General features: G+C 39.8%; 2 protein-coding genes and 1 long non-coding RNA gene across 3 annotated transcripts; 2 read left to right on the top strand and 1 right to left on the bottom strand.

Moving 5' to 3' along the window:
- The first annotated feature begins 209 nt into the window (after nt 1-209).
- Nucleotides 210-15,173, top strand: LOC146463642 (uncharacterized). The gene is made up of 9 exons (XM_085084118.1): nt 210-1,738; nt 3,232-3,449; nt 3,882-4,156; nt 5,565-5,816; nt 7,352-7,719; nt 8,497-8,724; nt 10,231-10,987; nt 12,029-12,446; nt 13,011-15,173. The coding sequence occupies exons 1-9, from the start codon at nt 600-602 to the stop codon at nt 13,025-13,027; spliced, it is 3,672 nt and encodes a 1,223-aa protein (XP_084940244.1). The 5' UTR covers nt 210-599; the 3' UTR covers nt 13,028-15,173.
- Nucleotides 15,174-18,789: 3,616 nt separating this feature from the next.
- Nucleotides 18,790-39,331, bottom strand: LOC146463643 (uncharacterized). Its single transcript, XR_014856898.1, has 5 exons — nt 39,325-39,331; nt 38,663-38,797; nt 38,306-38,346; nt 34,486-34,631; nt 18,790-20,179 (listed from the first exon to the last, which is right to left on the bottom strand). It is a non-coding gene; the product is annotated as an uncharacterized LOC146463643 (long non-coding RNA).
- Nucleotides 39,332-45,574: 6,243 nt separating this feature from the next.
- On the top strand, nt 45,575-46,930 carry LOC146463644 (uncharacterized). Its single transcript, XM_085084205.1, has 2 exons — nt 45,575-45,754; nt 46,233-46,930. Exons 1-2 carry the CDS (start codon nt 45,700-45,702, stop codon nt 46,580-46,582), a joined length of 405 nt encoding a protein of 134 aa, XP_084940331.1. The 5' UTR covers nt 45,575-45,699; the 3' UTR covers nt 46,583-46,930.
- Nucleotides 46,931-72,089: the final 25,159 nt, after the last annotated feature.

The following is a 72,089-nucleotide window of genomic DNA, read 5'->3' on the forward strand; positions in this document are numbered from 1 at the left end:
CTTGTTTGAATAGCTGTTGTTTTTCTGTTCTGAATTAGTAATGTACCGAAATCTAAAAAAAAAAGACCTTTTGGAAATTGTAAGTGACTGACTAATTTTATAGATCGACAATGTGCTGTTTTATTGATGTGTACGTGTATTTCAATGTTTTGCGGTTTTAAAATTTAGTACCTTCGGTTTCACTATTTAGGAGCGCTCCTTTTTCGTTTCTATGCTTCCCTGAATTTCAGTGACGGAAAGCGCCCTAAATTTTGCTCTTTCAATGTGTTACAGGTCCCCGCGTGTAAACCCTTCAAGAGACTTGTCCCCGCGACTCGTCCCATCGTGTAAACCCTACAGCGGACTTAAGTCCCGAAACAAGTCCCTGAGACCAGTCCCCTTGTTTGTGCCGACCTTTACTGAAAAATCAGCGTTTCCTTTGCCACTATTATGGATTCTATTATAGATTGTTCTGTTCTTGTTGTATCTTCCTGACTCACATGACTCGCAGGCTCGCACATAAGGCAGTCACGAGTGAGACTGTGATCCCTGAAACCAAAACTTTTCGCATTTAAGGCTAGTTCCGCTCGATCATAGTAAGTTGATAGATCCCATGCTTTATGACTGCATCAATGATGAGAAGCTACAGCTTATATGCGACTCTTTTCCTGCTCAATTTGTTACGGACGGAGTTTTTATCGACCGCCCTTGTGATCAGAATTTCCCAAACAGGAAATGATACTTCGTCCTGCCTGGAGTCGAATGGAACGATGCCTTGCAAATCTGTAGGATACGCGCTGGGCGCTCTGTGGAACCGGAAAAACTACAATGAAACAGAGTTCATCTTTTCAATAGAGTATCACAATTATTCGTTGGAAGAACGCGTCATTATTAATCAGACTAGCGCAGCCAGAAGCCTGTATCTGATCGGCGCCAACCCAGACCGTAGTCGATCTCTGATTACCTGCAACCACACATCCGCCGGTATTGAGGTCGGAACTCGAGCGCAAAACGGAACAAACAGCCACACAACAAGAAACGTATTCTTGCAGAACCTCGAATTCCAAAATTGCGGACCTGACCTCGCGGCTGTTGTTCTAATCTGGAATTCTGTTGATGTCAACTTCACTAACTGTGTGTTCAGACATAATTCGCAAGCGGGAATTAACGCGTTCGATAGCGGAGTAACAATTGAAAATTGCCATTTCGTGAACAATACTTCTAATGGACACAATTCAAGCGAGGCGTACAGCGAGGGGATTACTTCGGCCGGTGGAGGTGCGGGATTTATATTCCATGATGCGAGAAATCTGTCTTTCTTAATCAGAGATTCTACCTTCGAAAATAACGGTGCGGCGATGGATGACTCAAAATACTATGTAACGCGGCCTCAATATGATTTTTTCATTACCCATGGTGGGGGCGTCCTTGTAGTCTTAAGAGGAAACACGAAACATTGTCAAGTTGCGATAGAAAATACGAGATTTTCCCACAATAATGCAACCGTCGGAGGTGGGATTTACTTAGAGCAAGGTAACAAGGCCTCAGGAAACAAGTACATGGTAACAAATTCAAATTTTACGGGGAATTTTGCCGCACAAACCGGCGGGGGATTGACATTCACCCAATGGAGCAACGACTCTAGTTTTATTACCGTGTTCAAGAATTGCATCATCACCGAAAACAGGTCAAAACGAGGAGCTGGGATGAGTGTGTTTCTCACGAACTTTGATTCAAAGCCGGATGACTCTGTCATGAGGTTAGTCATTCTTTCTAGAAAACTACAAAAACTAGTGGTAGCAGTACAATCTCACCACCCCCCCACCCCCCCCTTTATTTTCAAAATCATCAAAAAAGAAAAAGTTCTTGCCATTTTATCTACGGAATACTAAAAAAAAATAAACAGTAAAAGAAAAGGATAAACAGCACGAAAAAGGAGTGCTGTTTAAAAGCTCGTAGCATAGTAAACAATAGACTGCGAAAAGTTCCTAATTACTTTCCTTAGGGAAAGTAAAGCAAGCAAACTACGCGAATGCGCGCGGAGACGCGACGCGTGGAGGGTGCCAATATATAACGTTTTCCGGAATTTTAACTGACCGAAAATAGGGCTTAGTCGCTGGTTATTTTTAATTTTTTCATAAACAACACAAAAGGTGGTTTGTTGCTATTAAAGACCTGTATAGCTTGGAACTGTCAGTTGGTAGAGCACTACACCGGCATCGCAGAGGTCATGGGTTCGAATCCTGTTGAAGCCTGCATCTGATTTTTTTTTTCAGGCTTTCTTTTCGCAACTGCTGTAAATAGCTACTAGGGTCTTTCTTCTATTTATGTTTCAAATTTATCTGTCATCTTGTATTGACTCCTGCCAGGAGCCATAATCAGGGATGGAGGCCGTAACGAGATGCCATTTTGACTTGTGGGCGTGTCCCCATGTGTTGTACCAAAAAATCTATTTTTAGAAAAATTGCGCCATACCCGCGTACGTGCACGCGTGTAAACGGCCAGGATCGCGCGTGGAGAAATATAATTTTTTCTTCTACCAGTTCAAAATGGCGTCCAAGTTTTTAAATTCTTTCAGGGCATATCTCCTTGGTGCCCACATTTTAAGATTTAGACTCTCACAACGAAAAGGTAACAATTGAAAGAAGACGGGGAAAGTCGGAATAAGCGGCATATTGATCACATGACTTTCACAGTAAAGTAAAAAAGGCGCCAAAACGGTGGCGCTGCATGCGTTGCTACAGTTGAATGAATGAAAAAAGCTTACACTTTACGGATATGTACTCAGACACGAAAGTACTTTTTTAATGTTTTCTACTCAGCCAGGAGAATTTCTTGGAGTTGTCCCCAATGTTTTAGTTTACAGCTGTAGTTTAGTAAGGTACAGGGTAATAAAATGTTATTTTCACATTCAAAGTATTTACAAATTATGTAATTTTGTCGAAACCAATCTGGACTTTCTCTTCCATTTTTGATATAAGGTAGCAGTCCCACGCAAATTTGCGTGTATCCGCGCGGGTTTATGACGTGAAGGGTGGCGCTATTTTTTCTAAAAATAGATTTTTTGGTACGACACATAGGGACGCGTGGAGCCCACGCTTACGGTCTCCATCCCTGATTATGGCTCCTGCTCCTGCTCATTTACGTGAAGAAATTACTGTGTTGTCAGCTGTGAATAGAAACGTTGCTTACCCCCTTTCTTTTTCCATCCTTATTTTCATTCCCATTTTCTATTCGTTTCTTCTGTTCCAGGTTTGAAAGTGTAATATTTAGTAATAACACAGGACGTGCAAGCACAGCAATCCGATTCACAAATACGCTACCATACGGGATTCCAGTTACACCAGAATTCATAAACTGCACCATTAAAGACCACGACATGTCAAATTTTTCCCACACGAGTCCTTTTACAAGTCGGCGAGTCAACCTAAACTTTACTGGTACAAATGTTTTTCAGCGGAATAATGGAGGTAAAGAAGTTTAAATCTTTTAAAAAAGATGACCCTACCTGCGATGCCTGAAGGCTTCAAGATGAGTTGTTAGCAATCTCGTACACAGAGTCCTCAGGCCCTTTGACAAGCAGTTGGTCGCCAGAAGAGACCCTGGAGAATTTGATCTTACATCTCTTACATCCAAGTAGACCTTGAGAGTATGCTCAAATCCAGAAGTTTCATTTCCCTCGAAGTTCTTCAGGGTATCGCCAATTTGCACTCGAAATGAATAAACGCTAAAAAATCTTAACAAATCGCTCATGTAAAGCCTTTTTTTTTTATAAACAGATCACTTAAGTACTGGTGTTGAACTTATCATAGGCAAACCTTAATTTTTCAAACACAAAACCAACGTCGATAAACAATTTGTTTACGCTCTATAAACTTGTTGATGTTGTTGTTTTTGTTAAGGTGGGGCAGCTACCTTCCAGGTTTGCGTCGTTTATGTCCACGGAAAGCTGAAATTTGCCAATAACACAGGGACTAATGGCGGAGCGCTGTTCATTCGATCAAGTCAAATCAAGCTGTTCCCTGGCAGTGAGCTAGTGTTCTTAGGCAATAAAGCCAGGGGAATGGGCGGCGCTATTTTTGTGTTGGAACGTGTATTGGATGAGTTCACACAAATGTACAACGAAGCTTGTTTTCTGGTCTATCACAAACCCCTTTTGCCTCCGTCAAAATGGAAGGTATGTGTCTTTTACATTTTCCCAACGTGGGTAGTCTGAAAAAATAACCATCAGTAGTGACTTCAAATGAAACCTGAAGGAAAAGAGCAAATTTCGTTTTGAGAAATACAGGAAACACACAGCCAAATAAAGAAGTACTCTCCGAGATCAGAAGCTCATGTTTGAAATGGTCACATTTTGGAATTTTTCTCCACGGGGTATGCAAAAAGTATGACCACCTTGTACAGCATAATAAGCAACACCACAGGAGAGTACTGCTCAGTAGCTTTGATTTGAATGGTCACACTTTAGGATTTCATCCACAGACTCAAAAGTTAGAACCACCTTGTACAGCATAATAAACAACACCACAGGAAAGTACTGCTCGGTAGCTTTGATTTGAATGGTCACACTTTAGGATTTCATCCACAGACTCAAAAGTTAGAACCACCTTGTACAGCATAACAAAAAGTACCACAAACACAAAGCTACAAGTAACATAAAGATGGCATTTAACATGCACTAAAATCTGTAGCCAGCTTTTCTGATACAACGCGTTACAATACAATGCAATACAATAACAGAATATGATCAACTTTAAAAGTACGTGGTACATACCGAGTAGGAGAGATCAGAGAAGCTAGAACAAATCGAGAAGAAAACAACCAATTCAACCGACAGGACATATACCGTAGATGACTCTAATTTAGGGCTCAAGACTAACGCCGTTGCCAACAAGTAAAAATTCAGCTTTGGCCAGAAGGATTTGCGTTTTCATGAGCGATGAAGTACCGAACGGAAAACAAAAATAAACATTATTTCATAAAAATCTCAAAAGCAAATTGAGGGAAGAGAAAATAAAACAAACGTCCCATTCACACCAAGGCCTTAACACATTTAAAAGCTGTTTAGATTTTCATTTTGTTGTTAAACCTGGTTTAATTAAACATGTTTTGTTGGTGTGAATGGAGCTAAAGACTTAGCGGATTCCATATTGTACTTTATTTTAACGATAAGCTGAAATGGAACAAAAGAGAATTACGTACCTTCAGCTTTGTATGCTATCAGCATGTGGCTTGACCTTGGGAGAAAGCAGTACGGCCAAGCTACAACTTCGATTAACTTTGGCTTTAAATGCTATGCATGGAAGTAACTCTGGATAAATACTGTGCGAGACAAAACTGGCTAGTAGAAATGTTAGTTTGGATAGTAAAATCTGACCTCTCAGTAGCCACTGAGCTATTAAGCCAAAAAGCTAGTCTCGAGCCCTGCCGAGTCCAAGCTAGACCATGCCTGTCTTTATTAGCAGAAAGTGAGGCCTATGGCCAATGCGCCACGTATTCCTACTCCCAGGTTCTTAGTATTGCATTGTTCCTTTCTAAGTGGAGTCACCTAAGGCCGTTGTGAACTGTACCTTTGTCTTTTTTAGACCAATGTCTCGTTCATTGAGAACAGCAGTAAGGTGAAAGGAGGTGCCATCTACATCTCTTCTCTTCAGCGCTGTGTGTGGGATGAAGACCCTCCTCATTATAATCCACAGAAGGCTCTCCGCTGGTCCAGTAACTTCGTATACGAAAGCAACTCGCTTATTTTGGATGAACGTCTGGATGCTTTAAATAACGACATCTCGACTGACACTAAAAGTTTTCGGTCGAACGTAACAGATAATACAACTATTAAGGTATAGCCACCAGGTCAAGCGCTGCATGTTCGTCTATTTGTCTGCTCGTTAGGTATCCATAATTTCATCCGTTCTCATGTCCCTCCTTCCTTCCTTCCTTCCTTCCTTCCTTCCTTCCTTCCTTCCTTCCTTCCTTCCTTCCTTCATTCCTTCCTTCCTTCCTTCCTTCCTTCATTCCTTCCTTCCTTCGTCCATCTGTTTCTTTCTTCCTACTTGTTTCCTTCCTTCCTTCCTTCCTTCCTTCCTTCCTTCCTTCCTTCCTTCCTTCCTTCCTTCCTTCCTTCCTTCTTTCCTTCCTTCCTTCCTTCCTTCCTTCCTTCCTTCCTTCCTTCCTTCATTCCTTCCTTCCTTCGTCCATCTGTTTCTTTCTCCCTACTTGTTTCCTTTCTTCCTTCCTTCCTTCCTTCCTTCCTTCCTTCCTTCCTTCCTTCCTTCCTTCCTTCGTCCATCTGTTTCTTTCTCCCTAACTTGTTTCCTTTCTTCCTTCCTTCCTTCCTTCCTTCGTCCATCTGTTTCTTTCTCCCTACTTGTTTCCTTTCTTCCTTCCTTCCTTCCTTCCTTCGTCCATCTGTTTCTTTCTCCCTACTTGTTTCCTTTCTTCCTTCCTTCCTTCCTTCCTTCCTTCGTCCATCTGTTTCTTTCTCCCTACTTGTTTCCTTTCTTCCTTCCTTCCTTCCTTCCTTCCTTCCTTCCTTCCTTCCTTCGTCCATCTGTTTCTTTCTCCCTACTTGTTTCCTTTCTTCCTTCCTTCCTTCCTTCCTTCCTTCGTCCATCTGTTTCTTTCTCCCTACTTGTTTCCTTTCTTCCTTCCTTCCTTCCTTCCTTCCTTCCTTCCTTCCTTCCTTTCTTCCTTCCTTCATTCCTTCCTTCCTTCGTCCATCTGTTTCTTTCTCCCTACTTGTTTCCTTTCTTCCTTCCTTCCTTCCTTCCTTCCTTCCTTCCTTTCTTCCTTCCTTCATTCCTTCCTTCCTTCGTCCATCTGTTTCTTTCTCCCTACTTGTTTCCTTTCTTCCTTCCTTCCTTCCTTTCTTCCTTCCTTCCTTCCTTCCTTCCTTCGTCCATCTGTTTCTTTCTCCCTACTTGTTTCCTTTCTTCCTTCCTTCCTTCCTTCCTTCCTTCCTTCCTTCCTCCCGTCATTCCTTCCTTCCTTCGTCCATCTGTTTCTTTCTCCCTACTTGTTTCCTTTCTTCCTTCCTTCCTTCCTTCCTTCCTTCCTTCCTTCCTTCGTCCATCTGTTTCTTTCTCCCTACTTGTTTCCTTTCTTCCTTCCTTCCTTCCTTCCTTCCTTCCTTCCTTCCTTCCTTCCTTCTTTCCTTCCTTCCTTCCTTCCTTCCTTCATTCATTCCTTCCTTCCTTCGTCCATCTGTTTCTTTCTCCCTACTTGTTTCCTTTCTTCCTTCCTTCCTTCCTTCCTTCCTCCCTCCCTTCCTTCCTCCCTCGCTTTTTTCCTTCCTTCCTTTCTTCAATCTGCCCTCCCTTCTGTCCATCTTTGAAAATTTTACCATTAATGATTCTTTCTTATCATTCTACTTCAGCTCATGCCTGGCGAACACCTCTCACTAAGTCTGCGAGCACTTGACGAGCTAGGACAAGATGTAATTACCACAGTGTTCGTTTCAGAGGACGACCAAGGAAACAGTTCATCGAAAATTTTACTTAACGATGTCTTGTACGTGCTTTCTCCTAATGGAACTGTGCCATTATCATTTAGCGCATCTGAAACGTTATACAGTGAAATAGAAGCCAAAGAAGTGAAACGAACTCTGCAGTTTGTAGATCAATATTCCACTTTGATAAATGGTCATCGTTTTTATTTGGAACTCCAGCCGTGCTACCCTGGGTTTACTTTCTCAAAAGATCGTCGAAAATGTGTTTGCGATACGAAAATAGATGCTATTCAGAGGTAAGCACTACAATTAGCGTTGAAGATCCTCACAATTTTCTCAAGAACAACTTGCTTACATCTTGGTAAAACTTGGGGGGGAGGTGGGGATGGGGATGTTTAGGTATAGGGGTGCCGCTGGGGGTTTGAAACCCTGAACCTGTTTAGGACAAAAATAACCCTAAATACCTACCCTGTGCAGGACAATGCCGTCTAATAAAAGACCCTATTTAGATACTGAAAACAATAGCGCTAGTATCTAGTCCAAATAAACGTCTCCCATTGCTAAATACTCGACGACAGTCTTGCAGGTATACCCTCATTAGGACAGACTCGCTTGAAATATATACCCTGTTCAGGGCAGAGGGGCCAAAACACATACCCTAGCCAGCGGTAGTTTTTGCAATTTGTAAATACGTCAGAAATATTTACGTCTTTGGTCTTCTCAATTTTAAATCCCCAGGCAAAACACACCAACAACTTTACATGTAAAATAATGATATGAAATAATACATAGGAACTATGAAATTTGTGTGCAGCAATGTTACTGAATTAGCTTGCTTGCCTGCTATCTAGAATAGGCCTCTTCCAAGTTGCTGTCATCCTCGTTTTGAAAGCGAGGCTAAGTGCAAAGTTTTTATAATGAAAATAAGTTTTCATTCATATGAAAATAAAACTAATTTTCATTTGAAAAGCGTGGCACTTAGCCTCGCTTTCATAATGAGGCTCACATCAACTCGGAATTGACCTATTATTTTCGAATTTAAACATTGATTATTTTTTTCCTTTCAACAACAGATGCAATAATAATGGAACCCTTTATCTCAAAGAGGGTTACTGGGCTAACATCTCGGAAACCAAAACCTTGGTAACATACTATTGTCCATTCAAGTACTGCATGTGCAAACGCCAATCTGGGTATAAAGGGTGTTTATTTGATCCAAAAAACAGAAATGGCCAGTGTTCTAAAAACCGGGAGGGATGGATGTGTGGAAAATGTAAAGGAGATACCAGTGTTGGATTAAGGTAATGAACAGTTAGGGAGTTTTCCATTTGTCAGAATCTGCCGGCCAAACCGGGCAGTTCGCAGAGGGAATACGCAAATTTGAAGACCTGGTTATACGTAAGACCTTTTAATTTTTCAAATAACGCGTAACATTTTCGCAACGTCCAAGTTTAAAAATTTTGTGGAATGATGCCAGCTTCAAAATGACCCATTCCATTACCCGACTAACCGGTTTGACCGGCTTCTTATGACAAATGGAGTGCGCCCTTAGACTCTGCTTCTCACGTGGCTCACATTACTATCTGATGGTCGCTGTATTCAACTCAACCAACTGGCTAGCGGTTTAATTGAGCTCTCTAATTTCCTGCCGGGAGCAAACACACGGTAAACTGAGATACTGAGGTCAGTAGAATAGTGCTTGTTCATGTCGACCTCCTGAAAAGTAGCAGAAAGGAAGTCCAATCTCCCTTGGGTGGCATTGAGATCTGGGTGTTCGAGAAGTAGGTACTACCACCTCGAATTGATGATGATAAGGTGACGGCGATGATGTTGATGATGATGATGATGATGACGATGATGATGATGATGATGATGATGATGATGATGATGATGATGATGATGATGATGATGACGGCGATGATGATGATGACGACTGTCACACTCCACCCATCTCAAAGCATTAGACACGGAAAGAATAGAACAGCACTATAGACTGGACATTAGAAAAACACAACCCACTGGACAATAGAACAACAAAGTACAATAAGCATATATTATTAACAACATCACAATTGACTGGACTACAGAACGACACAAAAGACTTGTAAACAGAACAACAAATCAGAATTTGTGTATGGAGCCTCAACTTTTCAAGTGTCCACAAAAGTCAGTTTTTTGGTGTTTTATCTTACCAACTCTAAGCATCATTTTTGTAGGCTTGATACTCCCAAAAAAGGAAACCTTTTGAATGCAGGGGACCACACGACACAGAAATAAACTGTTCTGAACACGTTTAGTTGCCGAATCTGTTGTAGTACAAATGCAAGTACCAGACGTCACTTTACATGTAAATAAACCAAACTGATTGTAGGGCTGACGATGTTTGAATTCTTTGAGACGTTGAGACTACCCCCTTGCGGAGAATTTTGCGCGCGTGTGATCACGTGACATGCGCGCGATATTTAAAATTTTTATGGCGCGTGCGATTTGTTGACGCGTACAAGGTTTAAGGTTTTTTTGCAAGAGTTTGTAGTTTTCTTTTTACACTTTGTTGTTTCCCATTTTCCCGTTTAAATTTGGAGTTTGAGCCTACCATTCAAGGAGAACTTTTTCTTAACAGATACTACGGTATAGGGCTTATTTATTTGGGCAAATATTTCAACTTGTACAACTTGTCTTCTTCAGGGCCAGAGTTGCAATGAGAAAAAATAACGGCTCACCCCCAAAGGCCGCAGTCTGTGTTGACTTTTTGTAAGTAATGATGCACCTTTAACATTGCTTCACCTTCATTTACCATCTTTCAACAGATGGAACGAGTGTATAGAATGTGACAAATCTGGTTGGATCCTGGTCGCGGTCATTCCAGTTGTGATTGGACTGTGCGTGCTTATCATCTGGCTCAATCCCGGCATCTCTAGCGAACTACGAGGACCACTGTTTTTCCTCCAAGTACTCCGATTTATTTTCGACCCCACCAGCGACGTAGGAGGACCCGTGTTTCAGATAACGGACATATTCAACTTCGGAGGACCATTCATCTACATGTTCAATACCTGCATTTTCCAAAAAATATGTGATTTACATGCCATCGCGTTCGGCTACACAATCCCTCTGTTAGCCCTCCTCGTCTTTCTACTTGCTTACTTGCTCAGCGTCAATTACTGTTTAAAGTTTAAATTTCGTAGGCGCTCCATGCTGCAGTCGTTTTGGCTTCTCCTTCTCTTCGTCTACAACTATCTCGTTGAAACCTCGTGCCTGATCCTGTTTTGTCCAAAAGTTGGCGGGAAACACATTTTCTTCTATGACGGCACGGTTGAATGTTTCCATGGCATCCATCTTCCTCTAGGAATCATCGCTATAATAGTGTTGGTCTTACTGGTCATTCCTCCGCCCATACTGGTTGTTCTATTAACCAAAGGCTACTGGAGACTCAGCCCTCAGTATATGAATACGCTGATTAACAGCTTGCGCCCCGAGTGCCGTTGGTGGTGGTCAGTGGATTTGGGTCGTAGAGTACTCGTGGTTGCTACCTATGCCTTTATCCCTGATTGGCAGATTAAAAAGGTGAGAAACTAGAGTCTCTTTTTGTGCATGAAAGTCGACTTTTCAACTCCCAACTTGCGATTTGGCTTCAGTGGTACAGATTATGAAAAGAGAAAGGTCAAAACTGGGAGGGGTAATCAGATTAAAGGTTTACGGCAAAAGGCAAACGTGATCGAGATTCCCGTTTATGCTTTCTTGAAAAATTCAGTACACAGATAAGAATAGTGCAAAACATTCTGACTTTTGATGCTAACGCAAAACACTCAATTTTTTCAATTTTTTTTCTGGCTACGTTTAGAACCTTTAGAACCTTTGTCCTTTTGTTTTATGTAGTGTTGCTTTGTCCGACATCCGCTCTTTCTGGAGGGATAGCTATTGTTTGGAAACCCCTCCTTCAACTGATAGAACAATAGCTGAACTAATTTAATTTATTTTTTATGTCAATACGTGATAAAATCGCATCATCTCAACTTTTCATTTGTATCGTCTTTATATATTGTAACCGTTTATTTCCAATTTTTACTTAGCTTTTTGCCGCCCCTGAAGAAGGTTAGTATTGTCTAACCGAAATATTGGGCAATAAAATTATTTTAGCTGTCCGTTCAGCCTTGCATTTAATTTTAAGTTTTATTCAACATTGCTGATCCTGATCTACACAAAGATCCGGCTACACTTTGCTGCTGTTTGTACAAGTGGTCCCTGCACTTTTCAAGAGTTACCTTATTCAATACGTGATGCCTCTCTTCCTCTTTTTTTTTTTTATTTATTTATTTTTTTTATTTTTTTAGACCGGTGTAGTGTATTTTCTTTGTGTAATAGAGTAGTGTAATGCATATTTATGCATGTATAATCTGTGATGTATTATGCGTATTTGTAAAAACTGTAGAAACCCAAAAACAAATAAAATACAAAAAAAACCAGTCAATTTTACTGAGAAACTGAAAACAGCGAGCGGCAAATATAGGTTAAACAATCCTGGTAAACATGGTCACGTGGTCTTTTCTGCCGTTTGCCGTACAGGTAATTCAAAGTCTATCTATCGCTTTCCTTCTGTTTTTCTAGATTGTCATGATCGTTGTCTCCATGGTGATCCTGACCGTGCACAGCTACTGTCAACCTTACATGCGATCGCGGGCAAACTGGACCGAGTCTCTGTACCTTCTGGTTTTATGTGTGTTGGCGGTGATGCAAATTGTCCCGGAAATCGTGGAGGATAAAAATCAAACAAGTGTTTACATTTCCGTGGTTCTACTGGTTATTGTGTTCATTCACACAATTGTGGTCTTCTTTTATAAGGCCACGCGCTTCTTCCGAGGGCGTTTTAGGTGTTGCGCATGCGCGGAAGACACAGTTGTGGATCGGAGAACTTATGAGGAGTTAGAAAACACGGAAAATACGCAGAGCTTGGATGCAGAGATTGAAAGACGAAGGAGCGTTATGGATACGATCTTTAGGACCCCAGCAAGACAACAGAAGAGTGGTTAGTTCTTGCTAAATTTTTAGTGTCTCCTAATATCATTAAAGCATAATTTGCTACAATTTATATGCCGAAAATTTGACTTTTACTCCGTCTTTGTTTTGCTCTATTTGCTGAGTCGGTTCTGTACATGTCATTTCCATTGGGCCCAGTCACAGAACTCCAGGAGGGCTGAGGGTAGCCGCACTGCATAATGTCTTGCGTGACCAGCGTGACAGCTAGTTATACACAATAGGCCATTTCCGGGCATACACTTCATGGTAAGGTAAGGGTGACTATATGGGGGGTTAGGGTTAGGTTTATGTGGGTGACTATATGGTACCTTACCATGAATAACTTGCCAATTTCCGAGTTAAAGTCATTTTATTATTTCGTGTGATGACGCTGAGGCTGAAGATGGCAGCCGTTTATAACGATAACGATGTTGAAACCTACTGAGTCTCGCTTTGTTTTGTGATGTTGAACGCGAACCACTTTTCCCGTCTCTCCCTCTTTTGCACTCGCCCTAAAAGTTAAAGCATCGTCGTCATTATTGGCTCAACATTGATTTCGTCTTATGTTTTTTAGGTGCCAAATCACAATAGCAGATTGCAACTGGTGTTTTGGTCCATTAAATGGTATAAGCCCTTCTGTGAGCCATAAACGACAGACCCCGCAAATAAGGAGAAGATAAATTTGAAAAAAAACTTTTGACATTTATTTGCTTTTTTTCCCAATATATTAACAATTAATCCATAGTTTAATGTATGGCGAGGTGAAACCACCAGGAAACCACCAAGCTTATAGTTGAGGCCACCTCGTACGTAACAATATGCTTACATAGAAAGTGCTACAAGTGTGTGGCTTTGCCAATTCAGTAATTATTTTACTAAAAACTCCAGCAGTTTTTTCTTAAATTTGGGAAACCTTGACAGAGAAGTGATTGTAACAGGAAGGCAATTCCAGATCTTTGGACCTTGGTAAAGAATTGTGAATTTTTTTCAGATTAGTTCGGCAATGATGCACGCGATTATTGTTGGCTGTTCTGGTGCTATAGCCATTTTTTACTGTTTGTAAAAAACAAGTTGAAAAACAATGGAGGCAAAAGGTTGTTATGATAACAGCACATAAATTTCGCTATTTGAAACGTGTTGATTTGATAAATGTCTAAAATTTTTAATTTGGAGAATAAAGGAGCAGAAATGTGCTCTATAGTTTGAATTGGTAATAGCTCGCACCGCCCGTTCTTGCAAACAATAAATTCTTTTTTAAGTCAGTTACGTATGTAGACGACTATGTAGAGTTACAATAGGTGATATAAGGATAAATTAGCGAGTAGTACAAAGTGAGTTTAGTTTTTGAGGATAGATAGAAGCGGGACCTGAATAACATTCCAATTGATTTAGTTTGTTTACATAAATAGCTGATATGATCTTTACAAGTAAGGTGCTCATCAATATATACCCCAAGGAATTTAGTAGCGTTGGTTTGTGTTAAAAGTTGGCCATCCAAGGGAGAAGCAAAAGTTGTGGTTACATTTCTTATTCCAAGGTTTGAAAATGAGATGAGTCGTTTCCTTTACATTCACCGATAATTTGTTACATCGTAGCCAAGCTTCAATATTTTTTAGCTCGTTATTTAGTACAGATTCTAAGGTATTAGGGTTGGAGTGAGAAAAAAAAATACTAGTATCGTCAGCAAAGAGCAGAAGCTCTATCAATTCTGAGGCATTTGGGAGATCATTTATGTAAAGTATGAAAAATAAAGGGCCAAGGATGAATCCTTGCGGTACGCCACATTTTATGGCCTGCATCAGAGAACAAGTTTGATTGAATTGAACAAATTGATAGTCATAGTCATAGTCATAGTCATAGTCATAGTCATAGTCATAGTCATAGTCATAGTCATAGTCATAGTCATAGTCATAGTCATAGTCATAGTCATAGTCATAGTAATAGTAATAGTAATAGTAATAGTAATAGTAATAGTAATAGTAATTAAGAGATGTATTTCAGACATAGCTTATTGCACAACGTTTTCATGACGGCTTAATTTTCGAGCTTTTCAGGAAGTATTTCGTTATTGAATTTTCGCAAATGTGTTAAATTGATGTATCTGATCAAGTGAAAGACAGATGAAATCAGGGATAGAGATAGACCACCACACCGGGGACTACGTCCCCCACTCTTTTCGAACAGTGTGTGGATTATTAAGAACAAGTGCTGTAAGACGGGACCTACGGTTTATCATCCTTATCCGAGTTGACTAGAAAGTTTAACCATTTGCAGATGTCATTACAAAGGCAGTACTTTAGGATAAAGTACTGCCTTTGTAATGACTTTAAAAAGACCCTGAGTGTTGGTCCGGCCGGGGTTTGAACCCGCGACCTCCCGACCATAGTGGGGTGCTTACCATTTACGCAAACCACCCGGATGGAAATTTTCGGCATAAAAACGAAATGATTTAGCTTTAGATGGAAAACATGAAAAATGTATGAACATCAGCTGTAAATCCCAAAAGGAGCAATAAAAATGCACCACTTTGACCAGAAGCCCATTATTTCAGTAGAACTCCAAATGGAATGATGCGTACCATTTGATTTTCCAACTGGAATTTCCGGGTTTTCCATGTAAATGGTAAGCACCTAAGCTGCAGTGCTCTCCTAGCTAAGCTAACCGGTCAATCCAGTTATAGTGAGAGAGAGTTTAACTTTAGTGTGCATGTGGTAATAAAAAGGGAAAATTACAAAGATATTCAGTCTTGTGTGAAAAATACTCAGTTCCCTCTGTGAAACTTATGTGCCTGCGATACATTTTGATAGTTGTATGCTTAAAGGTCACCCAACGAGAACATTTAAGCATCCTGTATTCCCGGGTCATTTTCTGCCCTTTTAGAAGCCAATTTGTGTTAGCCGCCTAACACAGTATAATCTGTTCAAAATCTTCAGCTAAGAATTTACATCACAGAAATTATTTAGGGGAATGACGGAATCATGTCCCCAATCTCCGCGTGGATTTCCTTCTGCTGTTGCAAATGTTTGCGGGCCTTATTTCGCAGTTTGAGCAACACATTTGCCACAAAAGCGGTTAGTTTTAAGTGTTCCGAAAGTTTGAGGTGACATATGCATTCGTAAAAGAAAACGGTACTAGCCTTTCTCCGCAATTTATCCTAATTTCTCAGGCGCGTAATGCCTACAAAACAAATATTCCGCCGAAACGAAGAGTTGGGTGTCCATGTGTACTTGCTGCTGTCTGATCAACCATAAAGGCGAGACAGGTGCGGTTCTTCTATTTGGAAGTTTGTTTTACAGATGAAATCCCTTGAATTTTTCCTAGTTTTTGCTCTTGAGACACTTCATTTCATGCATTTTAAGGTCAGAACTGAATGGCAAGAAGCATGTTATTTTGATTCCCTTGCATTTTCAAGTGCAGGACACAAATCTACACAGGGCCGCTAAGTAAATAGGGTGGTTCTATGGTTACATCTTGTTCAAAAACGCTGCAATGTGAATTACGTCGTACTGAGCATGTTTGGAATCGATATTTCAATACGTTTTAATTACAGAAGACGGCATTATTTTCATTCCGAAGGATCTGTGAATCGCACACGTTCGTTCTATAGGTCTAAAATATGACAAAAATTTTAGTTGTTTCTCTCGCAGTTGGGTTTCCTGTCTTAATGAAGCAGTAACTCATACAGTTTATGCCATCTAACCTTTGTTATCAGCGAGACAGGAACACCACAAACAGCTGACTTCCAAGAAACAGTAAGTTATGGAATCTTTGGATATTTTCAATTATGTTTTCATCCTTCCGGGCCCGCGGGATATTTTCATTTCAATTAGTTACGTCATGTACATCAACTCTTGAGGACTTTGTTTACGAAAATACCGTTTGCGCTTTTCATCTCTTTGTTATTGATTATCAATTCTAAGTTTGAAGCTCACGTTTAATATAAGTTAAAAATAAACCTATAGCTTCTTTTAAGATTTATTTATGTAAGCCTCGCATTACCGGAGATGAAATCACTGCCACGCCGTCACCGTCAATAGACCCTTCTCCAAAATGGCGGCAACAGATTTGAATGATTTAAAATTGAACTGAATGAAAAACTGATACCAGCACTAGAAAAAGCACCTTTACTTTAGTAACCTTGCAAAGTTTCAGCATATTAGGTGTTATTTAACAAATCGACGGCAGTTTTCTATGGTCTATACTCTTATAGACCATAAAATGACGTCAAAAAATGTTCAAAACTCAAGTGGAACCACGAGCCGCAGGCGAGTGGTTTCACTGCCAAGTTTTGGACATTTTATGGCGTCATTTTATGGTCTATAAGAGTATAGACCATAGAAAACTGCCGTCGATTTGTTTTTTACAATAACATGGAAAAAGTACGAGCGGAATTGGCTATTTTTTTCGTTGAGAAAGCGCGCGCGTTACATCTGACGTCATTTTTATTGTCTGTACTCTTATAGACAATAGCTACGAGCCAATCAGCGCGCGGGAATTTGGACAGTTATTGTAAAAATCAGCTTAGGAAATGTAAAATGAAATTTGACGAATTTACAGTCGTTCGTATGACTGGGGGTATACGTCGTACCCCCAGTCGTACAAACGTCTGTAAATTTTTTCATTTTTCAACTTACATTTTCGCAGCTGATATTACACCTGATATGCTGAAAATTTGCAGGGTTACTAAAGTAACAGTGCTCTTTCTAGCGCTGATATACTTTTTTAACTTTAAATTATTTGAATTTACGGCCGCCATTTTGGAGAGGTGACGCCCGATTAAAGGATTCTTTAGTACTGCCACAGAATTCTATAAATCCAGGCCGAGTTTAAGCCGCTCATTTATTATCTCTCTCTCATTTAGTTTTCTTCTGTTTCAAAGAACGGCGGGTTTTATATAGGTAATAGAGAGTGACTCGTGGCATACGATCAGTATCTTTTTAAAGGTATTAATATTAAAGGTCAAATATGCTAAATTTATATATCATTGTCAATAGGAAACAGTTACTGGAGCGACAGATGTTATCAGTAGAACAGGATGTCTTCGGTGAAAGCATATTAAAATTCTACAAAGCTCACGGTTAAGAAGAATATGTCAAAATTAAAGCTATATATAACTTCTTTAAGTTTCTTTCTTTTTATGATCCTCACGATAAAGAAATCAATAGTACTTAGTCACTAGAATGAACTTTCCAAACTGTTCTTTAAAGAACCACCCAGCATTTCACTTCCATGGATATCTAGGAAGCTTGCTAACAACAGCGAACTGACAACAGCGAACAGGAAGACTGGCTGAGCTTGAATGATTAATATTTCCCGCTAAAACTGTCCCTCGAGAATACTAAAACCTCTCAATCGTGCCATCAGAATAGTAATTTCTGACTTATTCATTGCTTATTCACTCAACCGTCAGAAAATACATTTTTCTTCGGTGTTTTATTTGTAACCTACGTCTGTTATAACATGGGCAAATTAATTCCTTTCCTTTTCCAAGGCACGAGAATTGTGTTGAAGAGAGCGAAATAAGGTTAGCTAGGATCAGTTTTCGGAAAGCCAATGATACCAGCTCGCATATTAAGGAGACAGGAGTCTGCTCCCTCCTTTCTGGGACTTAAAAAATTCAGCTAAAGAATCCAAACGGACCAACCCGTGTTAGCGTACACAAATATCCCATTTAAAGTCCTCGAAACCAGAACTGTAGTGCGTAAGTAGAAGATGGGGCTTGTGCCGTGAGGGTAGTGATTTTTTTTTGTTTGTTTGCTTTCGCTTTTAAGGAACATGGTCAAATGTGATAAATATATATCATCCGGTATGCAAACGCAAAATCCGTTATGGAGGCGACTGATCTTATCAACATAACCGGATATCTTTAGTGAAAGCATACTTAAGTTGAAGCCCACGGAGTTCCTGGGTTATTAACCTTCACGAAAACCAAAAAAAAAAAAAAAAAATGGAAAAATGGAGGCGTTTGTGCGAATTTCCATGGAGGAATCCTTTGCTATTGAGCCCGTTATCTCATCCACTCCCAGTTGTGGGTAGAAAATAAAGTATTTCACCCACAGATTCGAGAAAGGTTAAAGTTATCATTTCTGTTATGACGAAGCACGTACATATGACCCGTTAATCCAACTCCAAAACGTCATCTCTACTTAATAGGTATCATAACTATCATAACTATCATCTGACACGATATTAGCTATTGTATATCGAGACAGTCCCCCCCCCCCCCCCCCCAAGTTGATACACTACTTTTCGTTATCTCTTCAATTACATCACCAGAAAGCTTGGCAACGAACTTCTTTGTGCTACGCTTACAACTCACTTGCATTTGCTTTTCAAAATAATTACAGACTCAATTAATCCTATTGTCAGCTTTATTCATGTACAAACTAATTAAATCTTAATTAGTTTTCGCCTTTTATGAAATGTAGCAAGGATTGTGAAATCCCTAAAACGTCAGTTCTCGATCACATTTCTTGAGAACTAATATATTAAGATCTTCATACTTTCTTCAGTCTGCAGAAGTTAAAGTCTTTTCAATACCACGATGAACAAATGCATATTAATTAAGAAAAAGTAAACTCGAAGCGATTTGAATACTTATCCGAACAAACAATAAATAACTATACAACACGAAATTTATTACATGTATTATTTAAATTTAAGGACAGAGTGTTATTCATGAGGCGTTTCTTGTCAGCTCAACAAGTTCTTCACAAAGAGCAGCCAGATTGTTTATTCTTTAGCTTGATCTTTCTGGCGTATACTTTCCATTTTTCACTGCAATTGTTAATGTCTCGATCTACAGACTCTATAGACTGTCGGTTGAGTTTGTAAAGCCCATCACTGAGTCCAATTTGAACACCTTGGCAAGAACGAAATGTGAGTGTTCCATTCGATCGGTCGACCCACGCGCCACGACCTCGATGCCATTACCGTTGCAACTGTTCCTCTAAATATTTACTGTCATAATTCTGTGGAACAGAAATTAGTAGTTAAAACGCCATCTTGTGCGACAAATGTTTCTGACCATTCTTCCGTTGGACTTTTCTGTACACTCATCGCTTGTAGGGTATGTCGCCTTGATAATCCCCGCGAGATCGAACTGTTACTTCGTCGAAGCTGCGCTCTCGAACCAACACTAAGAACGCTTGTTTGTACAGGCTCAATATTCAATGACATCCTTCTTCCTGTTCCATTCGAGCACGAGGGTTCCATTTTAAATGTACCAACCGCCGAGGCGGACGATGCAGCAGAACTTCTGTTACTACTGCACGGTGATTCAGACGTCCAATGTTTCTCGTCTATCACCTCTAAGAACGTCGAAAAGTTCGCACACTGATAGCAAACGTTGCGAAAATCCGGGTTTGGTAATTGTGCTCTCATCTTTACAATGTTCAGTTGTGAGCTTGATCACGTACGCTGCTACAATTTGTGTTGCAACTCTCTCTCTCTCTTATATACTGACGCGAAATCAAATTGCTTTCTTGTTGTCGCCTTCGTGCTGATATGTTCTTTCCACGAATCGGAAATGAAATGATCTCGTTTAGTCTCGCCTTGACTTATTGACTTGCGTCAGTTGACTCACCGTGTGATACGTGCTGCGTATCTACCGGCTCACTCACTCCGCTGTATCGTGGAATGTGTGCACCCAGCGAAACCTCCGCCTTAATTGTGTCGATATCATCGCGTGATCAAGCATTGCATTTACAAGGGGGTAATCAGGAAAAGAGCCCCCTCTTGAAGCTGTCAACATAGAAACAAAACAATATACAGCCACTTTAGCGGTGAGGGCTCGCGGTCATTAGCAATGACGTAAAGTAACCACAAAGGAAGACCAAACATTAACATGATTAATAGGATGAAGTTTGTTTACTGTGATATAATCTCACAAGTAATCAAGATGACGAGCTAAAAATATACACCAGCCCTGACTCAAAATTCATCTGACTCCATTATTAGAAATAGCAGCGGAGCGACTTTCATAGCCGATTGTGGTTCCAGCAACTTCTTCTTCAATAGTGCGGAGAAGATTAATTGTTCAATTTAAATTAATGCGTTTTTAACGACGTGCCAATGCGTACGGAATCAAGCAGCTTTCGACATCCAGCTGAGCTGCTTTAGAAATCTTTTCAAGAAGATTTTATTATGACATTGAAGTATGCAGTGAACGCATAACTGCATGATTTTAATACTGACAAGCAAGGAAGAACGATCGTGTAACACAGTAACTGACCTCTACCTCACATGACGCCATTAGTGTTAAAGCTCAAAGCCAGACATAAATATCGAATTTCTATTTTGAAAGTTTGGAAAGAACTAAAAAAGTACTGGAACAAAGTTCAGTTCAAAAACTTTAGTGTTAATGTTAATACTCTAGGACTCTAGAATAAACTTGCCACTATAACAAAGCCAGAAAGCAGACAGTCGAAACACGTTCACTTTCACCAAGAGTACGTACGTCATGTCCTTTTGTTTCCACTACAAGATATTGAAAGGTTAAAGCCTCGTTTATCCACTTAGGGAAGATTTACTAGTGGGTTTGAAAAGGTTAAAGACCGGGAAAATGTGTAACATAGATAGGAAGCCTTTCTTGAATATAATATTGAGCATGTGCACTTTTATAAAGTTACGTTAGAGGTGTATATGAGATTTATCTCCTGGGTGTGAAAAGGTTAAAGACCGGGAGAATGTATCGCATGGAAAAGTAAGCATAAATATAATACTGGAGTGATTTAGAACCGTGTTTACCGGCAAACAGGAAACGTGATATTTGCGTTAATGATTTCTTGAAAAAATGAGTAGATTGAGGAGAATAGTGCAGGGCAATTATGACCTTTGTGCTAACCCAAAACTACTCAATTTTACTGAGAAACGTAAAACAGCGAGCCGCAAATGTAGGCTAAACATGGTCACATGACCTTCTAGAGTTTGCGTGGCGTGGGTGCTCTTTTGTAAACGAAAGCACAAGGGGTATGGTCTAGTGTTTTTGTTTTGGACTGAAAGATAGTCAGAATTATATCTGTCATTTTCAAAGTTTATTGGTTTTAAAGTTAAAGAAGTGCCGTAGAATTCCAGAAAATCGATTGGGAAACGAAACGTTTATAGTAGTTTCTGAAAGGAACGCAATACTCCATCGACCCAGAAAGCCCTAAAAGTAAGTAATAAAATACAACCTAATGAAGAGAACAAGACTTTTAAATTTGAAAGACATGTTTCGGCAACTCCCGTGCCGTCGTCAGTTTACGGATGGAATTACATTGATGAACAATATATAGCGGAAAATTAGAATAACAATGGTAAGATAAAAGTCTTGTTCTCTTCATTAAGATTGTTACAAAATTGCTGCTTTTACATCCTTTTGGTAAAATACAACTTCTGTTGTTTAAGAAACATGTCGTTTTTTCTGTCGATGTTAACTTGGGCTGGGTGAGATTTGGTGGAAGGAGGACATGCGGAATAATAGCTTCAAAAGGGGAGGGACGTCGGGTTGAAAATAAAGAAGCTTCGTAATGTGATGGTCATTTGAAGAATTTTGAGTAGGGAAAAACAGACTCTTTTAATTTGATATCACGGATGAAGTTTAACCCAATAAGTTTCCTCTTTTGTTCAGGAAGTTGGTTGTCAAATAAAAACGCAACTCCGAGGTTGAAAGTGGATGATTCAAGATTATTTTCAATGGACAGAGTTCCACTAAACTCTGTGAAAAAACGAACGTCCCCTAAGTAGGTAAAAAATTTTTGGCATTGAAACTCCTATAAAAGTATTCCGAGACAACAAACAGATTGGGTCTCTAATCTCGCCAACTTTTCCCAGAAATTCAGTCTTTGGGGCTGGGAAATTGGCACTTGATGTTAATTAGCATGTGATGTTTACTTCAAACGCTAGAAAGAAAGATATCGAAAGAGCTGATGTCAAACTTCGATATAGCTAGACAACAACTTGAATTTTCTCGGGGGACGGGGAGGGGTTAGGCGGTTGTCGTGCGAAAGCATGAGTTTTCAAGTTTTTGAAGTTGACAATGTTTAATTTGCCATGGTAAAGCACACCTTTAGGTGTCGCTAATTAAAGGATGAAATGAGGACAGTTTCTTGTCTTAAAGAATTAAACAACTCGACAAACACACTAGGTGCAGGGCCAAGGGGGTGACCTACACCGTTTGCAAAGTCTTACATGGTTGGACGAGAGGACAAAAGAAAAAACAACAGAACAATGTTCCCAGCCCTAAAAAACAATGCAGCTGCAGGTTATCAGGGTCCAGTGAAAATAGAACTTTTGAAAGGTGCAGCTCTACTTGAACCGAAAACCGCTAAGTAAGGGCCTGATAAAGATCGTGCTTTCGTCCACTATTTGTGAAAAATGTAATTATCACAACATGTTTTTCAGTATTGAATGATGACACTTATCCCAATACGTATGGGATTAACTTATGTAAACACTTGAACACCGGAAAAGCAAATTAATTTGCTTCAGAGATAGTTTGTTGTAATATGACCAGACCAAGGCGTATCGCCATCACTGGCAAATTAAAACATCCTTTAATTTACAATTTCAATTTTTAATTAGTACTTTAGAGAACGTAAAACACGAGCTACGTGCACTTTGCTTCGGGAATCGATGCTTTTCACGAACCGTTCAAATTATGAAAGTGATGTTTGATGAGAAACGCCGATAAGAACATCAATAGTTGCACAGCCAAAACGTAAACTGCCTCCCAGCCAAAATCATGAGACGCAAATTAGAAAACGGAACTCGAACATTAGCCACCTCCAACTGTGTTTTATTGAGTATCGATTTAATGGTAATGTTCTTTGGAAAGACACCAAGGCCTATGGCATGAAACTTCGCCAGTTGGGAAAAGGTTTGGTCGCCTTGTCAGTTATTGAAGTTCAATATTAATGTACTATTCTGAATACATCTAGACACAGAGAGACCGTTCAACAGTATTACAGTTGAATCAGAAAGGGATCAGAGTGTATAAAAGCGTGCATTTAGTAGACAACTGACCTCATGTTGGTTGAATATTCTTGTCTCAAGTCTTGCTGCTACACCGCACTGACGAGAGCCAACTTGCTCGAAACAGCTGTCCACGGTTGCATCTTTTTACTCTCGGTTTGGTCTCTATCATGTCGCTGTCGTGTTAAGTTTTCTTCACAGTAATAGCTATTTCAGTCAAAGCTTATGTCGAGCAAGAATCGTACCGGGGTAATGAGGCTTAAAATAGCTAATTAATTTGGACCATACAGTAAAGGTGCGAAGTATTGCTGCATAATCAACCACAGTAAAAATCAATACAGTAGTACCTCATAGTACAATAGGTACGCTACAGATGATAGTGAATCGTACTAGTTTATTTTATATTATCAGCACTGGGTACTAAGCACATTGGCATCTGAGGTCAGCATTGGCTTTGCAGTATTGTATCAAATTGTAGTTTTATATCAGTTTTACCACCCCTCCCCCTAACCCTTTCAGGGCAGTTTTAATTTTTCATTGTAACTAACTATTATTTCAGTTCCCATGTACTGGTGCCGGAGGTGTAATATTCAGTGGCTTGTGGGCCTCTATCGCCTGTAGTATATATCAGTTTTCGTTGTGATAGATTTAGTTTTACGTAGATTGTATTTGTAAGATTTCAATAAACTGCCTGATCTCAAATGTTTGTTATCTAGAGTGGGTTGATGTGTTTAGGTTACAGCATAGTTAATAAAAGGCAATGCTTATGAAGCCAGGCAAACTTCTTTGTTATATCCGTTTGGTTAGCATTTTTGCTTTGACCGTGCACAAACTACAATAGATTTTGAAATATGTTGGAACAACTAACCAATAGAATATTCAACTGTAGCGCGAACGTTAAAACAAAGGATCGCGCACGGTAGCGACCCTTCCAATATAAATTGCAACGCCATTGTTATCAACTTTGAAGATGGCAAGGTTTCATAACCAGTCCCCCAATTAACTATGGCTATAGTGAACCGAGTAGATCATCGAATCAGTTCACTGACTTGAATGATGGCAAAATAATGACGATATACAAAGTGCTAACATGCTAAGCATTATGGGCATAGGAAGCTCTAAGCGTAAGACACCACGGCGGACGACAAAAAAATGAAAAGGGTTAACCTACTTTGGGACGTGCAAGAGAGACACGAAAAGAAAAAAAGGCTGAAACTATCAAGGAAAAATAGCGACGCTATACCAAAAACAGTTTTTGATTAAGTGTCGACCCTAAAAGTAAACGTGTTTAAAAGCTTAAAAGTTTATTTATGGTAGTTACAGTAAAAGAATAGCCAGTTGAAAAAATCTCTAAAGCAGATGGTCATCACTTGGAGAGTTTCAAACCGACGCATGCATAACTTCTAGTGTCCTTAGGCTGAATATCACTTCTGTTATTTGGAGTGGTTGACTATCTCGTGATATCTCTTTTGGGGGAGGTAACAAAATGGCTATTTGAATACATTGCGTACGATTCATGTTTCATCCCGGGTTCATCTTAAAATGATCTTTAACCCCGTATACTTTAAATGAAAACTTCTTTGATCAGAAGTTATAGATACTAATATCTGATATTTTTAACCTGATAATTAAATCCGTACTGGGGATTACAGCTGTTAAGGAATTGTAACAGGTAGAAAGAAACGAAAATATCTTTGATGATCTTGACGCTGAGTATGGCCTACTATAGACATATCTCTCAGTTGAATTTCTTAGATTGTAGTTTTAAATGCATCGTAAACAAATTAAGGCTTCGATCACGTTCTAAGAACTGTAATTATTGTTGTTGTCATTAGAGCAGTTTAAATTTGAGTACCGTGAGACCAAATCCAAACTAAGTACACTAACCAATCAGAAAAAAATGTAGACACCGCAATGAACCAATCAGAACTCGAGGCAAATACATGTAACCGGTGCCAAGCGCGGGAAAACGTGTGCTTTTCCACCTCTCGGAGTGCAATGGACTAGACTGGAAGATCGGTCTCTTGAAGTATTGGTCGCCCAACCGGTTATGCTTGGATTTCATCCGTTTTTCAAATGGAACTTGCAAAGACATAATACAACTCCTCCGCGGAAATAAAAAATCTTTCAAATTGAACCTCGTTTGTTCTTTAATTAACGTTTAATAAGCCAGGAATTCTTAGGCTTTGCAAAGACATCCGCTTCTTCTGATAAGATCAGAAGTTATAAACATTTTAGATCTGACAGTGACTTTGTTTCCTGGTTTGCATAAATATATCTAGCGTATTTCCCGAAAGAAATGCTCGGAGGTCACGATTCATAAATACGCACGGCAGTTTGGTATGAAAACTGGTCTTAATGCTAAAGTTAGAAATACTATTACAGCGGTTTTCATTTGAGTGTGGAAAATATTTTCGCTTTTCTTTTGATTTTACTTTATTACGCTCAATGATTGGTTAAAAAAACTCGCCCTATTTTCTCAACCAATGGGAAGCCAAACCAAAATCAACCGTATCTTGGTCGTTCGCGTTTCCCGCGCTTTACGCCGGCTACGTGCATTTGCTTCGAATTCTGATTGGTTCATTTTGTCGTCTCGTCTGTTATGATTGGTCAGAGTAATTACTTTGGTTTTGGTTTTGCAACACTCAATCGAAAACCAACCGCTCAAGCCGTATAAACAAGGATGGTTAAGCTTGATGACAACGTCCGCAATTCCTATCATGAAGGGCTTCATTGCAATAAGCAAATTTGGCGAAATCAGACCAAATATTGAGTTTAAAGTTATTGTCTTCAAATATGAGCAGAAAATTGAAGAGCATGAGAAGTGAGAAAACAAACAAACGCGAACAGGATGTGTTGGTTTCGCAAACAAAGCTCTTACGAGTTTTAATAATGTATGACGAAATATTGAAATTAAAACTTCCCGCCTACAGGCCCGGAAGGATGAAATACAAATGAAAAAATATAATCAAATTCTGTGATTGTTTTTAAAGTGTATTGTATTTGGAATATTCTTCTCACAGAATGCCTCAATGCCGACATGTTAGGTTGGAGGAACCACGCATGGTAAGAGTCAAGAAACCCTATTGCGATTGAAAGAAAGGACTCAAATTCTTCTCATTTTTCACAGGCCAAGGCCACGCAACGTGGAACTGAAACCCCGGAATGCTGAATAAGTAATTTGTTACAAACAACCCAGTTTCTATTCGAAGCGTAATTTCAAATCTGTCCATCCACTGATCGTTATCTGCATTTAAATCACTTCATTTACATGTCTGGTGGTTCATTTTATTTACACCGCGTTTAAAGTTCTCCACACTCAAGGGACGATTATAGAAAGGAACTTTTTATCCTTCAATCAATTAATGAGAGACAACGGCGGTTATGTACGCATCTTAAGCCTGAATTTAATTTCAGATTTTCTTTCCTTAACTGTTTAAGTTACGTACATTGCGAAGGCCTGTCAATTATTCATTCTTTCATCTGCAGGTCAGATATGTGTCTTTCATATTTCACTTTCATTTTCTTCTCTTGTAAACGTCCATCGCAGTCAATCACTCACCTACCACAACTGAAGGCCGATTCGCTCTGTAAAGAAAGGAAATTTTTACCTCCGAAATTACGTCAGACCTCTCATGCGGTTTCCGGATCAGCGGAGTAGAATAACGTCATTTTATGCTCACAGGATGTCACTTAATTCTTCCCGCCGGAATCCCGTAAGCACTTCCGGGACAATAGGCACTTAATGAAATTTTTTTCTTTGCAATACACACTGAAAACCATAAAAATCTTTGTCGTTTACCTACCTTTGTTAAAACGAAGTTTCATCCTGAAGAGCATCCGGCGTGGCACAATTAATTAAAAAGACAACAGCTGAATATTGTCGATTTGTAATGGTGCGCATCGGAGAGTAGGCGGACAGAACATTACATAATATTAAGTGCTCAGTAACTATTATTGATTCATTTAAAAATAATAATAATAATAATATCAATAATAATAATAATAATAATAATAATAATAATTGTACGCGCATACGCCTCAGTTCACTCCTATCCAATCTCCATTCGTCCCATTTTAGGCCCCTACATCGGTGAAGTTAATGACGTTTAATAAACTTGTTTTTGTGTGTGTTTAACTTGCTTTTTTAGACTCAGAATAGTATTTCTTAATAAAAAAGCATTGATTATTTATGAGTTTGGAGTTTGCACTTGAGGTTGGGCGTATTTTTATTGACTAAAAAATTTAATAAACAATCTCGATTTATTTTTGAAAGTAAATTACACTATTCGTCAGCAACATTTTACGACGGTAGAATATGTGGAGACCTTTTTGCTTTGCATTGTAAGCTGAAGAAAGACGCAGCTGAAATAAAGCACTCTATCTCATTTTTATAAACCAAGCTTTCCACGTAAATTGCTACACATATTGTCGCATTTTCAATGAGCAGAAAGAGATACGCAATGGAAGAAATGTGATGGTATCTTTTAAGCTGGTGACGAATGTGTCACTCCTGATAAAACACATCTTACTTAGCAGAAATAGGTGTGTGACGTCATGAACAATTGCGATAGGTGTTACGTGTTGACGTTATTTTAAAGATTGACAGCCTGACAGCCAGCCGAAAGGAAGTACAAAGTGTGATTTCACAAAACCTTCAGTGAGAGAGCGCGAAGTCATTACTAACCACTAATAAAGTTTGCTCGCAAGTTAAAGCTTTACTGAGTTGCGATTATTACTAAGCTTGCACTTGTGGGTGAAATTCATGGGTACCTTAAAAGCTATAAAAGATCTAGCCTATGAAAGGTACAAGTTCTTCTTAAAATCAATGATAACTATTAAGAGCCGTAATCCCTTTATTTAGTTCTCTCGGTCTGTGGGGGTGGGAAAGTTGGAGATCTGTAAACAGTCTACGTAAGGGATTGACCTCCCCTCTTCTCACCCCCACCCCCTTCCTCCCTCTGTCACCCCACTCAACTGGGCTTAAATGGTGTCAACTTTCAGAGGTTTTCCATTTACAAACGGGGAAACGTAGCTAATATTGCCAACTGATATACTGAACTATTACACCATATAACGGAAGGAGAATGAATGATCAATGATAAAACAACATAACTGAGAGGATTAATTACTGGGGTAAATTAAATTACCGAATGTAAACGTAAAAGCGTATTCTCGAGATTTTTCGAGAGGTCACCATGGACGTTTTAAAGGGGTGCTGTCCAGATGTTTGGTAATAAGCGTTCAAATATTTGACAAAGAACCTTTTTCTGACATAAACTTGCCCTTAGAATACCAGGAGATAAATGATTAAGTAATTTCTCAGAGGAAGAAAAGTATTATCAGCTTTGAGCATTTCTCCAAAATACAGGGAAAGACTGAACTGCAATCTATTTGCATTCTAGCCATCCATAGCTTAAAATAATAAAAAGGGCATTGTTGTATCAAAGCTACTCAAATATTTAACATACCACTTTTTTTCCAACATGAAATTGTTCATAGAGCACCAGGAGAAAAATACTCAGTGATTTCTCCAATGAAGAACAATTAATAAATCAGGTTTTAGAAATTTGTCCAAAATACACAGGAAGAACTTGAAAAAATTGGCCAATGTTTTCAAGTGGTAATGATTTCCATCCAAGCCGTCCGCAACAAAGATGAAAACTGCTAGCTTATGTATACCCGTAGGGTTATTGTTGACAATACTGAATCATGATTTTAACATTAATATTTCCATCGAGAAAATATGTATTTTTGCTATCCAAGGGCACACTTAAAATCGATGACACAGCCCCTTTAAAACTCGTTTCTGTGCACTAGTAGAGTTATTGATAACAAAACACAACTATTATTTTAATGTTTATGGCTATTTAAAGTGACATTAAAAATAGGTGACTTTCCCCTTTTACTCTATCACCCAACGCAGCTAGTCTAGACTATATTTCAACAGTGGATTCTAAAGTTAAAGTGGAATTCTATGCATTTAAAGATCCATCAACTGTTGAAAGTGTTTCCAACTAATTGGGAACTCTATCTAACCTTTTTTTATTTTCACCCCTACTGAGTGAATTTCGGTGAATTCTGTGAGGTGAAGATAAAGTACGTTATTTAAGGCACAGCTAATTTCTCGTCAACATTAAATATAGAAACTACATCCGCGTTTTCGACGACTTCCTCACTTTCACTCACGTGAGATGAAGACGCAAACGCGCATTCCAAAGACCGGATTATGCACCATCTGTTACTTTTATGCGGAAATTCGATCGGTCTCGGAATTATTGTTAAGCGGATTAATTAGTCTTCTGAATCAGTATGAGCAGTAGTAACAGACGCTACGTTACGACGTCGATCCCTTTGGAAGCTAGTACTTGTAGATGTAAAATGGAACCCTCAAGTCCGAAAGAGACAGAGAGTAGGGTGTCACTGGATACCGGGTATATTGAGCAGATCATTCTCAGCGTTGGAGCAACGGCGCAACTTAGACGAAGAAACAGCTCAACCTCGCGCGGAAGATCAAGAAGGGGAACTTTACAACGGATGTGTGAAACTAACATACTAACCGAAGAATGGTCTGAGACCTTCGTGGCACAAGATGGTGTCTTAACAACGAATTTCTGTTCCACAGAATTGTGACTTTGTGACACTGAAAACGATTTCGATAGAAACTTTGTCACCGAAGACGACAAAAGAACAAGATGTGCTCAGCTTTGTTCTCGCTACGAATAATCAAGAATTTTGTTGACAGCTCTTGGAAATTAATTGACCGCAGTCCTATGGTACCTAACCATCCCAATAACAATTTACCGAAAGGAATGGAAAAAACACTGGTATTTATGGACTAAATGGTACTGTGTTGTAGAGTGATATATTGGGCTTTGTTTTGCCCCTTCAGATAACGAGAACCGGCTTCGCGGATGCTTTGAAAAGTTACGTTACATAGTGGTTTTATTGTAAAACAGATTAAAGACTATTCAAGACTGAATCGAGTTGAGTTGCATGATTGGAATCTAATGTAAAAATCTGTGAATATATTTATCTCAATTAAATAAATATTGAAGAAAACTTTAAAAAAACTCGTGATATCATTCACCGTGATCCAATATCACTTTCCCTGAAATAACACGGGGTAAAAATAAAAGTGCTACAGATTCCTTACATTTAAGTCTTGTTAAGATAATATCGAAAATGTTTCAAATTATTACTGCTGTTTCGCTCGTAAACCGTTTCAGTGAAACCATTAACGAGGGCAGGAAACTACCCGTGGGTTAACAATTTCTCAATAATTAAAAAAGCTTCAAATATAGCTTAATCCCGTGAGCTGTACATGTGATACCCCGGTTTCAAATGAAAGTTGCTAAGGTATGCAAAAAAATTCTTCTTCTTTTTTTTATGACCGCCGACCGGTTAGCTCACTTGATTGAGCATCGGACTACCGTGGGGGAGGTCGTGGGTTCAAACCCCGGCCGGACCAACACTTAGGGTCTTTAAATAACTGAGGAGAAAGTGCTGCCTCTGTAATAACATCTGCAAATGGTAAGAATTTCTAGTCTTCTCGGATAAGGACGATAAACCGTAGGCCCCGTCTCACAACACTTCAATGTTTATAACCCTGTGGGACGTTAAAGAACCCAGACACTAATCGCAAAGAGTAGGGCATGGAGTTCCCGGTGTGCTGGTCTGGTCTTTGTGCTGTTTCATGATTTCATGGGTTAGGTGGGTAGGATGAGGTCGCCAATGGACATATGCTGATGTAAACCGCATTTGAAGATATATAAATAGAAAATGCGGTATATAAATGCATTACCATTACCACTATTTTTGTACGCCCGAGATTTACGTTACGTAATCCGTGTAAATGTTTTGCCTATGCTACAAGCTAGCACCCTCTACGATTGCTTCGCCTATCATTTCAACATGGGTTTGGCAGTTATGTTTTCAACGGCATTTGGAAAGTACTTTCCGACAGAATCGAAACTGAAGTAACTATTTCGTAACAAGACAAAAGTAATTAAACCCCGCCTACTATGTAAACGTTGGTTGGTTTTCGATTGACATTTTTAAAAGTGACTGAAAACGTTTCTTTCAGGCTATTAAAATTCATCACCAGACTCCGACATTGAATCGCGACGTTGGATATGAGCTCCCGGCGATCTACCGGGACGTGAAAGTGACAGAGAGTATTAACACTACCCAGGAAGTGAGTAGGAGTATTAACACTACCCCTGGATGGGATGTTAGTGCATCAAAGGATACCCAGCATGAACTGAAGTGACTTGGAGTATTACCACTCACCCAGGATGGGATGCTGTGTTGAAGTCGATCGCCGTGGGTAAACAAATTTAATTATCTTAAAAACCTGTGTACACGCTAGATTTGGATTAACGAGGAAGTGGCACGTCTACTGTTGGTTACTTTCCGTACCGCTAGACCCCAAGTAACGCAGTATGTTTTCAAATTTCCAGTAGCTCGGAACCTTTCTAAAGGTCTATTTTCACTGGACCCTTGCAACCTGCAGCTGCATTGTTTTTTTTTACCAATGGGAACACCGTTCTGTTTTTCGTTCTTTAATCCTCTCGGCCCGGCATGTAAGACGTTGCAAACGGTGCAGGTCGTTCCCAAATTTCTGTTACCTGCTCGTTGGACCCCATTGGGAGTCGGTGTCTTAGCTTCCGGTACTAGGATTTCTGGGATTAGAGAAACATGACGCCCGGGAGATACAAAAGAGAGAGCGCCGAGAATTTTGGAACTTTGGAGTATCTTTGGCAGTTATTAGACGTGCTGTCGTTGTTGCTTTACTGAGACAAAAACTTGGTATGGTGGCCGGTGGTTAGTATCGATACCAAGCACCTGAAAGATCGTCACGGTGGTCCATCCAAAAGGAATGGCCTTAAAAGATCAGCAGTCTAGATTATACAATGTCTACGACACACGATGCAACTCCGGATCAATTTGTTAACACGGAAATAAGCTCCTGATTAAAGCCAACCGTCGCCGAATTTTCCCTCAACCATCACAACCCTCCACAGCGTCGCGCGTTTTGAAATATTTAAACCAATTAACTTAGTTTACTCAAGGTTTTATGTTGGTAAATTCCTTAACAAGATAATCAAAGCACACATCCACAGAGAAAAACAACAAATTTCTGAACGGAGCCGGATAAGTAATGTTTGGATGAAGTCTAGTCTGGCCGCCTACTCGATAAGAGGTTTTGATCGCCTCTCCATGGTACAACAGTGTTTTGTAAATAGCACCAAAAAGTCTGGTTTTACAACGCCCGTTTTCCTCAATGTCAACGACCTTTCGTCAACTTATTATAATTTTTTTTCATCTCTTGGTATTTTCCAGTCTTTGATCATGAAAAGCCAAAGCTTTCAGTCGGACATTATCCACAGTAGCAAACTCAATATAATGTGTTTAGGAAGTATAAGGCAATTTTTTAATTAACACCGCTTGCGAACAATCAGCGGTGCGACAAACGTTGCTTAGTATATCACGTTATTGAGCTTTCCTAAAACATTAGAGTTATTGCACAATGAAAAGTTACCCTTGACAAGTTTATTTGCCTTTCCCTTTTAAGCATATTTTTCAACCACTTGCTAAGAGTTTGGAAGAAAAGCGTCCTTGAGAATGGTTTCTCGGTTGTAAAATTTCGCCGTCCAAACAATTTCTTCAGTATGTACAGTGAGTGAGCTACCACTGATCACGTTTTTAATTGACCTAAGATAACAAATAACCAGGGGAAGTTTAACGTCAGCGCTTGTTTCAGACAGGATTGGATTTTACTGTACACCGACATTTTTCACATCGCTTAAAGTGCTTCCTTCAGTTCAGTGAAGGGAAGTCGGAAGGCGGTTGAATAGATATTATCAAAACGAAGGCATATAACGGTAAACACAGTAGGGTGCGTACTTCCTCCAAAAGAGGGAACATTTTAAAAAGGAAGTATTCGATAGTGAGTAAAGAATACAAATGTATTGTGTGCTGAGTGTAGACGTCTCGTAGGAAACGTCTGAACAGGATAATGGCTTGAGGTACTCTGCAAACGGAAATTACTTTAATAGGAAACGGATCAATCATAAATTTATTGTCGAATACTAAATCATTAGAACAAGTAATAAAGACAGGGACTATGTACACAGCAAGGATAGGATCAAACCTCTTGAAACTCTTTGTCATTGGCATCAATGTTGATTTAAAGTGATTATAAAAGACTGGATCATTGAATGATGCAATTATAGGGTTTTAATAATTCACTGGCTTAGCGGGCATGGGATCAGTTGGTCATTATACCAGCATGACCAAGAAATAGTGGCCATTAAATACTAATCTGGTCTTTCTTGCAAAATGAAATTAAAGAAGATCTAGCAATATTTCTTGGCTCATTTTTAATAAAGCGATTATTCACTAGAGGATTGTTGGATATGAAATCATGAATAGATAGTCAATGAGACGCCTACCACCGGGTTAGATATGATCATCACATATCTAGCGCGCGCCCGTGGGATAAGTGTTAATTATAAATTAGTTATTGTCAGTTGCTATGTTTCTTGTTGAGTGCATTAACAGTTATTTGTAAAAACCATGACCACCCGACAGTTTTAGGAAGTGTAATAAGAAAGTCAACCTTGGGTAACTGATATTTCGTTCATTTTGCTCTCAAAATGTTGATGTTAGCCCTAGGTAATATTAGGTAATATTAGGTAATATATAGTTTTCTTTTTGCTCTTATTGTGACCTAAATATCAGGTATTAAGATGCAATTCCTCGCGGTATGGTTTCCCAGTTATTATAGCAGTTTGCAAAGAACCACCCATAAGGGGTCAGCCGCAAAATTTCCCTTACAAAATGTCGCAGACTCAGGAATTTCCTCATCTATTCAGTTGCGACAAAACTGAAAGTCAGTTACAACGTAAACTAAATAACGGAAAACTAAATTTACTAAATTTCTTAAAACTACACACCATCTTTGATTTGTGCTGGCTAAAGCTAATGGCTGCTTGAACACATTTTGTGATTACAAGTTGTTCTGATGAATTTGATTATACGCGACAGATGGAAAGAGCAGAGATGACGAGCAGCACAGACGCCATGCTTACCTCACTGTTCCTACACTTGCCCCCACAAGGACATCCCGTTAATTCCTTTGGTTGCCACGCCCTTCTCCTTCTCTGTCTTCACATATTTTGAAGCAGTGCGGTATTTCAAACATCACAGGGAGAGGAAATTTATCCAGGACGGAATTCTGTAGACAATAATGCACAGTTTTAGGGAAATATAGACTGATACAGTACCGTGCTCCTCCTATTTACAAAGTTTTTCAAAAAACCAATCGGCAATAAAACTTAAACAAGTTTCTTTTTCTTTGTAATGGTCCTTGCAGTGTTCTGATAATAATTTCACGCGTTACCGATCGTTTTTTAAATATTTCCTAAACTTTGGTTACGCGTACGACGGAATCATAACTCATAAGCATCAGTAGAAGAAACCTATGAGTAAACTAGTGCAAGACAAGCATAAACACATAAGAGCACATGCACAAGAAAGGGAAATTTTCATTTCAGTTTCGTGCAGCTTAGATCTGCTTGTGCCATTGCATCGTGCGTGGAAACCAAGAGTTTTAGAATGACGTTTATGGCAAACGGCATTCTACATTCTACATTCGTCACCCGCTGATTTCAGTTTTTCAGCAAAATTGACAAGTTTTGCGTTACCATCAAAGGCCAGAATTATTTTGCACTAATCTTATCTATGCACTCGTTTTTTCAAGAAAACATGTGAGTCTAAATTTCTCTGACACGATGGTAAACGAAACGACTGTCAAATTAAACATGCGCGCGATCGTCATGGCGCTCACCCTCGCTCCCAAGAACACGTGTTCTAGGTGCTGGTCAAAAGAAAAGCCGGGGCTCTGGAGACGAGAGTGCATGGCGCCTGCGAGCGAATGATAGTCACCTTATGCTAATCTGTGCCGCACGTGCAATGAACCTGGTGGTTTTGCCTACTCTGGCGTCGAAAAGATGTCCATCAGCTTTAATCGGAACCTTTAAAATCGCTAAAATCTTGTAGGATCAGCAGTCAGTCTACAGACTGTACAATACGGACGACACACGACTCAAAGCCGGATAAATGTATTTAAGTAAACTGTCAGGCTCATAAGCTCCAGATTAAGTTGAATTTTTGAAAATTGTCGCCTAAAGAATCCCACTGACCACCGACCATACTGCCTTCGATGGCACCATGGGGATTGAGACATTCAGTTAAACCAATTAATTTTCACCAAATCCGTAGCACAGAGAGGAACACGTAAAAATAAGCCAGGAGTTTTTTTAAAGTATTGGGATGTTTATCCCTGGAATGTTTAGAAAACCTATGGCCGCCTACTCAGGATAATGTAATCTCTTTATTTACGTTATGGATTTGTCTTGCTGCGATAACCTTCACTGACGTCACAGTCCTAAGATACAAAGTACTAAATAGCAGGGTAAAATTCGTTCAATTAGCGTGTTTTCCGCAGTTTTTGATGACCTCTCGCCAACATTTTTTCCGACTTTTTTGTCGGCCTTCCTTTGCATTTTTCTTTGAAAAAAGACCAGCTTAAATTGAGAGCTTTCATTTGTCTTTTAAGAAAAATTTTAAATGCTGAATTATCAATGCTTATCAGTAGTAAAATCATTGGATTTAAATTAGGTAAGGTTCGCCCGGGTAAATTATTTCTCCAACTAACTGTTGGGTAGCGACTAGCGCAGCCAACAGAAAGACACTACAACCACATGAAATCTTAACTGTTAACTTTTCAGACCACAACAGCAAATTTACGTTTACACAAAACACACCTTTTCCTGTAACAGACGGTAAAGGTTCAAAATACAAAAAGGAACAATAACATAAACGGCAACAGTAAGAAATAGACGGTGAATGTTCAATTAATATGAAGGAATTTTGAAAATCACTGGTCTATTCGATGTCGATAGCTTCAGTCGCACTTGCATCAATAACAACGTTTTCCGGTGCAGCATTTTCGACGCCCAATTCGGTGATCACGTCGAAAGGATCATTGCACTTTACGTAATGGATCGGAGGCGCTTATTAACAAAAACATATTCGAAGTGGGCGCTTATTACAAGGGGGCGTTTATTGGACGGAGGGCGCTAAATCGAATTATCAGGCTGTATTTGCTTTTCCTTTTCAAGCATGTTTTACAACCATTTGCATACTTGCTCTTTCACTATATGAAGTTTTATTTTGGCCATTCCGTAGCAAAAACACAGGAAAGAACACATGAAAACACGCCAGGATTTTTATAACGGATTGGGACATTGCCTACTAAGATAATGTAAGCTCTTTATTGTCTTGCCGCGATAACCTTTACTGACGTCGCAACACTGAGACAAAGTACTAAATAGCAGGGAAAAATTCGTTCAATTATTACTCCTGTTTTCCGCAGTTCTTGATGAACTCTCCCTAATATTAAGTTTTTCCGACTTTTCTTGTCGGCTTCCCTTTACATTTTTCTTTAAAATAAGACCAATTTAACTTGAAAAGTGTTCAGTTGTCTTTTAAGAAAAATTTTAATGCTGACTTTAAAAATCCGTTGTCAACACTTACCAGTGATAAAATCATTGGATTATAAGGCAATGTTGGCTAGTTAAAGAGGCAGGTCTACTTCGCCTGGGTGAATTATTCCTCGAAATTTTGAATGGCGGCCAGCAGGGCCTACAGACAGAAACTGCAACCCCATAAAATCTAACCTGTTTCCCTTGTCAGGCCACAACAGTAAATTTATATCCTTCTACAGAGCTACACACATACTAAACACACCTTATCCTGGTACATATGCCCTCTAGACCACACACCCACATATACCAAGGTAATTTATGTTAATATAAATAGCTTATAAATGCACCCTGCCCTTCCTCAACCGGCCTTTAAACTTAAGAATCTGATGTGCATTTTTCATTCAGGGGTTCAGTAAACCAGCGGCAAGTAGAAAATTCCTGAAGAGGATGGATCACGTTTAACACAAACTGGCCAGTGACTGAAACGCGGGCCAAAGTTTATCTCTGTTCTGCGTGGATTTGTCTGCGCGACGACATTTTTTAAATGTTAACTCAAAGTAGTTCCTCGCTTGAGGGGAAAACGGAAAGGCATTATGTAGATTTTATCAAAATGAAAACGTCAGACGCTATCCACTAGAAAACGCACATCCTGGGACACACATGCACAGAGCACAGGAAATCGTCGAAGATAAGAAAAGAATGTAAATGTGACGGAAACCGCTAAGCTAGAAAACGGGCTGCTCATAAAATTAATCACATTTTAATGACGAATGTTACTAATAAAACACTGAATTGAGGAAATTGAAGAATAGTTGAAAGGTTGAAAAGATAACCGGAAAGGACGAAAGTCTCCAAAATATAAAAAAATATGATGACGCTGGTGAGAGGAAAGCACTGCTCATTATTTGAATTCCAAAAATAAGATAGCACTCACTCGCCTTGCGAATTCCAACACTATTACAAGGAGTTAGGTCACAACGTTGTTTCCAATGCCTGGACATGATTTGTGGTCCAGGCAAAAATGTGAGTACCTCTGTAACATCAACGCTAATTTTATTTATATTCTTTGTCAATTTGGAAGTTAGAATGGCCAGTTCTAAACTTTTTTGCGGTAGAGCCACTTTGATCGATTCCGCTTACAGAGCATTAAAATAGAAAGAAATCAATTTATATCTGCTGCCGTGTCAAAGTACCAAAACATTGGCGGAATCCAATTAGGAAATTTTGGTTTGGTATATAGTAATTAGAGAACAGTTAGTAGCCAAACACACACACACACACACACAAAAACTATACCAGCTAGGAGGATCGCTGAATGCGTTTAAAACTGAACAAATACTGTAACAAGAACCGCACTCACCGAATAACCAATAGAGAATCCAGAATTCAACAACTGAAGACCTGTTAAACGATAGAAGAAATATATTTGAAATAGAAAATAGCTAGGCAATGGGATTTCGCAGTAGTGTATACACAGAGTGGCTCTTCGTGCAGTGTCTTCTCAATCCAAGGAGAAACGGACACAGCCAGACCGGAGGAAGGACGAGAACTTACAATAAAAACGATACACACATGACGGCAACTCCGGGAATAAAAGACAAGGCCATGTTGGTGCGAGGCGAGAGGTCCTCCCTGCTCACCCTTACCTAGCCTGAATACAAGCCCAAAATGACGAATAATTACCCAACAAAATAAATGTCATTAGTAGAGAACAAACCCGTGGATAGGATAGTGGCTTTTGTAAGATCTGATTGGCTACTCAATCGCCAATAGTAGTTGCTATCCGGCCAAAGGAGTTGTCTTAGATTTCGTCTAAGTGCAGGAGTCAGATTTACCAATCGAAACGAAAATACTTGACAAGTATACAAAAATATTAATGCTAACCTAGTGGCAAGGCTAAAATAAAACTCCCTAACTTTTCACTGACTTAATGCAATATTTCCTGACTATTTCCTGATCACGGCAATTCTAAACTAACTTGATAAGAACAACTATTAATTAAATTTGTTAGGGGTCAAGTTCGGTCGTCAGTTAAAATAACCTATTTCGTGTCTACAAACTCTCGTATCGCGTAAATTTAATAACCACGAATTATACAATTACGGCACGAGGGCATAATTGGATCTCGATGAATATACCGTTGTTTCCCGTAACTAGGTTAGGATGCAAGTTGCACGGAAATTTGTGTACCACCGCTGTGATAGAAGCTAGCTAAATGGTACCCGGTACCCATGCATGGCCATACGCTGTGAGAAACAGGATTAACAAGCCAATCCAATTCACTTCCGTACGTGTCGCGTGCTACTCTACAATTTGATTGGGTCAGTTGCACACGCAAAGAAATCAAAAAACGAATTTTCGCGAGGTATCCATGCACACTTGCCATACTGGCAGTCCAAAGAACGAATTGACCATAGAATAACGTGTGGGAACAAACTCCACATTATAGCTGTAAAAATTGTAATACTGATGATATGAAGGTTATCAGACCAATTATTCCAAAAACAATTTTAATTGTAGGCTCACGACCTTATAGCCGGCGGCAAGTTTACCTCAAAGTTTCTAGACATGGCCCGACTCTTAATCCTTTTAGTTGATAAGCCTCGTTATTTTCTGTCTTCACTTTAAATTCTGGTTGTCGGGGCCAATTATCTCAAGCAGCATAGAGCCAGACGGTCTTTCCAGTATTCCGTGCAGACAAGAATGCATAGTGACTTTAAGAAAATATTGAATATGCTAAAAACAAGTTACAGGACACTGTCTAAAGATCACGAAAGAACAAAGCTTTTCAAAATTCCTCAAGGATTGTTGGCGAAGCATTTATTCACATTGTCTTGCTCTTCTCCAAAGTGTGTGTAACTTCCACAACATCTCCAAAATTAAGATACAGTAAACATCCACACAAAAGAACAAGTGGATTATCCTCCAGGCTGAAATTCGTTATTTTAGACACCTGTTATATAAGAACCTTATACAATAAATATATGAAGACGTATTCAGGCTGACCTTGAAAAAAGTATGTTCTTAAATGAGGGTGTTTACTGTACTGTAAATTAAAACATAATTACGTTTAAACGTTCCCAAACAAAGAAGCAAAGTTGCCGGTATCTCAGATTATAATTTCCACAACAAGAAAAGCGGATAAGATTGGCGAAAAATCTACGTTTAGAATTTTCAGAACAGGTATGCACATTGTAGGAATGTTATGTAATGAATTTGATTACATAACATTCCAGACACGATCATGACTAAAACAGTTATACAAACTAACACAGAGAAGTCTCCACAACTGGAATCACGGTCGAAATTGCAAATTGTCCGAGTAATTTGAACTGAAAAGAAGTTTCCCTGGATAGACCTGGATAATGACTCAAATGTATTTTAAAACAGTTTTGTTGTTTTATGCTCCATGGCACGAATGATCAGGTACAATATAACTCAAGTGCAAGAGGGCATACGTTGCCTAATTACAATGATTCTGATTGGTTAGTTGGCAGGCGAAGGCAATGGAAAATTGTACGTGCCAGATATCGTACTTGCAGTAAAAAGACTGAATCGGAGTGTGAACAAAATTTACACTGTAAAAAGTGTAATGTAGATAATACAAAGTCCACGTTAGTCCTGGCCAATTATTCCAAAAATAATCGAAATTGTAAGCTCACGACCTTAGACACGGCACAACAATGACTCGCTTTAGTTGTAAATAAACCAGGCTGAGGCAAAGAGCAATTTTACCTGGGAAAATATTTCAACTTGTACCACAAGTCTCCTTTAGGGCCAGAGTTACAAAACAGTTTATTTTGCGCGTCGTGTTGTCCCCTGCATTCAAACATTTCGTGATATCTTTAGTTGACAGTCCCCTCTTTTCTTCTCAGCGTCTTCCGTTTTTAATTTAAGGGGCCACTGATTCATTTCAACAGCATGGAGCCAGACGGTCTTTCCGACAACACACACTGCCGGATAATAATACATAGTGATTAAAAGGTGGAAGATCACTGAGAATGTGATGGATAATAAGTAGCAAAACAATATTAAATATCACCAAAGGAGCAAGCTATTCTGAAACTCTGGGGAGGATTGTTTGGAAAGTAGGCTGTATCTACTCAAATTGTCAGTTTCCTGCTCTCAAAAGTGAGAGTAACTCAGTACCATAATTACTACGTAAACTGATAAACATGATTACGGTCTTGGACGTTGTGAACCAAATTTAATGAAAAAATGCGTAAGAAAGATGAACAAGTTTAGCGAAAAATTTATGTTCGGAATTATCAAAAGAGGCATGCACACTGTAAAAACGTTGCGCCATGATTTTGTATGTCGTCAAAGTATATTAATTTAATATTACATTTGTTAATTTATTTCCCTTGAACGAGCCATCACGCACGCGATAGAGCCCTGCAACATATATATCAAGCTGTATTAATTAAAAGTGTAAAATCAACAGATAACGTACTATGTGAAAATGTCGTTCTTAAAACACCGGCGAGGAATCGAATCTCGGTCTCTTGCACGCAAGGCAGACACGATAACCACTACCTACACAGAGATTGATCTAGTATGTGAAAATGTGGCTGATTCACTCACTTAGTAACAATATTACTTGGCGTCTGTTCCATGTTAATTATAATTAATTTGAATTAATTAATTACTGAACTAATTATAATTACCCTTTAGAATGAAACAGACTCTGAGAAACACTCGGTATTCAATACTTAACGGCGCCATATCAAATTTGATTTGGTGGACACATCTTTTTTCACCAAGGTTTATTTTTGGGTTCAAAACTTTGGTTAGTCTTTGGCTATCTAGATCAGGTTCCCCGAAGCTTCTACTGGAAAATCATGTTAGAATTTTTATTGCATTCGACGTAGAAAGAACGTACTCTTAACACAGATTGGAGTCGAGATTGTTTGGGACAACTTGATTGCCGTGAATGAATGGATCTTGGGACGCGTATCTGGCATCTCCCGCAGATTTTGCAGGGGCGGTGACATCATCAGCAATTTGGCAAAGGAGAGAGGGAGAGCTTGGTGACATCGAACACTCTCCCTAATCTTTGATTATTTCTAGTATAGTTTTAGAAATGATCGATTGTTTGGGTCTCTCTGTTGTTTTCGTTATGGACACTCTCAACATTTTTGGACCCTGAATCGTATTAACGACAACAGAATCATCTATGCTCCCTGCTACATATAGTACGTAATCTAAACGGTCAGTAATCCCGGTCGGAGTTCGAACATGCAAAGTTCCTCTCACCTTTCAGACATATTAATAAAAGTAATTAACACTAGAAACTCCATTGGTTTTATTAAACGTCAACGGTTTTGTGTTCTGTCGAAGGACGAATTATCGGATAAAACATGACCACGTGTAGATATTTACACTGGAATGTGCAAAGAACTATGATCTCGGAGTTACTATGGCAACAGCCTTCTTCGTGACTATAGCCTGGAAAAACAGCTGAGTTCCTATTTATAAGCCGCTCAATTCCAGAAGTATTCATGTATTATATAATAAACTAGATGTTATGACTGCTAAACAGAAAAACCGGATAAAAACAGAAAGACAAAACAAATTCACTCGGTGTTATATCAATTTCAAAAAGGCTGAAATAACATTCCAAGTGCTTTCGAAGTCACGAAACCTTTCTCAGATCAAAACTAAATGTTAGATTGTTGTCTCTTCCTCTAAGACATTAAACATTTTATCATTTAACTTGGCTCTAACTTTTGAGCCAGTAGTTTATGAAATTCTAGAGTGGGACATTCCTTAACTGAAAGTTTTTGAACATTGTTTGTTTTTCGGTGTTCACCAATGGGATTTGCATTTCATATTTTGTTTTAACAAGATAAAATACACTTGCACCGACAAATTATGCATTAACAATCTATTTAACTCACAAAGGCCCTATGGTGGCAACGGACAGTATTAAGGCCCTTGGGCTACCTATTTGTCAGAACTGGCCGGCCCAGGCTGGTCAGTGTAAACGGAATGTACCAATTTGAAGGCTGATAAGTTTTATGCTAGTCCTTCGAAATTCTTCAAATAAATAGTGCGAAGCATTTTCGGAGAGATCATTTCTCAAGATTTTTCAGCACAATCCCTTCAAAATGTGTGTGCCCTGCCACTTTTGGCAAATGGAAAGCACCCCTCGAGAAAATTTCGTGGCCCGAGTTTCGACTTCCTTTTTGCATTCATATGTCAGGAAGAAATGATGACAAGGCAACTTTTGAGTACGACACATGTTTCTGGCTGCACTAGAATGGAAAAAACTTCATTTAAATTATTTGTTTCGAAATGATTCAGACACCCTCTTTGTCCCGAATTCATTCATTCAAAATTTCATGTAATGAGGCTCTGACTTTCGATGAATACCATTGAAATAGTGATCTTTATAGTAGCATTCGTTTCCATTCAGTTGCAATTTTTGCTCGGTTGAAATGGCTAATTTAGTTTATTTATGATGAAAGATACCTACACCCACAATTCAAAACAATGACAGAAAGCTCAGTGGTGACGAAAAACAGTTCGGAGCCAATTCAGTTGACTTCTGTCTCAGGACTCTCAGAAGGAACTGAACGTTTTCAAAGTGTTCTTTGTATGTTGAGGGCGCCGTGAATGTTTGAGCTATTTGCTGGAATGCGGTGTTTGTTCCGAAGGTAGGCATTCAGGTGAATCGTTCACAATTAGCCAGCAATAAAAACAGATGCATTTTTTTACAAGGTTCAGTTGATGAAATCGAACAACTGCGAATCTTTTCTGAGCTTATGCAACATTTTCTGTTACTTCAGTTATGCAACATACTTCATTTTTGCCACCGTGTCCCAGTCACGATAAAATCTGATATTCTGGGCTTGTTTCATAACGAAATAACTTTCCTTTTATGAACAGCCAAAAATTCTCATCCTAGGAAAAAGATAAAATCAACTTGATTCTAAAAAGGATCACGCATTCCCAGATGCAAAGCCGTGATTATTTGTAAGCTCCGAAAGTCTCTTTCTTTAGCTGTGAGCTGTGTTACAGTGCGTAGAAAAGAGTGACGACAATGTGTAAGGCGATAAAACGCACTGCAAAAGGAAATGCGTTAGTGACTTAAGCGCTAAGTAAAGCCATAGATAGATGGTATGTGGCGACATACTTGAAATGTGTTCGATAGATTATCCACACACAGTTCACAGGGTTAAATTACTTCTTTGTGTCAGCCTTATGCAACAGTGGGACGGGGCGACGCTATCCCCCTCTCTCTGACGGCATCACCCGAGGGTCGAAGCAGAGCGCCATCCGTCGCAATGCTATTTAGCAGGCGGTGTGCGTCACGAAATTCGACCAATCAGAATGCGTTATTTGATCAGTAGTCTTCGCGCCCAAGAACATCAGTTTGGAGAGTTCAGCCTGTCGAAAATTTCGTCATTAACGAAGTCTGTGACATTTTTTCCCGGTTGAAAGTCGTTTCAAAGTTAGAGGAACAAATTGGCTTAATGCTGGTTAGGTTACTTTTTAAGCTGAAGCATTTGTTCGCGTTTGTAGCCATTTCAAAGGTGACGACCTCGCGCCTGCCGCCATGTTGTTTTGGTCGTTGATTTACTGCATTTCTTGAGGCTAAAGCTTCTTACTATTGCTGGGTTTGGACAATACTTTTGCATTTTAAGCGAGCTTATCCTTTCTACTTTAGAATTTTCGGGGTCTACCCGGGTCTACCCCTTATGGTTTTTCCGTTGGAAGTCGTTTAACTAATAGAGAATCTATGAAGAGATCGTGTAAACAAAGTAGCTCAACTCCCGGGGAAAACCGACCGGAAAAAGCCAACGGGCGAATGCTTTTTCTCTCCAACAAATCCAGGAAGGAAATGTAGATCTCTTTCACCCTGAGATAAAAAAAAACCAAACTAAAGATGAGCGAAAGTAATGATAAATACACTGCGAGCAGTCGTACTTTTTCCTTAGATCACGCGCGCAAAGTGACAGTAAAATTATGCAAATCACAAAATGTGACTCGCGGCCTCACCGCTCGCTAAATCTATCGCGTGCCGCAGAACTTAAGAGAAAGAGACCGCTCGACCGCTCGCGGTCTAAATATATATATAAAAAAGCGTCTATAAGCAGACGTGACGGCACAAAATACTAGTATAAGAATAAACATAAAAAAATATCGTCTTTGATTGTCTCCGAACTGGGAATAACTCAACGATATCCAACAAGAAGCATCTACGGCTGCCACTAGACCGTTAAAATTTGCCAAATTGCTGCCTTTAGTGATAGTTTTTGGAAAAGGAAGCAAAGTTTGAATGCCCAGTTTCAGTGCGACTGTAAGTCGACCTAAGTCTTATGTTCGGGAGATGTTTACTCGAACGTGACCAGAGGCAAATGAGCAATTTCCATATTTTTACCCAGCACCCTTTGTGGGTCGTGACGCACACCGCCTGGCTATTTAGAATGTAATTTTGACGTTTACATAGTGTAACGTAAGAAGACAGAAGTCTTGTGTCCGTCTTAAAATAGTCTAATAGCCTTTCAAAGGATAGCTGTCAAATTCAACAGGAAACCAAACCGAAAGGTCAAGTTCCCACAAATGCGATTCGCCCTTTGATAATCCATCCAATTCGTCTGTAAGGCTTATAAATAGCATTGCTTAGTCACCTGCACCAGATGAATATCTGTTCTCGCGCTGTACAGAGCTCCAGTTCGGACACGTTTTCAGAGGCTTCGCTCTAAAGACAGGAGTTTCTTCGCCGAGTTTTCGATAAAGTTAACGAGAATGATGACCGAAATTAAGCCACGAGAGTGGGAAGACATCGCCTTTCGCCTATCAGGTGTGTATTGCTCAAGTGTGTAGTTCTCAGTGTTTACGGAATTGAACTGGGACAGGACATGCGACTTTGCCTCCCAGTCGGAAAATTTTTTTTGTAGGGATGTAGAGTTGTGGAAAGTCGAAAAATCCCTTACTTTAGACAAGAAACAACCGAGACTGACGAAAAAAAATTCCACGGAAGCATTCAAAGACAGAAGATTTTAGGCTAGACAGCTCATACTTCGAGTTTGCATTCTCAGTTCAACGCCTTCAAAGTTACAGACGCTATATGAATGACCAGCAACTCTTTCAATAAGGTTTACAAAAATGTCTGAAGAAGGCGAAAGCTGTCCAGTTGATACGTTTGAATTTCCTTGGAGGTGAAAAACAGTTTTGACACATTTTGTCAATTTGTCAAGACACGTTGAATTTTGATCAATCAGGTTCTCCAGGCTTTGTTGTACTAGCTGTAACTAATTCTATCGTTTTTCCATCTGCAGCACTGTGCGGAGGTTTTGAGAAATACGACATTCTGGAAGACGTGGGATTCAGCGCGCGCAATCGAAGGAAATTATCCCAAGGAACTGACGCAAGACCCAATCTTGATACCTTGTTGAGAAGGCAATCGACCGAATCCACAGTGTCCACCGATTCACAAGAAGAAAGATTAATTTCAATTTCCTCTGAACCAGAACTACGGCAGTCAACTATCCTTTCATCGGGATGCAAAAATACTTTGACTGAAAAAACAAAAATTGTTATTCGTCCTAAAAACACGATGGACTTGGATATGTCGGCTTTCGACTTCACAGAGCTTCGGAGCAACCGTTTAAGTTCCACGGAAATATAAACTGCAATGTTTCCATCGCTGTCTTCTGCTGGAGACAAAACATTGACTGGCCGTACGTGGTCAAAGTTACATCTATTTATGCTCGAATATAATATGATTCGTTTGTAAATATTCGTGAAATCCGCGAGTACGGAACAAAGTTGTACAGATTTGACTAAAGTTTGAGCGAACTGTTGGACAGACAGTCGGAATCGTTGAGAATGAGGAACTAACTCTTCAGCGACAGATCACAAAGAGAAAATGAAGACTATTTTAAGCGATTTTCACAACCACTATATTCTGTAACATTCTAACCATGTAAGTAAAAAACAGTTAAAATAAACGTATTTATTATTACATGTAAAGTAATACACTGTCTTTTCTATTTTTCGTTGACCTTCCGACAAAATGGTTTTTCTGGGAACAGTCTTGTGACAATGTCCTCAGTTGAGGCTTATACGAGATTTAAGGTTGAGTAGAAGTTGATCCACTTCGGTTACAGGAGCACTTCAATTTCTTTGTCGTCTTCTTTAACCCACTTTATGCCGACTTTTTATGCAATAATTGTTTTCACTCCTTTTCCATAATGCCTTAAAAGTAAACAAGACTGTAGTTTATCAGCCAACACATGGGGTCGAGTGTTTTTAGAGCAGATAAACGCTGTCTGAATTCTGTACCTTAATTAAAAGGCTTCTAAAATAGCATTGTAACTTATCTGAACTGTCTATAATTTGGCCTTGAAAACAAACCGTCAAGAGCTTTGAATTCGTGCCTTTAATTCCTCTGTTGTTATCTCTGTTGATTTCGTCTTTCTTGTTATCAACATTTTAGCGCTAAAAGAGTTGCGTAAGCTATCTTACTAAAGCCCTTTATTGTATATTTAGTAATAGATGAGTATCTGTTCTGTGTATATATATTTAGATGTCTTCCCAAGAAAGCAAGGTGTTAATTTCACATCTAACAAACAACGCTGACCTTGTAACAAAAACATGCACAGCAACTTTTCATCAACGGTTCAATGCGGTTTTGTGTGGAGCACTACCCATAACAAAACCAATGAAGTCAAATGTGCCCTTGCCAATTTGCACAGGAAAGGAATTTTTCAAAATGGTCGGAGTATTTCCTGATTAATAAGTACGTGGGAGAAATGGTTTAACCTTAGGCCTTGGTGAAGACCAGTGTCTGCCTTTTGAATGCTCTGACATTCAAATCAAAATTGTCAAGCGATGCTTTCCTGTAGTGTTGTTTATTATGTTGTACAAGGTGGCAAAAAAAACTATTGAATCTGGGTGTGTGGATGAGATGCTAAAGTGTGACCATTCAAATAAAAGCCACTGAGTAGTACTTTCCTGTGGTGCTGTTTATTGTGCTGTACAAGGTGGTTGTGACTTTTGATTCTGTGAATGAAATTTTAAAGTAGAACCATTCCAATGGAAATTATTGATCAGTACTTTCCAGCGGTGCCCTTTTAGTAAACATTTTTTGCAAAACGAAATTTAGGAGGATCTCTCTTCAGTTTTTGTTTTGAGCGGCTATTATCACGCACACGACACTTCTGGGCGTGAAATGTGAGCGTCATTGACCTTTTCCTCGAGTCTTATGCTTCAGGAATTTTACAAAACCGGAGCGTCCGACGTCGAGTCAAAAGATGAGACTAAGATAAGAGTAAACCTCTGCAGGTCATAGTTGACTTCATCAAGTACTTGGAAGCTGAAGAATGGTTCCAGAATGTTCTACGCCGGTTCTACGTGCGCTCAGTGGCCAATCGGAAGATAGAAAGGAAAAAGGAAATATTTCTTTATCCCGAAAGGTTTCTCCGAAATTTCATTGTCTTGTAATAATTATTTGAAAAAATAAAAAAAGAAAAAACAGGGAGAGAAATAGAGAGTGTTTGATTAAGCATTCCTTGAAAAAAAAAAAAAAAAAGAAAGAAAAAGCTATCTTCTCGCGCGAAATTTCACCTGCAAAGATTTTGATCATTTGTTTCTTCCTCGCTGATTTGTTTCGACCTTCTAATAGCAACACAATGCAAAATCCCGAAATCATTTAGTGCTGAATATGTTTATACAGGCCTCGACATGCAGAGTTTAGCCCATGTTTTTATTATTTAAGCGAATTGGGCTTAATCCTTTAAAGAAGTCAAGTGTAAAACCTCCCCTAATAGATTTTAACTTTTTAGTCTCCGATGAACAACCAAAGCAATTAATACATACCAAGCAGTATTTTCATTCAGTTCTGTTGATTTTTTCCTTCTTTTGATTTTGGATCAGACTTTAGGAGTGAAAGAGAGATTAATACCCGCATAGTTCTAACGGTTAGCCTAACTTCACACGTTCAGGTCCAGTAGACTTCGTAATACGGATGAGCTATTTCAGTGCTCGTCCAAGCAGGGTGACTTCTTTCCATATGCCCAAGGGATCTTAAAGATTTAAAGGTTCTAATCGCATTCTTACACAAAATACTTTGAAAGTTTGACATTGGTTACAATTTTCTTTGGAGCTTATAAACACTGATGTCTGTAAGTTTTCAAAAGATTTCAATTTTGTGAGTCAATTAGAAAGTGAGGACAAAGATTTGAAGCTTTTAAACGGAGATGATTTGGCCCCTCAGATTTTGGCTACAACTACATTTCGGTATTTCACTCCCGCACTGGAATTAAAAGTGTTTCCGTCCATAAGTGTATGTTTAGTAAGCCGAGATGCAAAAGAGTAGCAGACTAATAAAAACGACGAGTCCCCCTTTTGCGTTGTCTCCCTCACACTAAGGATAACAATGCCTAATTTCAGTTGAACGGAGGTTGAGAGGGGAGTGAGGATTCGTAATCTTTTGGTGATCTCAACTTGAGAACGTTTAAAACAGTGTTAACATGGCCAGGTCAAAGGGAAGAAAGCTGGTTTGTGTTACATATGTATTCTAACATTTGGGGGTCAAATGGAGCTATCAAGCAAATCCTGACGGTCCTCCTCGTCAACCAAGCCTCTTCAATGCTCTTCAATGAAGGTGCAGTGCTCTACCAACTGAACTATCAAGCAAAACCTGACGGCCCTCCTCCTCATCAACCAAGCCTCTTAAATGCTCTGCAATGCCAGTGCAGTGCTCTACCAACTGATCTATCAAGCAAATCCTGCACAATGATACACTGAACATTTAAGCAAAAATACTTAAGATGTTGTCTCTTGTGTTCCCAAGTCGTTTAGTTACCTTTTCCGACAGTAAAGGTATATTTGCGTGAGCTACTGAATTCAGTTTGATCTGTTTGTTTGTTTGTTTGTTTGTTTGTTTGTTTGTTTGTTTCAGCTGAAACTTTTCGTCACAGAAAGTTTTAGGAAATGGACTCATATTTCTCGAATTAATACGAGCCGCTGTTGGCTTTGCGAAACTGCTACTTGACCTTACCTCGCATTTTTATCGAGATATTTGCCCTTCTAGAAACGAAAGGAATTAGTTTTCCAGCCGGTGGAAGGGAAATTTTGAGCTGAAATTTTGCCTAAGAAATCTTTAGATTCTGTTTAAAACTAAATCCGACTTTCTGAGGCGATAAGGCGAACAGATATCCACTGAGAATCGTTCAAAGATGTATTTTGAGGTCAATGCGATGGACAAAAAATAAAGACATTCTACTGGCTAAGTCAGTCTTACAGACGTTTCTTAACGTTTGGCTAATCTCCTCCTCAATGCTGATAAGAAAGTTTTTTAAAAAATTCTTCAAAATAAGATAATCGTCAAACGCCAATGGGCGTTAAATTTTAACCGTCGACAAAATGTTTTCCCCTACCAGTAACGAAGACTGAAGCATCAAGAATAAAACTGATGAAATTTACACTGAGTGGACCGACAAATGAGATGGCGTAAATAATTATATTTTTAACCCTCAAGGGTGAAGGTTTCACCATTAGGGTTTTATCATCAGCACCTCGTAGTTTTTTTATTTTTGTACCATATCCTGTCAAAGCCTCCTCGAACCGTCTTCACGTCTTAGTCATGGTCGTTTTTCGTTTAACTGGCAGGCGTAACCCTCACAAGTTTTTCAGGTTTATACAAGTTTTTTTCAGCCTCGCGGTGGACGTCCAAGGATCTCTTAAGCGTTTTCATATGTTGTTTACGTTATTTTCCTTTCCGTTTAATTTCCTGCAGATGACTGTGCCCTTATTGGTCCGACTGCAATAACTATAACTGTCGGAAACGCATCATTTTGTGTTTTTCCTCGAGAGTGAAACAAAGTTATTTTTCAGAGTAAAGGTTATCAAACTTCTTTCACAAGGTATTTGCACATTTATCCTTTTCGTTTAACTTTACACAACCGACTTGTGCTTTATTGTTTACAAGTTCAACATCTGTCGGAAACGATTTCTTTTTTCGTATGGCTAAAACACATTTATCATTTCATAGCCTAACGCTAATGCTTTTAAGTAATGTTTGCCTTGATCCATGTTTAGTTCCGTTCAAAAGTCATCATAGATTTATACACAACCGACATTTCCCACCTCGTGGGCAGGTCAGTGAAATCAATTCTAGCAACTGCCATCAGACAATTACCCGTGAAATATAAGTTTATTTTTTAAGTAAAGGTTATCTTGGTTTGCATAGTTTCGCGTTATTTCCTGTTATACCGCTGTGAAATGAACAATAAAATGGGAAACTTGTCGCCAGTCGGCAAACGAAACAAGCAAGCAAACCAAACAAGTATGAATACATATCTTCACGTATCAACGAAGCTAATGAACTTTCCACGTGTAAGAAGGAAAATCTTTATTGCGATTTTAAAAACAACGCCTTAAATGGTTATTAGTAGGTCATTATAAAGGACAACTACTTCTTGTGTAAAAATAATTGAACATTAATCGAAAAACGGCGGCTTGTTTAAAAGTAGAAAAGTGATAGCTTTGAAGCTAAGAACATCTTGTACCATTCACGCGTCCGACGATATTCAATTGAAAAATAGCTTGTTGAATTACAGTTTTTCGTTCTCTCACGTACATAAGACGTTGAGAATATCTTATATCGTACGCGTCACTATTTAAGCAATTTTCATTTCAAATCTTTCTGATCCTTCTGTGCGTACATGATTTTCTCAAGAATCACTTAAGTAGGCATTTAGTTCAAACGCGCTAAAGCAGTTTAATCAACTCAAATCTTCTTAACAGAAAAACCCACATGAGAAAAGGCACGCGAGAAACCAATTAAAATAATTTAAGTCAACAGGCCAAAAAGGAAATGGCCAAAACCAAACTTTCCGATGTGGTTTTAACTTAGAAATATTCTTCCCGTTTGAAGGTGCAAAGTAATTGTTTTCAAAACCACACTTGAGGTCTCAGAAGAATGTTCCGTCTTCCTCTGATGAGTACTAATCGCATACATGTGCGTGTATTTTTTATCGCGGTCGATGGATAAACGGATTCTCACAAGGAAATATTCTACGTTAAAACGCAAATACGTAACTGATAAGGGTATTATTGGGGAGAACACCAAGACCTAAATTCTAACTTTAAAGAGTTCACAAGTCATGCAAGCAACCTTTTGCGAGTGACCCGAGTGACTGTACATTTTGTTTTGTATTGCATTCCGTATGTGTAGTGTCATTTCCAATTTTTTTTTTTCGGGAACGTGGATGTATCTATGTTGTTGTTGTTGCCGTGTATGCTACGCAAAACTGTCTTGGCTCCTTTTCAAAAACTGTTACGTCATGGTCGTTCACTCCGGCAGTTTTTTTTAAATTGCAAATCACGCACGATCACAAACTTAACAATGATCATGATTACGACAAATCTGTACGCCTCGGCTACAGGGTGTGACACATTCCGAGAGACCTCCCACAATTTAAGCAATATGCAAAGTTAACTTTGTAAAATATACTATTGAGAAACAATGAAGTATGAAAGATCTGCTAAGTACCTTTCGTTTCAATATGCATACTTTGAGACAGTTTAGCTCCAAAGGATTTAAAGAAAGAAACAAACAGCTTCAACCGTAGAACAAACAGAAATGGGATAGGAAAGACTGTATTGCTCAAAGTTTTTAATTGAATGGTCATGCAAGCTTTGGGATTTATAGTTAATCCACGGGTCGAAACTGCTTTAAAGAAATCACCTTTCAATGTGTACGTCTGGTATACAGCACCATAGGAGATAAACGCTCATTGATAGCTGAGAAATGGCTGAAAATTTGATAGATAACTAATATTCCGGCAGCGCAAACCAACTCCCATGAAAATGCTGACGTCGCGGACGGAACGAGTGATGCCAGATTCACCCGCAAATTAGGCGCCATTGAGATTCAACCCACAGACCTCATAAACAAGAAAGTTCCTGTTCACCGGAAAGTAAAGGCAAAAACACACAAAATCGAGAACCACAGCTTGTACAAAGGGCTTATTTTTCCATTTCGACGCGCCAACAATGTCAGGTTATTAACCCCCCACTTCTAAAGTCAAACCTCATATCTCGAAACATAAGTTTTCCCGGTTCGTGGTAAAGGGACAAAAGACGTAACAATGGACTGGTTGCCGCTTGTGGCATCCTGAACGTCAGTGCATGTTTGTTATTGTTTTTTTACCAGGCTTTCCGACATTCTAACAAGTAGAAGAACGGAATCGGCAGTGTCACGGCGCGGAGTACCGCTTTATAGTCTGGGCGACCGGAGGCAGTTGGTATCGTCGGCGTCCGGGCCCAGCTGTAGTGTTTTTCGGTAGGCTGAACAAACTTTGATCTACATCGGCTCGCTCTGACTGGGATCCAAGCAAACCATTTTACAGCCTGGAAAAATGCTGGGACGAAGCCTTGATGGGATGGGCTGGGATTCCTTTTGAAGGTCACGCGTACGTTTCCTAAAACTAGCGAAATCATTTCCGGCACGAAAAGCCATTTATCGTGCACATTGATCACCTCCAGAAATTGAATTTTAATCATTTTGAAAGCTAAAACGCCGAAAACTTTACGCGATTAAGAAACAAATTGGACTACTTTGCACGAAAAACAGCCACTGGTCAACACGCAGAAAACGGATTTGAAAAGAAAAACTCCTCGGGGGGTTTGAGAAACGGACCTCAGGAGTGACACCTCTTGCAGCTTCACACTAAAGAAACCAGGTTAAACTCTAGGCAGTGCGTGTGACTTAGAGTTACAAACCTTACTTGACAGTGAAACTGTCAGTCATTTTGGTCCTGTTCAGTTCGTTCAAACAGGGACATTTTCGTTTCTGAAACGTTTCTGGAAGTGGACATCATGATAGGCAGCAGCAGCAGCAGCAGTAGCAACAGCAGCAGAGAAAGATACTGACAAACACGAGTACATTTATCAGTGTCCTTAGGGGGAGTAGGGATGGCGCAGTGTTGAGAGCACTCGCCCGCCGATGTGGCCCGGGTTCAATTCCCGGTCTCGGCGTCATATGTGGGTTGAGTTTGTTGTTGGTTCTCGTCCTTGCTCCGAGGGGTTTTTCTCCGGGTACTCCGGTTTTCCCCTCTCCTCAAAAACCAACACTTCTAAATTCCAATTCGATCTGGAAAGTGTCCCCAATTAATGCTCCGCGCTAAATATATTGACACTTAAATAAAGTGATTTATTTATTTATTTTCTGGAAGGGTGCTGAGCACCTCGTTCCGAGGGTCTCTCCTTTTCACGTCCCAGGGAGAGCTGAGAGAGGAGAGAAATACAATTAAAATCTGCAAGAACACAGCGACAAACTGATGAATTGGGCCAGATCTCTTAAAGACCTGGATCAGCAAATTATTTCTAACGCAAAAAGACGGCAGGCTGATCCTAACGGCGGAGGTGGCGAAAAATAGACTCACAAAATGGCTACAATAGTATTGATAACAAATTTGGCTGATTATTCGGTTTGCAACATAAACCTTCCGGCCTCGGAAGCTGAACGGAAAAGAAAAAGTGACAAACGTAAAAGGAGCGCACTTTACAAATAAAGGTTTAAAATTTAAAATGCGTGACAATGATTGGTTGTTAAGGACTAAGGGACGGAGCATTAGATTAAACCGGAGCGGGGGGGGGGGGGGGGGGTGAAAAATTTTCGGTGCATGAATTTTATTTATTTTTTTTTTTTTAAACCCAATCGTCTGCAGGAATTTTTTTCCCTCTGTGTGAATTTTGTTTTTAGGAACCACCACTTGCAGGATTTTTTTTTAGACAAGTTTCCCTTGCAGGAATTTTTTTTGGGGAATTGTCACCCCCTCTCCGTTTTTGTCTAATGGTCCGTCCCTAAGTTAAAAGTGTGAGATATGTCATTGGCGTGCTTCGTCTCGTCTATTTATACCAAGAGGAGGTATTGTTTTAGACCCTGGGATCGAGATTGGAGCGGGGACACAGGTACTTAATGCTTTGTCTGGACTATTTTCATATTGCATGCAAAGAGTTAGGAGCAAATTTACCATAAATTTTGACCTTCCAATTCAAATTCGCGTTTCTCCTTGTTAAATGCTGCACTGGACAAAACCCTGGTGTTACTTCGATAGAACACGCATGCGCAAGAAGCAGCAGTGCAAAACGCAAGCAAAATCATTTCAAGGTCATAGAGCAATTACTATCTAGGAAAATAAACACTAGCTGTAAAAAGCGGGAGCACTTCTCGCAGAATAAATCATTCATTCGTAGACAGGTCATCTGTCGCAGGTAATATGCCCATATTGCACGTGACCGCCGTAACATACATATGTAATGTCAGGATATATTGCAGTCGCGTGCCTCGCGTATTTTCCCACTGAAACAAGAGCCCGGTTCGAAAAAATAAAATTGTTGTCATTTTATGTGAACTATGTAATTCAGAAATTCAGGGAAAAAATTTGTAGAATGATACCAGCCATTTATTTTTCTATGAAAAAAGGAATAATGCAATACCCCGTTAATCCGACGATTGAGTAGGCAAGAATGCCATTGATCTTCCTGCCGCTATCGATCGCCGATTTCCAACAAACTTACAGCCAAAGAACTTTCATTTGAACTGTCACAATGTGATAACTTTCATCAAGGCTCAAAGCTTAGAACCACACTTCACATTACCGTGATTAAAATAGTTATCTACTAAGGGAGAGTCACTACTCACAATTGATCATTACTGACATCATTGACAAGGAAGTTATTTCTGATCTACTAGGCAGCATACCATTTTGATGAATCACACTGATACGTTTTTAAACGGCAAAATTGTAAGGTTTCATCCGAAATGAAAAGTATCGCGTTGTTTATTTCATCTTGTTTTCATTTGCGTGGGAATTCATTATCAATCGTCACCGATTTAATTTAAGTTCAGTTAAGTTTGGTGCTTTTGCAATGCGATATATATTTGTTGTTGTATTAGCTCTCAGTTGAATACACACGCTTTAACCCCGTTTCGCCCACAGCCGGATTCAACCCTCTACGCCCGGACTACGGGAGAGTCACTACTCACAGTTTACCATTACTGTATCATTGACAAGTTTACTACGCCTTACCGGTAGAAGTACTTGGCTACATGCCGTTTTGATGAATCACACTGATACGTTTTTAAACGGCAAAATTGTAAGGTTTCATCCGAAATGAAAAGTATGTGTGGTTATTTCATCTTGTTTCGATTTGCGTGGGAATTCATTATTCGTTATGTAATTTAGGTTCAGTTAAGTTTTGTGCTAATTCAATACTAAGTACTATTGTATATTGTTGTTGCATTAGCCCTCAGTTGTGAATACATACACTTTACCCCTGTTTCACCCACACTGGTGACTCAACAGTTAAGCGTAACTGAGTCAGGCCCATTGGAAAGTACTGCTCAGCGTAGCTTTCATCAGTGCTTGATCACATATTAGTTCCTCATCAACATACTCAACAGCAAGCACTCTGTATAACATTCATACCAAGCTCGAGTGTAGGGCCGGAAGGAAAGCGTTAAGACCGTGCGGCTTTTACCCTGCCCGTTGGAAAAATGTTGAACGGAGTATTCAAACGGCTTCAACGCCATTCAACATTTTTGGGAACAAAGGAAATTTCCCGGGGGGGGGGGGGGGTACTTGGGTTCAGTTTTGCTGGGTATGTGCCGCTGGCCTCTCAGAGCCCCTGCCCCATTATAGTCTATTTTGTGGCCAGTTATAGACCCCATCTTAGTCACTTTTTGGGAAAATGTAATTTTCGCGATCCCAACTAAGTCACTTTCTATTTATGCATCTACTTTCAAGAACGGAATGTAATGTGAGGTGATTGTTACATTTAATAAACAACTACTTTCCGAACCGTTTTAACCGAGACCATTTTGAATCCCTACTTAATAGAATTTTCTTACTCCAAAAATCCGAAAATGTGCGACCCCACTCTATTAACTCTATTGAAAATGTAACCCCATTCTAGTCAATCCAGTCATAAAAATGCGACCCCATCCAGCGGCACATCCCCATTAGCCTCTTATAAGGAAGTACCCCCCCCCTCCCCCCCGGGGGAAATATTGAATGAAAGTTAAAACCAATTCAAATTTGATTCAACACGCTTTCAACATTTTTAACACTTTCCGGCAACATTTCAACAATGTTGAACGACCTGTTCAAACGCCGCCGACATTTGGTTCCACCGAAAGTGTTGAACGCATGTTGAAGCAAATGTTGAAACCGTTTAACGGGACTTAATGTGTACGACCCTTTTGCATGGGTTTTCTCAATCATAGCTTTGTAAAGAAAAGTGCACACCGGACCGTACAGGCCGTGCGATAAAACGTCTTATTTTTCAGTTGGCTTGGTTTTATTTTGTTTTTTTCGGTTGAATATATTCAATAGCCCCTGTCAATTACCAACTGTCTGAAAAGCTGGGTGCGGCTTTGGTTGTAAAAGGGGAGGGCGGGGCTGAAAATAATAGCTGAGGCGAGGGGATTATGACGAGGGGGGGAATATATATTCCCCCCCCTCCCCCCCCCCCCCTCGCCATATACCGCTCGACTTATTCCCCTTATTTAGTGACTCTTAAACATTTCAACGAGTTCTTAATCGTTTATTATTAAAGAAAAAATGAACAACATAACCTTTTCTCCTACTACTACTAGTAATTCAATAACAGGCGCAACAACAAACTCAAACTCATCTTCTTGTCGACTACTAGTTGGAACTGGGAAGGTTCTTCCATCGGCGACCACTCATTCCATACTCGTACTGTCCCACTGGTAGCTTTCTTTCAGGCATTTGCAGGAATACGACCACTAATCCGTTCAGCAAAGACAGTGTAAGAAGTTTTCGGTTAAAAAGACTTCATCTTAACAAACACTCATCGTTGTTTCCACACGGAACGATAGCCGACTGCACACTATTTCTAAAATTTAACAGCAGCCGCTCAACCACGTGTAGTGTACTGAATGCAGTGATTATGCAAGAGTGACAAACATGTTTACTACGCATACCAGCAGACAAAAGCAATTGTTTATACAAATTGTTGTGTAAATAATCCAAAGTTCAGAAAACAGTTGAGAAAAACATCTTTACGGCTGAAATCTCACTGCCTACTACTGCCATTAAAAAAAATGTTATGTACTAGACTTCCACCTTAAGGTCCTTGTTTCTATTAGGAATCCTCACCAACCAAAAAATAAGCATGTTATTGACCTGTCCCTCGGGGATATGTGATATATTCCCCTCGTGGCGTGATCACATATTCCCTCGTTCCAGGCCAATAACCCTTACATATCATGTCGCCGGCGGGAAAAGACCAGGGCAAGATTCGGGAAAATGGGTATTGGAAAATTACATATTTGGCCTGAAGAACGAAAAAAAAATCCGGGTTATCTTTTTGCTGGAACTAAGTCGCTCCTTGGTTTCATTGACAGGGTCAGTTGATTCAGTAATCTAAACATATGAACGCAAACGTTAACGTCCGATAAACGACTTGTGTGTCTTTCACCAATCTGGACCGCATGATATTCCAAAACTAGTAACTGTGTTTGTAAGGACCACAGGATCCTGTAGTAGGATCCAATCAGCTGAGAACAAATACTGATAAAAATGAAAGCCAGGCTGATTTAACGTTAGGGAAATATATTGTTTGAATCTAATATTTCGAAAGGGACTGCCTTTTTTCTTCAGGGTGTAACAGATAACTTCTCTGAAGGCAAAATATACGTTACAATTTGAAATTTGAGGATGCAACATAAAATTTTCAATGGAGCTCGAGGGTGAAACGGAACTGATTCTAGTCTGTTATCCCCTTTCCTATTTATGCCCATGCAGGAGTTCGCGATTCAACCAATTAATCAACGATTTTAATTGATTCAGTACCCCAAAACAAAACAAAAGAACTAAAAATACATGGTTACATACTCAAGAAAGAAAGTGGCGACTGACTAAAAGGAAATCATAAGGCTTCTAACATAAAGCTTCCTCAAAATAGAAAAGAATAAATTTACTGTCTAGTCTGGCTAGCGAACACAGTGAGGCACCGCTCGAAAAGGGTGTGGTTATAGTCTTTTTACACTCGTCCATGTACGCGAAAGGGCGGCGAAATTTTAAAGTGTTAACAGTTTAAAACGTCCGAAAAGTACAAAAATAGACCGTGAAACGAAGGAATTGAGTGAGGCGTAAGAAAGGGGTACGATATTTCGTTTCATGTATGTAAAAGGAGTACAAAGTCGGCAAAACGGTTGGTACTTTGAAAGAGCCAGGGATTGAAGCCTCTGTTAGAGAGTACACTCATCCCCCAGCCCCCTCCCAGTGGGAAAGGAATCCAGTAGCGGCGAAAATTGTGTACGTTTGCTAGTTTTCATTCTACAATTTTAGTTCCTTCTCCGTTTTCTTTTACAACTCTTACAAATGTACTTAGCTGCATCAAACTCACTCACCCGCCCCATCGCGCAGAATGCCTGGACATCATTGATTATTCATAGTCATCGAAGCGGCAAATTTGAATGCGAGCGCGCTTTGAAGAGCCCAGAATTAAAAGAGAAAGCGCCCAAATTGGTCAAGTAGGGCTAGTAAAACATGCTTTTCCGTTTATCAGAAGTTGTAATCTTAACTTTGACGCACGGTTTTTTGGAAAGCAATGATGTATGAACACTTTAAGCCTAAAACGAAAGAATATAAGGAAGTATAAAGGCTGTTTTTTTGAACTCGAAAATTCGGAAGAAATCGGTCGTTTTTAGTATGGACGCCCCTTTTGACAGCGATTTTTTGAACATATTCACCAGCTTTCATATTTTGACGCGCGGTAAAAGAAAGATGGGGTCTTTCTAGAACAGAACCCGTTTTAATTTTCAAAATCGGTAAACGAGAACTCGACTTGAAAACTTCTAGTGGCTGCTGAGTTTGAAAATGGCGCACTTTGGGCGAGTGGGCTATTGTTTTAAGTCCACGACTGAATAACAATGGTAGTCAAGACTGAAACAATGCCGTTCAAGAAAATCACTCAATTGTAAAATGGTACAGAGAAGCCGCGAACTTTTAAACCGATCGCGTTGCGTCAGCTGGTTCATTGCACCTACCAATCAAATCTTGAAAAAAGAAAATGTCACGGATCGGGAGCTCTTTTCAGAGCTCTTCGAAAACCCGATCCACCCATAAAAAATTCGCATGGTTCCTCCCTTTGTTGACGAAAACATCCCGACGTCCCACCTGCAAATTTGTGGGAAGCCGGCGACAGTGTTCGACTTCCTTCAAGTGAGTGTCAAGCCGCTTGGTTGCCAGTTCGAGGAGTCTGCTCGAGATCATATTGGGCACGCAATCGCCATTTTGGTTTAATCGCTTTTGGGGGTCAATATAAGAACTTTCGAAAGGAGAAGCAAAATATTACAATCAGCGACGAGTGTTCTGGCTTCCGCGCACAATTTTGCTCACCTCGCAGCGACTTTATTTACTACATAATCGGGATCTCGCACTGTCAAAAATAAATGGAAAATTTCATCTTTCTTTCTGTAGTTTAACTTCTGAAAAAAAATCCCGCAAAATAAAGCAAAGTGTATGTATTCTCTGGATTTGAACGTTCACTGTGAAATACGCGCATATGCGCGATTTTGCGAAACAAAGAAAACAATAGCGTGCTGCATTCATTGTTTAGTTTGCCACCTACAACATATTAATGAGCTTCGTCGTGCATTCTTGGCAACCAATGGCTGAAGCGCTTTTATAGAGTCTCTGCATGATTGCGCGTAATATGACAGACCTACGAACTTTGTTGAACTGGAAGTAAATGTCCCGAGAACAATAGACATTCTGCGCGATTGAAGAAATCATGGTAAAACGGATTTCACTGGACACTTGTGTGATTTTACTTCAAAACACTGCTGTTGGTATAGTCTACTCGGGAGGTTCTGCACAGAGCTACATTCAGCACATTCGTACCACTGACGCATAAACCGTTAGGTCAGTGAACAATTTCAGCTTTGATGATCTTGAAAAGAATAAAAGAGTTGGCGTTTTTTCTTCAGTTGCTCTAACCCTATACCATGATCAGAGCATTTTATTACGCTCCGAACCTTCGACTATGGCTCATGGTACCCTCTTTAATACAACCTCGGCCGGCCTAGCCGATGCAGATTCACGAGCCATCAGCTCGCAGCTATTTATTAGGCGACTTAAGAAATGACAACGGCGACGGCAACCGGAGGACCGGCCACAAACTGAACATTAAGTTCAACGCAAAAACGATCGTTCTGTACACGCGTTATAGGTATATATATTTTTGTACGTTTCTTTGCTGTCATCAGCAAAATAACAGCGTGAAATGACCAAATTCAAGGTTTTGTGGAGAAAGTGAGAACACGACAGTGAATTTTTCATTCGCCTTCCTTACTTGAACGCCGTTCCTATCAGTTCAGTTCCCGGATACTTCGCCCATATTGTACAAGTTGAACGAATTGGAATAATCGCGGAGTAGTTGAAGTAACGCGAAGTTATATTTTCAAGTGACGTTTTCGTTGCCTTTAAGTTCCCTAACACGCTTACTATAGAATCCCCTCGACATGCTTTTTGAACCCACCCAGGAACGACTCTCATCTCGTCAAGATACGACCACCACCTGCAATATCTACAGCGATAAACTGTTCAATAATTGTTGATATTTACTACACAGTGAAACCTTTCCTCACTAGATCGGTTGTTATAGACCGTTATATGGTCTTATGGGGAGTTAGCCGTCAACAGATGTTTCGATCAGGAGATGGCATTTCAGTCAGCACAAAGGAACTACCGAATTGACCATGATTAATAGGGGCACTGCCCCCTATATAGCCGGGGATTATCAAGTCCCCAGTGATTGGATAATCTTCTATCAATGTGGCCTCTTCAGCCACAGAATACTTCTGAGGGAGCTTAACTTGGCAATGGCTCTTGCGCTTGTAAACACCAAGGAATGTAGTTAGTAGAAGATCGTTTTCATCAGCTCTAAAGACCTCCACCTAAGTGTTGAGTGGCTGTTTGTGTGTTGCCCGTATTGTCCTAACGGCTTTCACGCCTCGATGACCCTTCAACTGCTATCAAGCTACTCACGCGCGTACTTACGCAACGTTCGCTATTACATAACTACAGTAGTAGCCCGGGAGGCACTCCTCGGCAATTTTGTTGGCGGTGTGCGTTTCAGGCCAGAATATGTAACTTTCAGGTAGCCATTTTCAGACCTGGTCTCTAGAATCCATACCCGTGTCTGTCAAATCCAAATCCATTTTCAGACTTTCAGACCAAAATGATTAAAATCTGAACCCTATTGCAGAGCAAAATGGCTTGAAGAGACCATACCCTTTGGCGCCGCAAATAGGCAGTACTTAGATAGGGCAGCCATCTCCGCCCGTACAATTATAAAAGTAAATATTTGACAATACAACCTTATATGCTGAATAGCTTAACCTATGAAATGGTCTATTGAATCAGTTAAGGAGACTTGGTAGATAAGGTTGGGGATGCTCAGAAAAAATAGTAACGGAGTCATTTACTTTCTGTTGATACGCGACGAATGACACTGTGGAACTAACAAGGTCCTCACGTGTCCTCGAGTCTCCACGTGCGTGACTAGACTGAAATATTTGCATTACATAACCCATCGCTTTCATACAGATTTGCCGAGACTATTTTTACGATGCAATTAATTCGGACTCTGTCGATAGCCTCGGGATCTTTGATAAAGTCTGGATTAACTAGAGCAGATAAAAGTAAACTGGCCGTGAAAAGGATATTTTTAACAAGATTTAGAGATAAATGAGAGACCAAAGCAGTTTTGCACCCATTTTAAGGCAGATGAAGTGGCTCGTACTCTGTGGGTTTCAAGGCAGAAGGAAATTTAATTCACAGCACGAGTTTGTTTACCTTTTCCATTACATTAATTGATAGTGAAGGAATGGTAAAAGTTTCAAAGCCGCTAGAATGTAGTAACATTGTTGAAAATCTTTGAAAAAGAACAGACAGTTATCAAATTTTCACGCAAGTTCCAATTTTAATAATAAAATGTTTAAAAACGCTTGGAGCTACAATTAGCAACCGCGGTATTTATAATCAAACGATTTTCTTGGATGACCGAAGGGATCCCTCTCCACAGGGTACACAATTGTAATTACACACACATACAGGCAACGAATTCAATAAAAACTGAACGATGATAATAGACACTCATAGATTATAGAACTTTGTTGAGTTCTTTTTTATGTGCGCAAGTAAAGCAAGGCACCAGTTTGTAAACTGCAAGTCAGTGTAAACGTTTGCTCAAATCTACCCCAGCATAACATATTGAAATAAAATAAGTATTTTTGCACTTTGGTTCGGTTTTAAAAGAGATTGCCAGCTCTATTCAATCTCGGGCTCTCGCTGAGAGCTGATTTGTGGAAGATGTTATTTTCAATTTTTTAAGACAATCAAGATGCAATTAACATCCCACAGATAAGGATATTCATAAGCAGCTTGCATTCTTTGCAGAAAAGAATAAACTCATAAGACAATCGATCAATCATCTATTTATTCACCCACCTAACGTCTAATTAGCTAAAATATCATTCCAAAATACGTACGTGATGAATAACAATGTAAAAAATTAAAACATATAAAATAAAAAATAACAAAACCTAGATGTATCAGTAAATAAAATAACATATATTTCGTTTGGTAAAGGAACTCATTGCGCTCCTGTGGGTCCTGCATTGAAAGCAGATCCAAGGATCTTAAAGATAATTAAATCCTTTTTATAGCATGGTAAATATTTTTACGCCACGTTTCGAAGATAACGGACCTAAAATTCTTACCGATTGGTGAGGCGCTAAATAAAACCAAGTATTCAAAGCATTTTATGCTCACGCGACAGAGCGTCTAGTATTTTTCGATCACGTGACAAATTGTTGTGTGCCAGATATATACTCCGGCATGTGACGCCATCCACACAGACCAGTATTATTCCCGCAACGAAGTACGACACTCTCGGACCACTGTAAACTTGAGTTATCCTCTACGACATCATGAAAGGAGATTTACGTAAACTTTTTCATTTTTTAAGCTCCGAGAAAAAGCAACCAAATCCCAAGAAGCTATCACGTTCGTCTTCTATCGCTTGCCCAAGAGAAGTAGCTCGTAGTCAAAGCACAAGTTTATCGGTTATAGGTCTGAAGAACGATGGAGCTGACGGCAAAAAATTCCGCTTTAACCACACCATTCCAAAAAGAAGAAAGCCAAAGCCCGTGAAAATGAGAAGTATTACTGTGTCGGGAGGTGTTACTACCCAAGAACGCAACTTTTGCGCTCCTAGTGTATTCGATAAGCTGGATAAGCCAGCTCCGGAACACTCATCCAGAAAAAGAATTGTAAACGTGGACATTGGCAACTCAATCATATTGATGGATCTCGAGATTGAAGACATTCAAGATATCTTGAGATCACTTCAGGACAGAAATATCTACCATGAAACAAGCATTCACGAAGGACTGCTAACGACAACACTGTGTTCAACTGAACTTTAAATTTTCAAATGGGCGGCAGTGATTCAGCAAATCGCGGTGAAGTCAGGAAGACAATTAAGAATTCCAAGGTGAAACGGAAAACAAACTGTGCAACCCTTGGAAATGGGTTCCTTGTACTCTAGAGTGAATGACAATAAGAATTTTACGAATTGTATATCACGGTAGATCATTGGTGGGAGTATAAAGGTTTTAATCCCCCAATAACTGAATGTGCATGGTCTTTCTGAAGTATCTACCGACTATATCCGGCACAATGTGTTGCCGCGATAATTCATTGTGGTAATGGACACCCTGGCGATATTATTTGGATTCAATTCTGTAAACATAACTGAATCGTGTACAATACTCAGAGAAACGTATTCTCTTATATGCTGTTACTGACTTAAGTGGTGGTCGCAGTGAAGTTATATATGATCACTTCAATACTGGATTTATGTCGCATGGAAGCACGCATGCGACAAATCCTTGTAAAGTATACACATCTATAATATCTCAACAGTGCAACCCCTTTGCAAAATATGGTTAGCGGATTAGTGTCTGTTTTGATGATACCATTGGTAAAATTGTTAAATAAATATATAAAGAACAGTATTTTTGAGAATCCGTTATGATCCAGTTGTATCCATTAACCGGCTCCTAATTAATCCTCTTGAATGCGCGCGCAAGTGTAAATCTAACAAATATTCATTTGAGAAATATGGAAAATTGACACTGAGCCCCACTGGTATATATCTATCGATCAAAAGCTTGACGGATGCAAAAGGTCAAATCTGAGATCCATAAGTTTGAAAGTTTGCTTCTGGGGCCGAAAGTGTTATCAAAGCTTGATGCTCTTTGTGGTTGGAATTTGATCCATCTATAGTAGCTAGCGGCAAAAGGTATCCTGATGATAAAGAGATTTCTTTCCTTTCTAAGGTCAACCTACTTAACTGCCTTGTCTGATTTCGGGCTTTTTTGCTTGTGAGGAACACAGGAAGGATGTCCAAACTTTTCACAATATCAGTAAGATTTTAATATTCTTCAGTATCACAGTAACACACCCGAATCAACTCACAAGCCTCGCAACACAAAAACCCACAAAAAGTAACATCTATTGTAGTCTAGCACGCCTTGAAATAGACAATTCTCATTGGCTAAAATGAGTTCCTTAGTGAAGCGGAAACAAAACTATTTGTGCAGCCTAAGGTGTGTGTGTTCCTTGTACTCTCCAGTGAACAACAATAAGCATTTACGAATTGTAGATCACAATTAGATAATTGGTGGGAGAACATGATTGTTGAAAATCTTAGACCTAAGATCACAATTAAATAATTGGTGGGAGTGTATAGGTTGTTTATATCCCCAATAAGATGGACCATGGTCTTTAAAAGCGTCGACGGACTGATCCGGCACAGAACCTTGCTTCGGTCGCGATCATTATGGTATTAGCACCTTTTTAGTATTATTTGGATTCAATTCTGTCAGTAACCGTATCGTGTACAATACTCAGAGAAAACTACTTTCTTATTTGCTGTTATTGGCTTGAATAGTGATCGCAGTGAAGCTAATTCAATGGTAGATTTTTGTCGCACGGAAGCACGCATGCGACAGTTCCTTGTAAAGTTTGCACCTCCTGTGACATCGCAACAGCGCAACCCTCGTTTGCAAAAAATGGTGAGCGGATTATTGATGATACCATTCGTAAAATTGTTAAATAAATATATCGAGAACAGTTCTCAGAATCCGTTCTGATCCAGTTGTATCCATTAGCCCTCTTAATTAATCCTCTCGAATGCGTGCGCAAGTGTAAATCTAACAAATTTATATATTTAGAAAATATGGAAAATTAACAGCCCCACTGGTATCTATATCGATCAAAAGCTTGCATGAAAAAGTCTTTGTGGTCAGAATTCGATGCCTCTAGCTAGCGGCAAAAAGTTCTTGATAAAGAGATTTGTTTCCTCTGAGGTCAAGCTACTTGAACTGTTTTGTCTGATCTGGGACTCTTTTGCTGGAATATCAAACCAATTTAAAACCTTATGAATTGATGATAAGACTGACCGCCTTCAAACCATACTCGCCTGCCTCTGAAATATCTGGGTCACTGAACTGGGGGAAGTTATGTTCGCAGGAACAACGGACATCACAAGGACTTTTTCTCCGAGAAAAAAAAACCTGTTTAATATGTCTTTTGTTAGAGATTAGGGACCTTAAGCTGCGTCGACGACGACAGAAAGAATGTCGAAAAACAATTGATAAACAGGGCACTGGCTCTGCGCGTGCGTTACACGTGGTGGTGCATTTCTTTGCCCTCCACTGAAAACAGCCACGTGATTTGGACGAATTCAATGTTTTATAGAGAAAGTGAACACACCAGGGTGAATTTTCATTTCTGTTTCTGAACTAGAAAGCCGCATCTACGAACTCAGCTCCTGGAAAATTCGGCCGCATTCGCAAATGAAAGAAATTGGATTTATCGCAAGTTACTTCAGAGGACACGAATTTAATAGATTTTTATTGGGTTACGTTTCCGGCGGCGTCGTCGTCGTCGTCGTGTCAACAATTTTTAGAGTGACTTTGAGTGACCGGAAAACATTCGGTATAAATATAAATATTAAAACTGATGGTCCAGTTTTGTTAACAATACCCCTGCTAGTGCACAGAAACTAGAATCATTCATCTTTAGCAGCAGATGGCTTGGATGGAGATGGATTGCAACTTGAAAAAATTTGCCTTATTTTTCAATTTCGTCCTTTGTATTTTGGAATGCTGCGAGAATTGAACTTCATATTTAGAATTCTTAAATGACATAATCATCGAGGTACATCGGCTGAAAGAAAAGAAAGTTAAAGAGAACCTCCATGTGCTCTGACAACAAATTGACATTAAATTGTTGGAAATAATGTCTCTGAATTGTTTGCCACACTAAAATATAAATAAGGTGCGTGAGATTAAATATTAAAAGAGACGAGAAAATCTAATAGAAACTATAGAGTACGGAGCCCACTAAATCGTTCCTATGAACCCGCGGTGTACAGCGGTTTCCTGTATCGTACATGTGCTCTTATACGATACAAGGTTGCTTATCGGCCATCTTGTGTGTTGTATTTCACTCGTGAGTGAACTTTTCCCTGGGAACAAAACATTTCTGGCGACGAAAATGGGATCATGCCGAGGCCAGGGAAAACTGAAGAGTTTAATCCGGCCTCCACGAACATTAATCGCTACTTGAAGCGTTTGGAACAGTTTTTTGTGGCGACCGGCGTTCCAGCAGACCTGGCTGAATCGCACAAACCGGACCAGCGACTCTTTTATCCCTGACCGCCAGTTCTAAGGCCTATCAGCGGACATCTGCTCTCCAAATGATCCTTCGGCCAAAACCTATACGCCCAATTTTGGACCATCCTCAGGAATATTTTTGCTCCGAAGTCACTCCTCATAGCCGAACGATACTGATTTCACAACTGCAGTACTAGTATTTCAGAATGCCTTAGCTAAGGAAAATCCGATCATCCATGTTCCCAGTGCAAATACACGGAGCAACACGTGCCATTCTTGGGGCAGAACAGCGGGGCACACGACGAATACTTGCAAAAGCAAACCTCAGAGGATTCACAAAGTGGAACCCTCAGAATCTCCACAGATTGATCCCACTTTAGGATTCAGTTGTTCCTTTTTCCTTCTCTCTGTACAACCTGACTACTGAGGAAAAGGCATCGAAAGATCGGTCGAATTAAATGGAACTTCCCTTCTTATGGAATTAGACAAGGATGCTGGAGTTTCACCTATCTCACAGGAGACGTGCAACAAGCATTTCAATGGCAGTGGGCTCCGAGGAACCCAGTCCAAGTTTGTGACCAATTCCATGTACAACTCAGTTACCAAAACTGTCAAAATGTAACGGTGCCACTCCTGGTAGCTGAAGGCTGTGGACCATCTCTCGTTCATGTAAGAGACCGGCTTTCAAACGTCAAACTCGACTGGAAGAAAATATGCAGTATCCGCGTCTGCTAATGCACAACGAAAACGTCACTTGTGCTACTACGTCATTTGTGATACCTCGCGATAACTTCAAGTCGTTCACTTTTTACAGAAACCCAGGAACCAAATTGGTAGGAGTGGCGTTCAAGTTAAGGAAGAGAATGAAAAATTCACCGTCGTGTACTCCCGTTCTCTACAAAACCTTGAATTTCGCGATTTCACGTTGTAGTTGTTTTGCAGAGGTCGGAAAAAAGGAATGTAAAACGCAGAGCGATTGATCATTAAACCTTTTGATTAACGTATTCGTCGTTGCTGTCGCCGTAGTCGTCGGTTAAGTTCCCTAATCCTACAAAGAGAACGGCGAATACGGCTCTCCATAGTGAGACCTCACCTCACCACTCACGTGGCCCGTCAGCAAGGCATGATGAAAATGCATCATGACAAGCATGCCAATTTCCAAGAAATGGCTGCTTGGTGACGCGGTCCTTGCTCGTGACCATTTGTCTAGTCAGAAGTGGCAACCTGGAACAGTGCGACGACACTCTTCACAACACTCTCATGGACGAGTTTGGAGGCGTCATGGGGATGACGTTCTACACAACAGTCCCAGCCCTAAGCCTATCGAATCACCGGCACACCACAGGTGGAGGCAGCGACAAAAGGAAAGTCTGCTGAGGGTGTTCCACATCGTTAGTCTACTATGTCAGCCGATGTCAGCATACCAACACAGGATGTTTTGGTTCGAAAAGAGACACCACATACTTCTGCTATTCCTGTGCTGCGTCGTCCATTGCGCACTCCAAAACCGCTTTAGAGATTAATTGACCAGATTTGAACTTGAACACTGTTATTGGACATCTGCTATTGACTGGATGTTAAGTTTAATAAGCTTTCAGATTTGATTTGTTTATCAATATTTAGAATTGTTGCGTGGGGGATGAAAAGCAGTAAAAAAAGATCGTGTCATCTCTCCTATTTATACCTAAGGGCTCGTGAGTCTGGTCTCTGTCGATGAACGCTTCTCTTAGCCTCGTGTAATCGACTACACTTTGGAGGCCTCGCCCGAAATGGGTGCAGTTTTAGTCATTTTACCCTTATCGTATGCGAAAGTACGGCGAAATTTAAGTATTAGTACTAAAATAGATCGTGAACCGAAGTGGTACATTTGTGAGGTACGTCTACGTGTTTCCCAGCACTTGGGAGATCCCATTGACGTATGGATCAGTGTTATACAGAGTTGTGATCTCATTAACTCAGAAGCCTTTCGGAGGATTATGTCAAGTTGATCACATGCTAGCTCTGAGGGTGGTCACAGCCAGAGTTCGCTACGTTCTTAGTGGTTGTTTTACGTCCCCCAACAGAATTGGAGACGGAAACGCCATTTCTATGTGGTCATCCAAGCCGCATGAAGGTCTACTGAACCATTTGCAGACGTCAAAGAAAAGGCAACACCTTATCAACATTTATTTTTAAGACCGGTGTTGGTCTGGCCGGGGTTTGAACCCTTTCAGCTGTCCGGTGCTCCACGAACTGAGCTAACCAGGCGGCGGTGACGAGAAAGGGATACAATTTTTCGTTTCATCAGTATGTGCAAGCAGTACAGAGTCGGCGAAAGTTGACAGTCTTTGTCTTACTGATACGTAGCTACAATAAAACAAAAGCATGGTTAACTGATTTCAGTGGACACTTGTATGATTTTACTTCCAAACACTGCTTAAGCTATAGTCTACTCTGGAGGTTCTCCACAGAGCCACATTTAGCACGTTTTTTCCCGTGACTGACGTATAGAACAGATAAACAGTTTCATCTTGGATGATCATGAAACGAATAAAGTATCTTTATAAAGTGTCTTTCTTGTTCTTACTCTGTAATGATCAGAGCATGTCATTAAACTCCATCAAATGGCTAACTAATAACCCTTGGCAATGGATCATGTTAACCTCTGCCTCGAGATCCACATTCACAAGCCACGAACTTTATCAGCTCGGGGGCTAATGTGCTTACTATAGAATGCCCTTGACATGCTTTCGAACCCACTCAACACGCGAGGATACGGCCACCACATCTCCAGCATCTGCGATCTGAACTGTTAAATAATTTTTAGTCTTTATTACACAGTGAAACCTTTCCTCACTTACGCGGATCCACCGAACTGGCCGGTTGTTATACGGTCTTATGGGCAGTTAGCCGTTATGCTTTGATTTCGATCAGGAGATCATATTTCAGTACAATAACTTCATCCTCTCTTTGCATGGAACTACCAAGTTCAGATCATGAACAATAGGAGAAACTGTCTCCAGGCGAGATTGAAAAGATATCATTATAAGTCATTCGACAGGGCGAAATGCACCCTTTGCAACGTCTTACATGATTGGTCGAAAGAACAAAGAGGGAACAAAAAAACAATGCTCCCAACCCCCTCCCCCTCCCCTTCCCCCCCCCCCAAAAAAAAAGACAATGCAGCTGCAGGTTTTTTAGGGTCCAGTGAAAATAGAGCTTTTGAAAGGTGCATGTCTACTGCCGAGAGTCAATACTTTATTTGAGAGAGATTAACTTGGCGATGCTCTGTTGATACTGGCTTTCATCTTTGAAGACCTCCACCTAAGTGTTGAGTGGCTGTTTCTGGTGTTTAATCCGCTGATGTGCTACCACGCCTCGATGACCCTCTGGTTGTTTACATTCACGTGCGTGCTATCGCAACGTTTGCTGTTACATAACTACAGTGGTATCCTGGGGAAAGGGGTTACTGCACTGAATTTTTGGAGGCGCTGCGTGGCTCCGTTCTCCAAACCATGACCCTGTATCAGACCAAAGAATTTAACTTTTCGATACCCTTTTTCGAACCTGGCCTCTAGAATCCATAAGCTAAAATCCATTTCTGACCTTAAGACCAAAATGGCTAGACCGAGGTTCGATTCCTCACTGGTGAGGCATATTCACAAAGTTCGGTGTATGTTGCTTTTACACGTTTACTTACTTTCGGTTCCTTTCATTTAACAGATCATTGCAGTGATCCCGTGTGAAGATATGGCTGATTCAGTTAGTACGAAAACTCCTTGCTGTCTGTTTTATTTCGTAAAATCTATACTAGACCAAAACGGCTCTAAAACCTTTGGCGCCTCACATACCTATACAGCTTATACAGGGGATTACCCCCCTCCCCCTGGGAGTTGTAGGTATAAAATTACAAAAGCAAATCTTTGACAATACAATTTTTTATGCTGAATGGCTTCGCCTATAAAACGGTCTACTGAATCAGCTAAGAAGACATGGTAGATAAGGCTGGGGATGCTCAAAATGAATAGGTCAATTCACATTCGAGGTTCATTTACTGCCGGGATGACACTGTGTTGCTAAGAAGCGCCTCACGTGTGTGTTCACGTGCGCATTACATAATAACTGTTTGCTGTCGAAGAGATTGATAGAGTTATATTTACGATGCTATTAATTGAGAGTTCTGAATAGCCTCAGGGACTTTCATATAGATCTGGTTTAAGAAGAGTGGATAAAAGTAAGACGGCTGTAAAAATGATTTTTTAACAATGAGAGACCATAGCAGTTCTGTACGCAACTTATGGCAGATGAACTGGCATGTGATCCGCTGGGTTTAAAACCAGAAGGAAAAATTTAATTCACAGCACGAATTCTGATTTTCTTTTTTTTTTTTTTTTTGGAATGAAAGCGTAGGAAGTGGTAA

The sequence above is a fragment of the Pavona decussata genome, unplaced genomic scaffold (genome assembly GCF_977016875.1).
Source record: "Pavona decussata unplaced genomic scaffold, jaPavDecu1.1 SCAFFOLD_175, whole genome shotgun sequence".
Taxonomy (NCBI): Eukaryota; Metazoa; Cnidaria; class Anthozoa; order Scleractinia; family Agariciidae; genus Pavona; species Pavona decussata.

Bases quoted from the DNA above. Each gene is read 5' to 3' on its own strand.
- LOC146463642 (XM_085084118.1), top strand. From the start codon at position 600: ATGACTGCATCAATGATGAGAAGCTACAGCTTATATGCGACTCTTTTC. The intron at 1,739-3,231 runs GTTAGTCATTCT...CTTCTGTTCCAG, and splicing joins CCGGATGACTCTGTCATGAG to GTTTGAAAGTGTAATATTTA. The intron at 3,450-3,881 runs GTAAAGAAGTTT...GTTTTTGTTAAG, and splicing joins TTTTCAGCGGAATAATGGAG to GTGGGGCAGCTACCTTCCAG.
- LOC146463644 (XM_085084205.1), top strand. From the start codon at position 45,700: ATGATGACCGAAATTAAGCCACGAGAGTGGGAAGACATCGCCTTTCGC. The intron at 45,755-46,232 runs GTGTGTATTGCT...TTCCATCTGCAG, and splicing joins CATCGCCTTTCGCCTATCAG to CACTGTGCGGAGGTTTTGAG.